The sequence below is a fragment of the Protomyctophum parallelum genome (genome assembly GCF_964188405.1).
Source record: "Protomyctophum parallelum genome assembly, chromosome: 6".
In the NCBI taxonomy this organism is placed as follows: Eukaryota; Metazoa; Chordata; class Actinopteri; order Myctophiformes; family Myctophidae; genus Protomyctophum; species Protomyctophum parallelum.
In genome coordinates, this window is record NC_139701.1 from 43071622 (window position 1) to 43132569 (window position 60948).

The following is a 60948-nucleotide window of genomic DNA, read 5'->3' on the forward strand; positions in this document are numbered from 1 at the left end:
ACACACACACACACACACACACACACACACACACACACACAACTTAACTTAAAAAAAACTTAACTTAAAAAAAAAAGAAAAAACTTAACTTCAAAAAAACTTTAAAAACACTTAACTTCAAAAAACTTAACTTCAAAATAAAATCTTAAAAACTTAAAAAAACACACAAAAACTTAACTTCAAAAAAAAACTTTAAAAACACTTAAACTTCAAAAAACTTAACTTAAAAATAAAATCTTAAAAAACACAAAAAAGTGAAGTTTAAAAAGAAAACCTTAAAAAAGTATGTAATTTATTCTAATTGTTATTGCCATTTACGAGCTGCGTTCGCTTCCCGCGTTTGCGCGTCTTACTTGTATATATATTTACAAAATATAGCACACACATGTTCAATTTGTTCAAGTTCCCAGATGCTCAGAAATGACCCCACACAATTCACGATTGTCTTTGTATCCAGCGTTCGCTGCAAGGAAACATGTCTAGCCTTCCCTTGCCTGCAGCCTTCCGCCAGATGGCGAGTTTCTCCTGAAATTTGTTCAGTTTTGCCGTGCTTTTAAGAATATTCTCATTTCGCCCTTGCATTTTCCTGTTCAGTTCATTCAGATGGATAAAAATATCTGCCATGTATGCTAGTCTTGCACACCAGTACTCATTTGCAAACAGTTCGGCATATTTGGATTGCTCAGCGGACAGAAAGCACAGTGTGGCGAACAGCCGGCTTTTCGGGTTCTGGTGGTGTCTTTCTGGAGGGAGCGAAATGTAGCGTCTTCTGGATGCATCTCTTTTTGGCTACTGGTCCCATCTTGGAATAGCTGTACAATGAGTGCCAAGCTGTCTGTGCCCCATTTATACAGTAAAGTTGCCAGGCGAGTACAGGTGATGGCGATTAGCATTAACATTCCTTTAGCATTCCTATGGCCAATGGTCGTTAGAGTCTATTGTTCTGCCGTTGTTGTCGTCGCACGTCTAATTAGACGTGTTACAACAACAACGAAGCAACAATTGGAAGCCTGCAGCTCAGTAGCTATTGCTTTCGGGCGAGGGCCGAGGGATAGTGTTTATTTCGGTCAAATCAGGCGGCACACCTGGACACATCAAACGGCACACCAAAGCTCCGCAACACAGGTTGGGAAACACTGCAGTACAGTACAGTACAGCACCACTCACTTCAGACGGGTCTGATTTATTTTATTTTATTAGCTTCAATCCATGGGATATCTATATGAGCAATTCAACATGTATTACTCTACAACGGTGGAACACAACCTTGTTTCCTTGATCATATGAGACACAATCCGGCTCCTGGCCACTTGGGTTTCTGTCCCCCTGAACAATTTAGTTCAATAGACCTGTAGTAGGGATGTGCCGATGAGACATTTTGGCCGATATCGATATCCGATATAATTAATTGCTGTTATGGCCGATAACCGATATTACCGATAGATCTCAATCTGTATTCAAAAATTATAATAATTTTGTCCATTCTGAAAAATACATGTAACGGGGTATTTGCACTGCAGGCTTAGGCAAGTCAGACTTGAATACCTTTTTATATTTAATATTGTGAGCTTGTAGATCTGTTCTAGCTGTTACTTTGGGTTTGTTTATCTGTACAGACAGACCGATTAATTGTACTGATAAAAAAAATCTTCCGATACAGATGTGTTTCCCATCACTAGCCTGTAGTAGTGGTTTCTATTTGACTACGAAATGGCTGATTGAAACGTTTTTAATACAAATAGTTCCAACATGGCATCTAAATGTGATGTTGCAAGTAGGGCCGGGGTAACACTTTATATTAAGGTCTTTATAATGCATTATAGCGCATTTATAATTAATTATGTGCTTATAAGGCCTTATAACACTCGTTATAAATGTTTATAACCATATATAACAACTTATAACTACGTTGATAACATAAGTGCTGGTCATAATGCCTTATTATGCTCAGTGGAACAGCACATTATAACTAAAAGTACAAGTGCTGTAATGCTTGTCATTATGCATTATAACCAATGTGTTTATTAAATGGAATAATGTCTTAAAAGCATCAATAATATGCTATAGCATATTATACAAAGTTTTGTCACTTTACTTAAAGGTCTCAAAGTCCTGCTATAGCATATTATTGATGTTTATAAGACAGTATTCCATTTAATACACATTGGTTATAATGCATTATGACACAGACATTACAGCACTTCTCTATGTGCCTTTATAACCACCTTAGTTATAATGTGCTGTTCCACTGAGCATAATAATGCATTATGACCAGCACTTATATTATGTTATAAACGTGGTTATAAGTTGTTATACATGATTACTAACATTTTTAACAAGTGGTATAGTGCCTTATAAGCACATTATAGTGCATTATAAATTAGCTTATAATGCATTATAAAGGCGACCTTATAGTGTGTGTGTGTGTGTGTGTGTGTGTGTGTGTGTGTGTGTGTGTGTGTGTGTGTGTGTGTGTGTGTGTGTGTGTGTGTGTGTGTGTGTGTGTGTGCGTGCGCCCAACAGTGCCATCCAGTGATATTAGTGACTTGTTTCAGCTGTTCGTGCTCGGTCAGACACAGGGATGTATAGGGATACACATGGCTGCATATATAGGAGTGGCTAGCACCACTCAAAAACAAGTCCACTCCAAAGTATTTTTCTGTGACGCTCCTACCAGCCAACAATATTGTCTGGCATTATTGTCTGGCTTTCCTAATCATAGCCTTTCCAATATTGTTAATAGCCCTAGAACGGGGTTGTCAAACTGGTGATCCGTGGGCCGCATGCGGCCCAGGGAGAGGTCCAATGTACAGCCATATGAAATCTGTGTTAACGGAATCGCGGAAATGACCAATGAAAATGGAATTGGAATAAAACGCGGAATATTGCGGAATTGGCCCTAATCTGTGCTGAAATTCAGTTTTCGGGAGAAAATGGAACATTCAGTGGTCAGGTTTGTTCAGAAATCAAGTGAAGACGGAGGAGCGAGCTTTTTAGCCACACGCGCGAACGTGCACATACGCAGTAAGCATGTCGTTGTTGTCAGTTGCTGTGCGTTGCTGTGTTGTGCCGTCACGGTGTGCGGCATGTGAGTGGGCTAGCCAATAAAGTATCTGTGTTGCGGGTGGAGAATTGTGTAGGTTAGTGTGTGTGGTGTAGCCGCAATGGGTGGTGAGAACATGAGGAGGATGTTGCACAGCAATCGGTGACCCCTATATAATATATATAATGGTGCTCCCAATTCACTGTGAGGGAGTCGTTGTGTAACCAGGACATTGAATTACTATGTCTAAGTATGCGACCCTTTTATCTACCGCGCAAATTCGGTAATATTGTGTTGTGTGCTGTTTACATTGCACCGATAGCGCGAATGCTGCTAGGGCAGCCACTGCTGTAGCTGACTGTGTTCACAGGCAATTGAAACGCACCCCCGAAGCACCGTGTTTTGTCTTGGGTGACGTTAACCATTGTAAACTTGAATCTGTGCTACCTGGATTTCAGCAGTATGTTGATTGCAAGACAAGAGGGAACAACATCTTAGACAAATGCTATGGCAATATTAAGAACGCCTATATAGCCAAGGCTAAACCTCTGGCCAATGCAGATCACAGTGTTGTTAATTTAATCCCCACATATAAGTCACTGCTTAAGAGCAGTAAAGAGTAAAACCATGTATGTGTGGGACAACGATGACATTGAAACGTTGAAGGGATGCTTTTGTTGTACTGACTGGAGCCTCTTCCATAGCCTAGACCTGGAGGAGGCTACATATACAATAACAGAGTACATTAAGTTCTGTAAAGACAATGTGTTGACCAAAAAGACCATAACAATGTACCCCAATAATAAACCCTTCATTTCAAGGGAAATCAAAGAATGCTTAGTTAAGAAACAAAGGGCGTTTAAGAGCAGGGATTTGTTAACCATGAGGAATATTCAGAAGAAGATTAACCTTAAAATAAGGGAGGCTAAACGGAAGGAGAAGGAGAAGTTTGAGGCCTACTGCTCCTCTTCTAATTCCAAAAAAATGTGGGAATCTATGAAGGCCATGACTAACTAAGCTAAGAAGGGCCTTTGTGTTGCAAATGAAAATGAAAAGGCCAATGAATTAAATAACTTTTATGCAAGGTTTGAAACAGCTGAATTTTCGCATGAACAAAATGCTGCCCTAGAGTCTGTACCCACACACAGTGATCTGGGAATTACTGTAGATGAACGAAGTCCAGAGGATGTTTTCCCACACATGTCCCCGGAAGGCTTCAGGTCCAGACGGGATATGTGGCCGGCTGCTGCATTCATGCAGTCAGGAGCTAGCTGAGGCTTGGTGTCCCATCTACCAGAAATCACACACAGATGAGCGATTGCTCTCCTCTACACGACTAAATGAGGAGGGTAGAGGCTGGGCGCTTCTGGTGGCAGAGAGAGAGAGAGAGAGAGAGAGGGGATTCGATTGAGCCAAAAGAAAGTAATACTTTTTTATCGCACTACTAACATAGCCGCCCGGCGCCCGTGCCTCAGTGTTGAGACGGAGTAAACGGATCGTTTTTTTTTTCTCCGCACATTTCCAAGTATCACCGGTGCAACCTAATTAAATTTTAAGTATCACCATAATAGAATTAGGTCGACGCATATGCAACCTAATAGGTTGCACGCTGGAGCCCTGGGTATAGAGGACGCAGTCTTGACCTTGGACCATTTTCTTTTGAAACACTTGGACAATAACAAAGCCTATGCACGCCTTCTTCTTGTAGATTTCAGCTCAGCGTTTAACACAATACAGCCACACCTATTAATAAAGCGGTTGAGGGACCTAAATGTCCATCCGCTTATTATTAGATGGTACCATTCATTCCTAACTAAACGCACACAAAGGGTCAGTGTGAATGGCACTATGTCAGAGAGCAGAACGATGAGTACTGGAGCACCCCAGGGGTGCGTTAGCTCACCTGTCCTTTTTACCCTGTACACTAATGAGTGTAGAAGTGGCAACCCGAACAATTACATCATAAGATTCTCGGATGATACTGCCATCTTAGCCCTTCTGGATAAGGATAGCTGACTACTTTTCAGAGGTACAGAACTTTGTTAAATGGTGTGATGACAACCACCTAACTCTTAATGTTAAGAAGACACAGGAGATGGTGTTTGACCCCAAGAGTATTGGTGACCACAGGCCTGTGGTCATCCATGACTCGATCCACGATCCATGGTCATCCATGACTCGACCATCTCACATATAAATACTTGGGGATCTGTATTGACAACTCAATGACTTGGAATACACATGTTGACAGTCTCTGTAGTAAACTACAGCAAAGACTGCACTTCCTCCGACGTCTCAGGGTTCATGGTGTTGACCAAAGATTTATGTTAGTGTTCTATCGAGCAGTCTTGGAAAGCCTGGTCAGGTTTGGCATCACAGTTTGGTTCGGTAATCTCTCAGTGCAACTGAGGTCCAAATTGTTCAGATTGGTGCAGACTGCAGGGAAGATCATAGGGGTAAGACAACTCCCCTCTCTTCAGTCTATTTATGATCAGGCTACATTAAAACAGGCTCAAAAAATTGTCAGTGATGTTACCCATGTTTTACATGGCGAGTTTGTACTTCTGCCCTCTGGGAGAAGATACAAAGAACCAAAGTGGAAGTACATTAGATTTAAAAAATCGTTTGTATCAGCATCAACTAAGATGCTGAACGAGGCTCTGAAACAGCGGTAACTACGTGAGGCCTGATTATCCACATCATGTGTGCAATTGTGTAATGTTGTGTCTTCCTCTGTTATGTATTTTTGTTGTCATTGATGTTTTATGTGTGGCTGTAGCTGGGGTGAAAGCCCAAGACAAATTTCCCTTGTGGACAATAAAGTTTACCTTAACCTTGACCTTGACCTTGACCTTGATATGGGAGAAATGCTGTGTGTGACGATGGCTTTAAAACAAACAAACATCAGTTTTTGGCAGTTACAATAATATATGAATAAATCTTTTGCATTTATCCATCAAAACGTTTTTTTCCCTTGCTGTTTGTTTAAATGTTATCCACAAGTTTTTCAAATTGGTTTGGAAACTTTTAAATGTCTGACACTATTTGTCAAACAAATCATTGGCAATCGGTGATCTAGGGCCCCGGTTTATTTCCATTTCCGGTACTTTTTTTTGCATAAAAAGCAAAATACAGAATTCAGAAATATTAAAATGGAAAAAACAGAATTTGGGAAAAAATAAAACTGAATTCGGAAAAAAATAAAACTGATTTCATATGGCTCTAGTCCAATGCGGCCCTCAAGATGATTTTCAAAAAGGAAACTACTCCCCCACCTGCCCCGCTAATGGCCCTGCTGTAGACAGCTTTGTCTCTGCCCAGGTGCGGAATGTTAACTGTGGTTAACAGTCTATTCAACTACTAGTTGAGTTGTTGTGGATTACTCTCCTCACACTCTGATACAGCAGGACATGGAGAGGCTAACCATAGTTGTTACAGCTCAGTAGAGTTTAATTTCCCTTACCAAGTGAGGAATATAGTCTACTTACACACGATAGTCAAAGCAAAGAGATGCAAAGTGTCAGATTTCATGATGGCTACATGTCAATTTGCCATTTTGGATATTTTTGATAAAATAATGATTGCATTTTTAACTATTTTTGAATGGTTTGTGTCTTTTTTCAACCTCTCATACCAAACGTCTTGTAGCCTACAACTGTAATACAAATAAAGTCAATTTATTTCAATAAACAGTCTAGAAAACAAAGCCAAGTATCAAGTAGTGTAAGTCAACCCACGTGAGCTGCAACTCATCAAGCTGCCCTCATCAAGTCACCTTTCGCGCAATGTGGCCCTTGCCCCAAAATGAGTTTGACACCCCTGCCCTAGAATGTCTGTAATCTTACATTTCTTGTATTACAAATACACAAATACAAACCTGTGTTTCTGCCATTGCATGGCAGGCACCCAGAATTTTGGGTGCCTGCCATGCAATGGCAGAAACACAGGTTGAAACCAGGGGGGCAGTCAGACAGATATTTTGTGAAGCCACTAAGGAAATCGTAGTTCATATAATGGCCTATAATGGTCATTGGACCCAGAAAAACCCATAGCCCCATAGAAGTCCATGTATTTGGGCCCAACTTCACCTAGATTGTATTACCTTAATAAACATGGTCATGAATACTTTCTGCTTCCAGTCACTAGTTTAAAGTCTCATTTCTAATGTCATAATATTCTTTTTGGAAAATTATGGTCCCATTAATTACAAAAATTACCATAAAGTTGCGTATGTTCTGAGGGTCATGGCTACCGTTACAGTCTATGATCGGGATTCCCCTCCCACTCGAGTCAAAATAAAAACCAACGGAGAAGAAGGGGGGAAGTCCCGCCTCGTTGTCTGGGCCAGCCAATGGCCAGCTGGGCCAAAACGGAGCCAGCCAATGGCCAGCTGGGCCAAAACGGATCTAGAAAGATGGCGACTTACAGTGCAGGAATAACAGGCTTCATTTTACATCCATGTTAGACCCGGGGAACGCTTTGTCCATATTTTTTACAGTCTATGGTTGAAACCCGAAACACATACTTAATCGTAATCAATACTCGAAACTTTGACGTCTATGGCCGGTTCGGTGGGGAATGGTGTGCTTGTGCTTTTCTTTCCGATTTGCGTTACCTTTCCGACGTAATTCGCAATAAACGACGCAAAAATGCCCCATTCAAAGTCAATGGGGAAACGCGTGGAAAAACAGAAAACGACATGTTACTTTGGAGCCACATTGCTTTGGCATACTGTTACGTAGAAACACGATTTAAATGTCAAACAGCACACGAGGCCATCAACTTTGTCGTGGTTCAGACGGAATTGGAATATGTTGCACGTTTTGCCCGCTATCGCAGTTCAAAGTGTGTGTGGTCTGAGCAATAATCTCGATTTAGAGTGTCGCACGCCCAGAGAGAGTCCGGGTCAGAGTGAGAAGCCACTGTGAAGACTATACAGAAATTATCCGTACAAATCGTCCTCACGGCCAAAATATTCACTTTACACGCATGGGTTTCAGTAATTTTGTAGCCACACTCGTCCTCTTTCACACAATGGCACAACCATAGCCCAGATACATACAGTACGTGAAGTACAGCCCTGAAAGCGACAGGTTTACCATCATAATGTGTCATAAAACTCCATGTTACCTTCCTGAATGAGTCACCATTTTTTTCATCACAAACAATTCTTAACTCGCTCTTATAACCACGTTTTTTATCGTACCAATACCACGATCGCACACGGCGTACCTCAATGTCTCGGGTCACTCACTTTGAAAACAAAAATTGCAGTCGACTTTAACTTTTTGTGATAGAGCAATTTGTTCGGACATATGTTCTCTCATTCTCTCAACTTTCAATAGTGGTTGCATTTGCATAGAGTAGCCCAGGTGAAAATTATACTTTGTTATTGATTCAAGGTCAAGTTGACCACCTCTCACACACTTGCGCACACGAACAAACATGCACACACATGCACCCCCTCTGTCTTCCTATTGGCCCGCCTTTACAGAGCCATAACTTTGGTTTGCAACATGCTACAGCCTCGCAATTTGGTCCATAGATGTAGACCACCAATAGGAACGGAGCTGTACTTGCTTAATTGCTTAAGCCCCGCCCCCTCTGTCTTCATATTGGCTGGCCTTTACACAGCTATAACGTTTGTTTGCAGCATGCTACAGTCCCGAGATTCGTGTATGGCCTTAGACCACCAATAGGAATGAGCTGTACTTTTTCCTTAAGCCCCGCCCCCTCTGTCTTCATGTTACCATGCTAGGATGCTATCATAGCATGCTAGCATGCTAACAACATGCTAGCATAAGTTAGAAAGTTAGCATGTTAGCATGTTAGCGCATGTTAGCATTAACATGTTAACATTAGCTTGTTAGCTTTAGCATGTTAGCATGCTAGCATTAGCATGTTAGCATGTTAGCCTTAGCATGTTAGCATGTTATCATTACCTTGTTAGCATGTTAGCATGCTATTATTAGCATGTTTGCATGTTAGGATGTTGGCATGCTAGCATTATCATTATCATTTTATTGTTAGCATTAGCATGTTAGCATTAGCCTGTTAGCATGCTAGCATGTTAGCATATTAGCATTAAAATGTTAGCATGCTAGCATGTTAGCATTAGCATGTTAGCATTAGAATGTTGGTGGCAACTTAATTCACAATAAACGTAGACAAAAATACCCCATTGAAAGTCAATGGGGAGACCTGGCTTACCTGTAACCAAATGGACCCTTACAGGGTCTGAGAGGCTAAATGTCATCAAATGGTGGTCCGTGGCTTAAATGCTGCACAGACTTGGCGCAGTCACCCAGGAAAATATCTTGAAATGTTGTTTCTAGTATTCAAATATGTATTCACCAAATACCAAACACAAAACCAACCTTACAGTTAGTTGATTTAAAATGTACGCTATTTAATGTGCCTCATCTATCCGGAGGGATTCAGGGGGAGACGGAGAGTGTGTCCGTGTACTAAAGTTTAGTTTACAATAAAGATCTCTGCATGAGGATTTAAGGATATTATGCTTATATTACTACAAGAAGGGTTCCTATCTCAGTAGTTTGTTGGGACTTTTCTGACTGAAATTTATTTTACACTACACTGCAGGAACAATAATAAACATTTCATTATTTTTCTCTCATGTGTTCTTTGCCGCTAGACTTCCTGCACCTCCCTAAAAGAGTTTCCCCCTGAAGAGATGATGAGCTCCAGTCTGGTCCAGGAGGAACCACAACCTCCACAGATTAAAGAGGAACAAGAGGAGCTACTACTAAGACCAGAAGAGGCTGGTGGGTCAACGTTGGCAGTGGAAAGTGAAGGTGATGAAAACACAGAGACAGAGCCTCTAGCCAGTACCTCAGCTGAACACTTGAAAACACAAGCTTACATACAGCAGTGGGTACCATCACAACCAACTAATATCGACCAGCTCCTCCCTTCACACTGTTCTGAAACTGACACAGATGACAGTGAAGAAGATAATCACAACACTGACACAGATGACAGTGAAGAAGATAATGACAACACAGTCACAGAGACAGAGCCTCTAGCCTGTACCTCAAACGAAAACATGGAAACACAAGAGGAGGAACCAGAACCTTCACAGCATAAAGAACAAGAGTTGCTACTTCAAAGACCAGGGGAGACTAATGGGTCACCGTTGACATTACTAGCAGTGAAAAGTGAAGAAGATGAGCATATAGCCACCTCAACTGAACACATGAAAACACAAGCTTACATACAACACTTGCTACGATCACAACCAACAAATATCGACCAGCTCGTCTCTTGTTCTGAAACTAACAATCCATGTTCTTGTACAGTATGTGGTAAAGGCTGTGTAAACACAATTGATCTAAAAACACACATGATGACTCATACAGGTGAAATGCCTTTTACATGTACAGTTTGTGGCAAATGCTGTGAAAAAAACTCCCTTCTAGAGATACACATGAGGAGTCATACAGGGGAGAAACCCTATGTTTGTGGAATTTGTGGCAAAGGTTGTAGCACAAAAGGCGGTCTAAAAGCACACATGATGACTCATACAGGTGAAAAGCCTTTTACATGTACACTATGTGGCAAAGGCTGTAGTCAAAAGAGTGAACTGCAAACTCACATGAGGGTTCATAAGGGGGAGAAACCCTATTCTTGTATAGGGGAGAAACCCTATGTTTGTAGAGTTTGTGGCAAAGGTTGTAGTCAACAAAGCCATCTAAAATCACACATGATGACTCACACAGGTGAAAAACCCTTTACATGCACATTTTGTGGCAAAGGGTGTGGTCAAAAGGGTGAACTAAAAAGACACATGATGGCACATACAGGTGAAAAGCCTTTTACGTGTACACTATGTCGCAAAGACTGTGGTCAAAAGAGTGAACTAAAAAGACACATGATGGCACATACAGGTCCCTTTACGTGTACAGTTTGTGGTACGGGCTGTAATCAACAGAGTGATCTAAAAAAACATATGAGGACTCACACAGGTGAAAAACCCTTTACATGTACATTCTGTGGCAAATGCTGTAGTGGAAACGCTCTTCTAGAGAGACACATGAGGAGTCATACAGGGGAGAAACCCTATGTTTGTAGAGTTTGTGGCAAAGGTTGTAGTCAAAAAAGCCATCTAAAATCACACATGATGACTCATACAGGTGAAAAGCCTTTTACGTGTACACTATGTGGCAAAGGCTGTATTCAAAAGGGTGAACTGCAAAGTCACATGAGGACTCATATGGGGGAGAAACCCTATGCTTGTACAGTTTGTGGCAAAGCTTGTAGTAAAAAAAGCCATCTAAAATCACACATGATGACTCATACAGGTGAAAAACCCTTTACATGCACATTTTGTGGCAAAGGGTGTAGTCGAAAGGATGAACTGCAAACTCACATGATGTCTCATACAGGGGAAAAACCTCCACAGATTAAAGATGAACAAGAGGAGCTACTTCAAAGACCAGATGAGGCTGGTGGGTCAACGTTGACATTACTAGCGGTGGAAAGTGAAGAAGATGAGAACACAGAGACAGAGCCTCTAGCCAGTACCTCAACTGAACACATGAAAACACAAGCTTACATACAGCACTGGGTACCATCACAACCAACAAATATCGACCCGCTCCTCTCTTCAAACTGTCTTGAAACTGACACAGATGACAGTGAAGAAGAAGACAAAGACAACACAGAGGCAGAGCCTCTAGCCAGTGCCTCGACTGAAAACATGGAAACACAAGAGGAACCAGAACCTCCACAGAATAAAGAACAAGACTTGCTACTTCAAAGACCAGAGGAGACTAATGTGTCACCGTTGACATTACTATCAGTAAAAAGTGAAGAAGATGAAAACACATGGATGGAGCCTCTAGCCAGTACCTCAGCTGAACACATTAAAACACAAGCTTACATACAGCACTGGGTACCATCACAACCAACAAATGTCGACCAGTTTGTTTCTTCAAAGTGTTCTGAAACTGAAAATCCCTTTTCTTGTACAGTATGTGGTAAAGGCTGTGAAAACACAACTAATCTAAAAGCACACATGATAACTCATACAGGTGAAACACCTTTTACATGTACATTTTGTGGCAAAGGGTGTAGTCGAAAGGAGGAACTGCAAACACACATGAGGACTCATGCAGGGGACAAACCCTATGCTTGTACAGTTTGTGGCAAATTCTGCAGTCTAAAAAGTCATCTAAAATCACACATGATGACTCATACAGGTGAAAAGCCCTTTACATGTACCGTATGTGGCAAAGGCTGTAGTCAAAAGGGTCAACTAAAAATACATATGACGACTCATACAGGGGAAAAACCCTTTACTTGTACAGTTTGTGGTAATGGCTGTAATCAACAGAGTGATCTAAAAAAACATATGAGGACTCACACAGGTGAAAAACCCTTTACATGTACATTTTGTGGCAAAGGGTGTAGTCGAAAGGATGAACTGCAAACACACATGAGGACTCATACAGGTGAAAAGCCCTTTACGTGTACAGTATGTGGCAAAGTCTGTAGTCAAAAGGGTCAACTAAAAATTCACATGATGACTCATACAGGGGAAAAACCCTTTACTTGTACAGATTGTGGTACAGGCTGTAATCAACAGAGTGATCTAAAAAAACATATGAGGACTCATACAGGTGAAAAACCCTTTACATGTACATTTTGTGGCAAAGGGTGTAGTCGAAAGGATGAACTGCAAACACATATGAGGACTCATACAGGGGAGAAACCCTATGCTTGTACAGTTTGTGGCACATGCTTCAGTCTAAAAAGTAGTCTAAAATCACACATGATGACTCATACAGGTGAAAAGCCCTTTACGTGTACAGTATGTGGCAAAGGCTGTAGTCAAAAGGGTGAACTAAAAAGGCACATGAGGACTCATACAGGGGAGAAACCCTATGCTTGTACAGTTTGTGGCAAATGCTGCAGTCTAAAAAGCAGTCTAAAATCACACATGATGACTCATACTGGTGAAAGACCCTTTAAATGTACATTCTGTGGCAAAGGGTGTAATCGAAAGGATGAACTGAAAACACACATGAGGACTCATACAGGGGAAAAACCCTTTACTTGTACAGTTTGCGGTAAGGGTTTGAATCAACTGGGGGATCTACAAATACATATGAGGACTCATACAGGTGAAAAACCCTTTATATGTACATTTTGTGGCAAAGGTTGTAGTCGAAAGGATCAACTTCAAATACACATGAGGACTCATACAGGGGAGAAACCCTATTCTTGTACAGTTTGTGGCAAAGGCTGTAGTCTAAAAAGTCAGCTAAACATTCATATGAGAACGCATACAGGTGAAAAGCCTTGCATTTGTACAATATGTGGCAAAGGATTTCGTCAGCATAGTGCACTAAAAGCACACATAATGACTCATACAGGGGAAAAACCCCATATTTGTGCTGTCTGTGGCCTACGATGTGCTCACACAACTCAATTAAAGGCACACATGAGGACTCATACGGGTGAAAAGCCCTTTATTTGTACAATATGTGGCAAAGGGCTTGGTCGAAAGCTTGAGCTAATAGCACACATAAGAACTCATACAGGGGAAAAGCCTTTTACTTGTACAATTTGTGGCAAAGGCTGTAGTCGAAAGTCTTATCTAACAAAACACATGGAGACTACTCATACAGGGCAAGAAAACCTTTAGTTGAAGTTTGTGGGAAAAATTGCTTTGGTCACAATGGTCATCATAAGGAAATGCTGTGAATAGTAGCAAATAAGTTTTTCACACAAGCGGTCAACATAATCTGACAACCAAATAAAGTGAACACAATGTGTCTGTTTATTCGTATTGCACTGGTGTTAGTCTTTTTTTATATTCTTCAAAGATTTTATTTTACACAATGTATTGGATAAGTTTATATGTCCAAAACTTACTTTTCACCTGTTAGTGGCAAATAATAGACCTGCAAGTTTTTCAACAGGATCTTAGAAAATGAGAAGTGTTCTTGTAAGAACAAGGGTGACGTGAGTTGTGGAATACAGAGGAATAAAGCTGATGAGCCATACAATTAAGTTATGGGAAAGAGTAGTGGAAGATAAACTAAGGGCAGCGGTGAGCATTTCTGAGCAGGTTGGGTGTAGTAAAGTGTCAGGTGTGATGTGTGATAGGAAAGTATGAGCAAGAATGAAAGGGAAGTTGTTGGGGAGGAGGGGGAGATGGCTAAACGGGTGGAGTTAGTAGGTTTGGCAGATAGTTTGAGTATCCAATGATGGTGTTAGGAGGTTTTCGCCAAAGCCATCCATCCATCCATCTTCAACCGCTTATCCGTAGTCTGGTAGATAGTGCAGCAGATTAAGTCAATATATCATATAAGAATCGTTCACTTGATGATACAAGCACCACATTTGGTGCCTTCAGAACCTACTCTCTCAGAAAAGTACGTTGTCCACTTGAAAAAAAAAAAAAAATGTCCACAATTTTTCAAGATGGCCACCTTTCAAAATGGTTTGAACAGTGTTTGAACTATAGTTTGATTGAATAATCCTATTGTGATGGCCTATACATCGAAATGTATGTTTCTGAGTATGATAAATGTATATAAACGAAAGTTCAACTGAGAGGTGGAACGAACAGCCACCACCCAACTCAGTTCCCCTAATCGACCCTCGGCCCTGCTCCAACCAGATCAGTGCATTTCACGTCTGGGCCCCTTTACACATTGATTGCTACAGTGTTAAATTTTCTCAGGCTTGGTGGTGCTGAGCGATTAACATTGGACTTCTGAACTTTTTCGGGGCCCACAGCGAGGGGCCTCTTATAGCGAGAATCACACAGCATAAATCAAAAGAAAGCCCAACTTGTCCACTTCAATTAAAAAAAATCTGGAGATATTGACCTTTTTCTAACACCTGCTTTTGCCTGCACGCTGCTCGCTTGAAAAAACAACAGAGATATGGAAGGTTGAAGTTGACAGACATTTCAGTTCAGTTTTTTTTTTCTTTTCAGTTCAACAGACCGATATAAAAATGAGAACAAATACTATCCTATACATACCATACACCGAATGAAAGCCCTGAATGTCTACTTTTAGGAGGAAAACAGTACACATTGTACACATATACAGTTTGACAGTAATTGGTCATTGAATTCAGCTTGTGCCCACCAGAGATAACTAAGACTAAGACATGGACCTGAACTGCTCAATATTCACAAAATAAGGCCTATAGCGACATATACATACTATATACCGTATGAAACATAAGACTCTCTGCTTTCATAAGAAAAATACTTCTACTGTAATAATAATAAAAATCACACCCCTGTGAAGTGAGCAGTGCAATGTTGCACAACATTGCACTGCTCACTTCACAGGGGTGTGATTTTTATTATTATTACAGTATTAGCCCAGGTGCCTCGCCTGCGTCCTCGGCCCCGCATGCCTCCATCAGATACAGTATCACTACTTGCTCGCCACTGCTATTTATTCATTTGAATGGTTCAACTCACGAAGCAAACATAACTGCTAACAGCCTCATTTCAATTCCGTTCCGATGCTGCCTCATCCGGACGCAATACCGTCCTATTTCTCCATCGCTAACACTTTGCTCCAATTCATTCATGCCATGGTAATCTGCTAGTGTTTCAGATTCATGCTTCAATCATTCCACTACTGGGGGCGCTTCGTTCTACCAAACATTCCGCATCATTAGCTTAGTGCTGCAACCACATGCTTTTCAAACATTTCCAGCAGCTCATACTACTTCCACTAGTCATATGCCGCAGCTACCCATGCTTCCAAACATTATCCTACTACTCCATGTTCCTGACACCAAACTGCGCACCATGGGGGACCGGGCCTTTTGCTCAGCAGCACCACGTCTATGGAATAGCCTCCCCATGGACCTGAGAGTGCCGCAGACTGTGGAATGTTTTAAAACAGGCCTGAAAACGTTCCTGTTTCGGAAGGCCTTTTTGTGCTGAAAAATGCTCCTTTACACCTGACAGGGGGGAGATTCCCTGGTTGGACGTAGCGCGTGGAAGGAACACGTTATTCCAACCAGTTCCTTTCCCCTCCATCAGGCGAAAGGCCCTTTTGCCTTCAGGTATGGGCACTGATGACGTGGAGGAGGAAACACGCCGCCAGCACCCACAGCGTCCCGAGCGGGAATCGAACCCAGGACCTTCTAGCTGTGAGGCGACAGCACTACCAGCTGTGCCACCGTGCCCCAAGTGTGTGGGCTTTTAAAGCACTTCTAAGAAATCTAATGTTTAAATGTATGAAAAGGCTGGATGTGTCAACAAACATTATCATTGTAGCGCTTTCAAGCCCCTCAGTGAGCTGTTCACGTTAGATCTAGATTAAGGGTACACTGGCTAAAATGCCATTTTAGAAAACCTGTTCCTTCTCAAGATTGGTAGTTAACACATTGGCTGCTACAGTATTCATCCAGGCCCAGCCCTGGTGTGCTATGGACTTTACATTGAAGGAAATCAACTGCTGCAGCAACGATGTCATGAAAGGCTATTAAGTCTCCACCAAAAAAGACCTAAACTTAATCGGGGTGTCAAGAGACCAAAGTTTCTCCCCCACAGTTCCATGCAGTGGCCAGTGAAGTCAAACTGTGCATCTGTACCTGAAAAGGACAAGTCAAAGGCCAGAAAGCCCACCTCCTTTTAATGTCCTGTCAGTAGCAACTCAACCTGCACCTGAAATAAGCCCTGACATTTTTATAATTCTTCTCCCCTTATAGGCTAGTTGGCTCTGTGTGTGTGTGTGTGTGTGTGTGTGTGTGTGTGTGTGTGTGTGTGTGTGTGTGTGTGTGTGTGTGTGTGTGTGTGTGTGTGTGTGTGTGTGTGTGTGTGTTGTGTGTGTACAGAATTCAAACTGTAGGATTGGTTATTGTCACAGACTTTCCTTTTCCAACTGCATCAGAGTTTAGCCTTGCAGCTGTGACTGTGAGCGTGCCTTTGATTGAAACACGGCCCGTCTCCATGTTTCAATTGTTATAGCCTACCTCCGCAAGTTAGATATTATCGGCATAGATGTTTGTCCATATGTGATTAAGGATTGGAAAAAGTTGCATTGGCAGCCATAGAAAATTCTGCCCAGGGTAAAAAACCGGATGTGACGTTTTTGGGCGTTCCTGTCTTGTTTCGTGTCAGTGTATAGCATGTGGACATGGCCAATGACCCCAACCATTGTCTTAGCATTGTGGCACTTTTTTTACCCCCTACCCCCCCCCCCCCCCCTCCCTCCCTTTAACTTATTTTTCTTTGATGTTGCAAGAAAGATGTATGTGGCGCTGCTCTGCGGCGACATGGGCATAAGGGCTACGCTTGCATGCTTCCAATTTCTTCCTCGGGAGACAAATAATAAAGAACCTTGAACCTTGAATCTTGAACCTTGCCGCACTGGACGGCCAATCACGCCAAGAGTGTGGAGTTGTAGAGGAGGTCTCCCCGGATGGGTGCATGTGTCAGAATTGCTGACACGAAGATTATTTTTTTGTCCAGCTTCCAATTTGTAAAGGCCCTGCACTCCAGTGAACAGCTCCATTTAGATAATAATAATAATGTTATTAATATTATTTATTTTACAAAGAAACAGTTAACTTGCATCGTGCATAGTTTGAATGTGCAGATGAATAGTAGTGAATTTTCATACCGAAGGTGCGAGGCTTCAGTTTACTCTAGAGGGTACTCTTGTTTTGAAGAGATTGTCCACCGGAAGTCTTATATGTGCTATCTTATATCTGCTAAAGGAACACTGCTACGAGTGACGACCCCAACCCAGTGTTGCCAAGTCGCTTATTATAAGCGACTTTGGGCTTCTTTTTCTGTAAAATTGTGTGTAAATATTGGTAGTTGCCTTGCGGGTTGCATTTATTATTTTCTTGTCCGGCTTATTCCTCAAGTGTAGTTGTTTATTTGGTCTTATGTCCTAATGTAATTTAAACCAGTGTTTCCTAATGTCGTTTAAACCAGTGATTTTCTTGTCAAGGATTTGTCACATACAAGATTAGTGCTGTTGGTAAACTGTTTCAAAGAATATTCCACATTTTTTTCCATGATAGTTTTGAAAATAGCAGATCTACAAGCTTACAATGCGACGCATTGCGAGCTTGCAAATCGGCTATTTTTAAATAGCCTAGGCTTCTTTTGGGCTTATTTTCATAGACCTGGTTTGCTTATATCCTTCACACCATTTGGCAACACTCCCCCCACCCCCCTTTGTCTCGATCAGCAGCATTCATTGCGACAGCACAGAGCTATACAACCACGTCCCAAACGAGCGAACACTTCTACTGTATTACTGATGTGTCACCGAACTCCTTCTTTGGAATATGTTTGTATGTCTTTCAGGTAAGCGTCTTTGTTGCATAGCGTAACGCTATCATTGTACGGCATTATTATCATCGGGCTATATACAGTATGAACGCTAACGTTATCTTGCAAGCTAGCCGTTCGGGCCTCGGGCTAGTAGTGATCAAAGCCCCGTTTAGAACACCTCACCCTCCGCTGTTAGCTCCGACAAGAGGTTCCGTGGATTGTTGAATTGTTATTTATTTTAATTATAGGCATACTGTTGTTGTAGCTGCTGTTGTAGTTGTTGTTGGAATCATGATAACATCTCAGGGGTCTTCAACAAGGGGGACCAGGACCCAATGTTGACTTACAGCCATGGGGTCCCCAACTAGGTGTGTGATGATGGGCCAAATAGCTGATCTACAAGCTCACAATGAGGTACTGTGAGCTTGTAGATCAGAGATCTTTTTTTGGAGAGAGAGCTTGCCCCCAATTTGCAACATTAGATTTTTGAGTGGTGCAACCACTGGCCCGCTGGGCGCATTCCTGGGGGTCTGGATGTTCCAAGGACCCCAGGGGAATTGCCACACGGTAACTCTGTCATATCTCCACCGTTTCGGATTCGGGTCGGCTCACCGGAAACGGGCCAGCCCCTTGGGCACGTCCCTGGTGGTCTGGATGTTTCGGGGACCCCCTGGGTACCCCACGGGGACCCCAACATGGTAACTGTCATTTCTCGACCGTTTTGGACGCGGGGCGGCTCGCTGGAACCGGGCCAGCCCCCTGGGCACGTTCCTGGTGGTATGGATGTTACGGGGACCCCCACATGGTAACTCTGTCATTTCTCGACTGCTTCGGACACGGGGCGGCTCGCCGGAAACGGCCCGGCCCCCTGGCCGCATCTCTGGGTGTCTGGATGCTCCAGGGACCCCCGGGGACCCCCACACGATAACTCTGTCATTTCTCGACTGTCTCGGACGCAGGGCGGCTCGCCAGAAACGCCCCGGCACCCTGGGTTCCTGTGGGTTTGGAACTTCCGCGGACCACCCGGGGACCCCCACATGGAGTTGCAACACTCACTTCACAAGGAGCATTCAGTGATTTGGATAACCCCCCGTCTACCCCGGTAACATGAGCATGTGCATGCACACCAAGGCCCGCCCCTGCTCGATCATGATTGGCGGAACGCCCCTCTCTATCCTGATTGAATGAAGGCTGGGCCACCTAGCCAAAAAGCCGAAACCTACTACTTTTTACCCCAGGGACAGGGAGGAACTCATTATATGGTCAGCACATGGTTAGTACACAGTACTTAGGGTGGATTATCAAAAAAAAAAAAAAAAAAAAGATATTTGAATAAAGTGAAATCACTGAATATACCTTTAAATAATGGGATGAATAATAATATTTACAAACAACTTATGAACAACTTCAAATAAGTCCAGAGTCACTTATAATACTAAGACATGGTAACACTGCTCGCATGGCTACTGTGAATATGCTGATGTCAAGGTTGGGTTTGACATGTTTTTGTTTCTGTCCTGCTATGCCAACAGGACGTGAGGGCACTTCACATCGACTGTCAATATGGATAGTATACAGTATGCCAAGACCCTGGCAGTCTCCTGCCAGACTGACAGTTCAGCAATGAATGACAACCAAATAAGAGGTAAAAGAAAAAAAAAGAAACGACACAGCTTTCTTGGTGGATATCTATTTTGTTTGCAGGTGGCATGTCTGTGTGCATGCATGTAGGGCTGGGTTTCGTTAAACATGTTTATCTATACAGATTCAATACTTTAATGATTTGGATACTGGTTCCTGATTATTATTGTTATTATTAGGGCCCGAGCACTGCACAGTAGTGTGAGGCCCTATTGAAATCTAAATGATTGTTGTTTTATCCACAATGAAACGCTATTGAGCCAAATGGCTCAATAGCGCCCCCTACAAAGGTTTCTGCTTTAAGCCCCACAATACGGTTTCACGTATGTATGTATGAAAATTGGTACACACCTGCATCATGTCCCGACTTACAAAAACGTCTCTTGGTGCCATGACATAAACCGAAGAGGAAGTCAGCCATTTTTATTTTTTTGTGGCGTTTTGGCGCAATTGATGCCATTTTCACAGGGAACACTTAAAAGAACTCCTAGCAGGATGGTCAGTTCTAAATCAAACTCGCTCAGCGTACACAAAATACCTTAACGATGAAAGTAAAAAATCCAGATTTTTTCCTTAGATGGCGTGACCGTGGCGAAGCGTCAATGTTTGGGGTTTAATTCTACTCTCCTGTGGTCTGTCAGATCAGTTGAAGATGCACTGCTCTGGGTTACGGTGTAATTTTCCTCTCTTGTGGTCTGTCAGATCTGTTGAAGATGCACTGCTCTGAGTTTAGGGTGTAATTCTCCTCTCTTGTGGTCTGTCAGATCCTTTGGAAATGCACCGGTCTGGGGAGCACGCCGCGCCCCTGTCCCCGCGGGCCGAGCACGAGCAGAACCTGGACGTGCCGTCCACCCCTGGAGGCCACCACAAGCACCACGTCACCGACACGTACAGCGCCGGTGGAGACGCCCCCGCCAGCGGCTACCCATGGGCCAGCGATGACATATCGGCGCCCGGCGCCTCTGACCTGCTCAAGAGCTACTACGGTGAGAAGTGCTCGGGACCAGAGCGGCCTTACGACTCGCGGTCCGCCGAGCCGGGTCCTTACCTGAAGACGGAACCGGAGCCGTGGGGGGCGGCGGTGGGCCCGCCTGCGTTTAACAACAGCACCTGCTACCTGCCCGCAGGTAAGCTCCGCCACATGGCGGCACGTTCAATTTACAATTTAGGCATTTAGCAGACACTCTTAATCCAGAGCGACTTACATTAAAGGACCACTTCACCACTTTTCAACCTATCTTCATATAATAGGTCCTCACTAATAATCTTGAAAAAATGGCGCAGTTTTTTTCTACTCGGTCTGTGTCTCATAGGAGGGCTGTGGGCAGTTCAGAAACCGTCTTCCAGTGACATCATCGATGGGGAATACAAGCTAATAATAACTGCAGGCTTTCTAGTCCTGAAAAGTTGCATCGTTCTCACGATAATGAAAATCTAAACATTTTTGTAAAAATATATTGTTTAAAAAATAATCTGCCTAATGATGATGTCACTGGAAGACGGTTTCTAAACTGCCCACAGCCCTCCTATGAGACACAGACTGAGTAGAAAAAAATTGTGCCATTTTATCATGATTATTAGTGAGGACCTATTATATGAAGATAGGTTGAAAAGTGGTGAAGTGGTCCTTTAAGCAAGAACAAAAAAGCATGGGAATACATCACATAAAAACATTTATCATGAAACATGCGTAAGCTAAGAAAGTAACAGTGGATTATCTATATAATGAAACTATACATATAAACTATACATATACTACTATGCTATACATATGTACTATGACGTGCTATGACTACATACAATGCAATTATAGTGCTGTCTACATAACATGCTATAAGTCTGTATCAAATGCTATCTAAGTCTAGAGAAATGCTATCTAAGGGGGTGGGCTAAGTGCTATGGGCCATGATGGAGTCTGAAAAGGTGGGTTTTCAGACTACGGCGGAAGATTGGGAGTGATGCTGCAGTTCTGACTGCAATGGGAAGTGCATTCCACAGTTTTGGAGCCAGAAGGGAGAAGAGTTTGGGACGTGTGGAGCGTTGTCCCAGCGTTTTTAGTGAGGGTACTTCCAGCTTCCCATTCATACACACCTGCATGATGTTGGCCTCGTAGCATAATTGTCTAAGGTCATTTCTTTTGTAAAATTTAACATTTGTGTCCAACTCTACTCTCGTAATACTGCTGCTTCGTTGTGCCTTATTGCCTATTATGTCCTCAGCCAGTTACATGATTCTATGTCCTGAGACTATGTCCAGAATGCTTGTTACATTCTGTCCTCAGCCTATCAGAATGATTTTTTACATTCTATGGCCCTCATTTATCAATCAAGTGTAAAATCTGCCACAGATTCGAGTGCAGCTTTCGAAGTACACCCACGTCGCCACGGCATTTATAAAGTGATCGCAAACAGCTGATCCTTCCTTAATTTCGTTCTGACGTTAATAAATGTCACGGCTGAAATATATCTGGCACGCCCTATTAAATCTAGCCTCGCCCTCGTTTTTGCGACATGAACAACGGCAATACGTTTACTGAAACCATGGTTACATGAAAAAATAGGTTTCTCCCGTGCCTTGCTGCCCGCCTCACCCCCTTCTCTCATACACGCACAGCACGCACACGCAACTTGCAAGCCCAACTAACTGGTGTGTTGTTAAACAAATAAAGAACGAACACCTGCATGAATTAAATAAAGTTGTAGGCCTACCCTTTCCCTCTCACCTCGCTTGCCTTGCTGTCATGTCCACGCACGCACGCACCTACATGACACATCGACATCGCATCGCCATGAATGGAATACGTTTGGGCTGGCCTATATTAATTTTACCCATTCGTGCGCAGTGCACGGCGAAGGCGTGAGACTGTGCACTGCTGTGTTATTAAAGTCCTGTGGGTGAGTGTCAGTGATGCCTGCATGAGAGATAGGCTATCATGTCGTCAAGGCAGACATAATCAACGTTTATGTAGTGATTTGATCATTGATGAACGAATCATAAACATATGGTCCATGGATGAAGGCTTGCTTGCATGTGTGCTGGTATGTATTGGCGACGCACGCCGCGGTCCCGTCCTCAGGCTCCCGACCCCCGAAAATGATCTCGCTTTTATCTGAACTAGGGATGGCCAACTGATAACCGTTAGCCGTTAACCGTTAATTAATTGGTTACCGACAACACTAACGGCTAATGTTTTACCGATAAAAAAAAATATATTTTATTTTGAAGCGCCGAGAGCGGGCACCGCGGCCAAGCCCCTCTTTCCACCTGCACTGTCAGTGCAACCACGCATGTGCCGTGAGCCGTGACTTCCACTTCCCCCAAAACAAAAACACTGCATGTAGTGGAGGAGGGAAAAAGAGGAGGGAAAAAGAAAAAGAAAAGACGAAAAATGAAACAGCGCGCCAAAAGAAGTACCGTTTGGCAGCACTTTACACAAAATAATGCTGATGAGGTAACTTGTAATCTGTGTAATTTCACGATGAAATATACCTCCAGTACTTCAGCAATGAAGTATCACCTGGAAAACCGCCACCCAACACCATCGGCCTCGGGTGCAGCAGCACAAGCAACCCTGCCTGGCATGCTAGCGTTCGCAGGGAGGAGATGTGACCCAAACAAAACAGAGGCGATCACACAGAAAGTATGCTCTATGGTTGAATGGGACACTATGCCAATCAGTGTTGTCGATGGTAGGGGGTTTCGGGCATTGATGGGCTACGTCGAGCCCAACTACCACATTCCATCAAGGCAGACCATCACCCGCCGCATTCAGGCACGATTTAAGTTGGGAAAAGAAACGCTCAAATCACAACTGGATCATACCGAATCTGTGGCTATAACGACGGACTGCTGGACTGCACTGACCACAGAGAGCTATGTGACAGTAACAGCGCACTATATTGATGAGGAATGGAACGTTAAATCAGCCATCTTGTTGACACAGAGCATGCCTAACAGACACACGGCAGACAACTTGGCAGCCAAGTTGAATGATTCGGTGGAGTTATGGGGATTGGCCGGGAAGGTGTGTGCATGCGTGCATGATAATGCTAGTAACATCGTCTCGGCAAATTCCCCCGCCCGGGTGACATGGGACTCGGTTCCCTGCTACGCACACACACTGCAACTAGCAATCAGCGATGGCTTTGCCCTGTATTTGCAACGAGTTATCGGTGCAGCAGGGCGACTTGTTGCGCACTTCAACCACAGCACCCGTGCCACAAAGGTACTGGAGGAAAAACAACACTCGATGAACAAGCCTAAACACTCGCTCATCCAGTCATGCAAAACCAGATGGAACTCGGTGTATGATATGTTCGAGAGACTTCATGAGCAGCGGTGGTGTGTCACCGCTGTTCTATCCGACCGAACAGTAACAAAGCTGACGGATGCCAGAACCCTTGAGCTAAAAGATGAACACTGGCAAATGATTGAAGATGTCCTACCTGTTTTAAAGAAGTTGAAAACTGTGACCACTGTTATGTCAACAGAATCAGAGGTGTCAATTTCAAACATTTACCCCATCACCTTCAGCCTCCTGAACAAACACCTAGCGAGCTCCACAGATGACACCCCAAAAGTGGCAGAGTTCAAGGCCAAGGTAAAAAAATCCCTGCGGGATCGCATGTCAGTTGACACGGCTGACTTGGTCTCAAAACCAGCCCTGATCGCCACCACCTTAGACCCTCGCCATAAACACCTGCCTTCCTTCACACCAAGGCAGAGAGACGCTGCAACAGCCAAGCTGAAAGAAATCTGCGCTAACGTACAATTGGAGAATGCGAATCAACAGGCCGATGATGAAGGTGAATATTATTGACATTTATTGTATAGGCTATATACATTTTTTTTGTATACTTTAATTACTTTTTGTGTTATCCCTTTAGCACCACCACCATTGTATATAATTTGTAGTTCGTACTGCAGTACACAGTGACAGGCACTATTTGCAAACTGTTCAAATTTAATAAAGTATTCAATCAATTAAAGGTGTCGCAGAAATTGGCCCTGCAACTGATGAAGAGGAGGAGGATCGCGAGGACGAGCCGATGGCTGCTGCTGCTGCTGTGGATAAGGAAAGTGCCATGCGTCAGCTCCTAGGAGAGGACTACAACCCGCTTGGAGCAGCTAATGATTCAGCGACAGAAGTGGACAACTACATGAGAGACTGTCCCCCCAAATTGGAAAGTAACCCACTTCAATGGTGGAAAGCAAACCAGGCCCGCTTTCCGAGGCTGGCCATATTAGCGAAGCGTTACCTTTGCATCCCTGGAACCTCGGTGCCATCCGAGAGGGTGTTCTCTGAAGCGGGTCTTGTAGTCAATAGACTGCGCACAAGGTTAACCCCTGAGCATGTGGATATGTTGATTTTTTTGAATAAAAACTGTTAAACAATTGGGACAGGGACACTGTGATGCTGCTGATAAGGTAGGCCTGGTCTTTATTTTATTTTGTTAATGTGCTACTGCGGCTGGCAGTGGCTATTGGCCTGTGGCCCCAGAGCGTCAAACTCAAAGCCTAAAGGCGGCTATAGGCACAGAGCAGGCCTGCCCTGTTTATTTTATTATCCACTCAAGTATTCCAATTTGCTCTCACAGTCACACTGATTAATATATTTTTTCGTTTGACAATGTTTTGCTGTTAATTACTATATACCCTTCAACCGTTGTAACTTGTTCAATTATTTTATATTAGTTTTATTTATTTTAGTGTGTCACGTTTACATGGGACTGGGTCGTTGATGTTCTGTAATTGGCCTCAATTGGCTGTGGGCCTGTGGCCTTGCGCTGCTCAGTGTGCAATGCATGCGTTTCTACTTTTGTTGAAAAGCACAGAACTTGCCGATTTCATTTATTGTTTTGTGTAGGCCAATGCTTATTTAGTAGGCCTATTGTATATTAGCCTATATAGGCTATTCCTAATCCTTCCTGACCGGTCAGCGATACATGTGTGCGTATACTGTAGCCTACGCACTAGTGCACTGATTGACAGCAGGCCGCGTGACCGGCAAGATTATTGTATAATCCTCCCGTTTCACTTCTAAAATAAACACCATATTTCTTATGGAAAACAATGTGTGTAATTCTTCTTCTTCCTCGTTGTAATATTGTTATGTTTAATGGTTAATAGTGCACGGTATATTTGTCTATTTTTAATGGGTAAAATAGCGCATTTTTTTCTTAACGGATAACGGTTAATTAGCCGGCAAGTCCTGGCGGTAACCGGTTAAGACAATCTTTCCATTTGGCCATCCCTAATCTGAACTGTCAAAACCTGTCTAAGCACTTATTTAAATGGTGAATGATTAAGCCCCTTACGCCTATTGTACGCCTGCTAGTACTTACTACAAATAGGCAAACTGTATGCTTGTCATTGTCACTTGGAAATAAAGGCGTGCAGTCCATTTATGCCTTTTTTTTTAAATAATATCATAATCATTATGCCGCATCACTGCATGCGCTCCAAAATCATCTCACAAGTGCGCTCGCATAACAAGGCCAGTAAAGCACTGTTTGATTAAGCACAAACTAATACATTGTAAACATGTTATATTGTTTTTAATTGCGCGATTTTAATTACTTGTAAAGTTGGAAATCTCTCTTTTGTTTTTTACTGCATACACATACCGTTTTATATTAACATTTTAGGAGTGAAAACATATGTTTAAATGCCTGTGACAGCCTCTCAGCTGGTCAAACAATGCTGCTCCGCCGTTCTACGACAGAAAAACAGGTGAGGACAAAACGTACGCCAGGTCCCGAGCAGACGTGGGTTTTGAACGTTGTCACGTTCAATTTCAAGCTTTGCCGGAAATGTTAAATGCCGAAAATGTCGGTAATTTCGGCGTGCGCCCATATTTTGGCGTACGCACGGTTGATAAATGCCTATCAGCCTATCAGAATGCTTGGTACTTTCTAAAATTACTTGCACAGAAAGAGCTTTAAACCCATTCAGGGCGGGAACCCCTTTTGGTGTTTTAAGGATTATGTTATACTTTATCTATTGAAAAATAGAAGCTCTACAAGCTCATAACGCGCCACTGAGTGCTGCGCTACGAGCTTGTAGATCATCTATTTTTGAAAAATGAAAATGTGGCACAAATCTTTGAATATATATTATTTCAGAGCAAATGTTTTTAACTTGAGTATTTGCTTCTGTGGGGTCACTGGCACATATGGCGCATATTTTCAGATGTGGGTCCGCACTCCACAGCCAAATACAGATAATCCTGGGGGTTCTTGACATGAAAAAGGTTGAGCACCACTGACATAGAAACGTAGGTTTTCAGAAAACCTTTATAATAATAATACTAAAGCTTTATTTATATAGCACCTTTCAAGAACAGGTCACAAAGTGCTTAACAACAAAAGAGAACACAATAAAGAACACAATGATAATAAAACATTGGATAACAGAAGGAAAACAATAACATAGGAAAAAACATAACATTCACAACTATAAAGGATTAAAAGCAGCTTTATAAAAATGGGTCTTCAGGAGTGACGTAAAACGGGGAACCAAGCCTGCAATTCTAATTTCTAGGGGCAGGGCATTCCAGAGTAAGGGTGCACGGACTGCAAAGGCCCGGTCGCCTATAGTTTTTTTTAGACAAGTTTCAATGGTAAGTAGAGCCTTGCCTGAGGATCTCAGCTCGCGGGCAGGCTCATAGGGAACGAGTAGGTCGGAGATGTAGGATTGAGCAAGGCCAGTCGAGGCCTTTAACCCATTCTGACCGGGCACCCATTTTGGTGTCAGCATCATGTTATGCTTTAGCTATTTATTTATTTTTTTTAAAATCGAAGAACGACTGACATTTTTTAGAATCTGATCTCAGGTCAGAATGGGGTTAATCAGACCAGTGTGTGTCCGGCGGAAACCTCGTATGAATCTGATCTCAGGTCAGAATGGGTTAATGTGAATAGTAGAATCTGAAAATCTATATGAGATTGGTAACCAGTGGATGGAGGCCAGGATAGGGGTAATATGGTCAAACTTTCTTGCCCCTGTTAGGAGTCGGGCTGTAGCCGGTGAATGGATTTTTTTGACAGACATAAGTAAAGGGAGTTGCAGTAGTCGAGGCGTGAGTAGATGAAAGCGTGGATAACTTTAGTTAAGTCGGGGCGTGAGAGGACGGGTTTGATTTTTGAAATGTTGCGAAGGTGGTAGAATGAGGACTGGACAACCTTTTTTACGTGGCCCTCCAAGGAGAGGTTGGAATCTAGGGTGACACCTAGGTTTCTAGCTGCGGGTGTGATGTGCTGGCGTAGGGAACCAAGGTTGCTTTCTAAGCGTGCTCTATCCGAAGGTGGGCCAAATATAAGGACTTCGGTTTGGATAAAGTTATTGCCCATCCAAACTTGAATGTCGGAAAGGCAGGAGTGCAGTTTGGCTAGGCTAGGGTTCATAAGGCATTTTTTTAAGAATCTGCCTCAGTCCTAGGGGGTTGAGGCAACTTTTTTACTTAACACTACGACGTCGGAGCAGCCGTTCTGACCGGATTTGAGATTTAAAAGTTTATTTTCTTAGCCCATGGAGTCCAGAGAAAGTTCCCCTTGCATGACTTTGTCAAAATATTCGATTGAAATCATCTCTGTTTTTTCCCCCATTTGAAACGTTTTGTAAATATGATTTTAGGCATATATCTCTTACTCAGTCTGGCTATAATCGGCACAATCGACCGCCGTCCCCCTTTCTCCCCCACTCGCCTTTTGTTTGCGCTGCTTGATAATGGTGTTAATGGTGATTCCCCGACATTTCCTTTTCACTTGATATCGTTTCGTAGAGAGGGCGTACACAACCGATCTATATACCAAATGAAAGCCCCAATTCCGTAGTTTACATGGTATTTTCCATATACAATGGAATTTTTTTAAATGAGCAAAAAATGAGCGAGTTATGATTTAAAGAAAAGAGGGGTGGAGAAAAAAAAAAGAACACACAACACAGACAGCTGGAGACGGCATTGTTCAAGCCTGCATTCCATGTCCAACGAATTAAATCATATACGTTTGGCTGGTTAATTAACTTGGAATTTGTTTATTATTTTGATAAGATAATAGGAATATGAATACAATGATTATTATCCATGATGAGGGTGGGATGTTATTGAATGCATGCTCGGTTAGACTCGACCTGACATTTACTTTCCATGAAGCGAGAATGCTTGCCGATGCGCGATACAAAATAAAAAGTGTTTGAAATAATTCCAACCAGATAGACCTCCCGAACCTCTAAATGTTTTGTCAGTCAAAAGAACAGTTCTTTCTGCAAGCGACATGGAACGTATGTAGGCCTGCTGCTGTGGATTAATTTGTTTCACAGCCTATTCTGGCATATAGGCTCAATATCGCCAGCTCTTTGTCAGTCAATAGAGTTCAGCCTGTCCGTCCTTCTTTATCTGTAAACTTTTCTGCAAGCGACCAGACCCGTGGAACTTTCCTTTTTCTCTCTCTCTCTCCCTCTCAGGGAAGCATGTAAATGTTCATGAATTCAATAACTGTGCGATGTTATAAACAGCAGCTGAGCTGCGGTTTCTTTATTGTATCACCAGGCTGCAGACTGTAGCCTATATTTTTCTATTTAGTGTGCAAGGCTTACATCCGGTCTAAAGCCCACCCACTGTATGCGCTGATTTCCATACACAATACATACACGATCCGTATCCTCCCCTCACCGGATGTTGAATTCACAGTGCTAACGGCCGTATTTGAACGACAAAGAAATGCAATGTTTTTTATTAATTAAACTGATATAACAACATAACGTGGCTAATAATTTATTTGGAATGTAATTTGGCTGGTAATTTAGGTAAATATAACGCGACTCACTTGTATAAGTAATTTACCGCGGACAGGCCGCATTTAATGCAATACATTGGCTTTAGTAATGTTGTTAGCTTATAATATTAGCAACTGTAAGCTAACGGCTGGAGGACTACGGACAATCCGGTCAATAACATCATTACACTTAAACATTCATACAATTGTCATGTTTACATGCCTAGTCAAGCAGTCTGTACATCGCGTGGGGTCACATATATTAATTACATCGATAACACACAAGAAAAGACAAGTGATCTTGGCTCTTTTGGAAGGAAAAAAGAACAACAAAAGGCAGCAACGCAACACACTTCCATGGCTATGTTGCAATATAGTACTAACGGGCAACGGCAAAATATATATTTTTCACATGTATTATTAGTTTTATACATTGTAGGAGTGAAAACATGTGTTTAGAAACCTATATGATTTAATTCGTTGGAAATGGGATGCAGGCTTGAACAATGTCTTCTCCAGCTGGAGAGGGACGAGTGGGGGAGAGAGTGGCTAATCAAATCGCACCAAAAACACGGTCCCCCTGACCGTTCAGCCGACTGAGTAGTAGTGAAATTTTTTCAGACTTTCTAGTGTTAAAGGGGAATTTCAACATTTTACTATGTCATTAATATACCTTAGAGCTGTTGTGTGGACATAATAAATGCCCAACGGGTCGAAACGTTGTCATCCTTATACTTTAATATAATTTTCATTGGGAGCTACAAAACAGTGTGCGGACTACATCTCCTTTTCCTGTGTGTGCTGCATTTGACATAACATAAAAGGTTGTCCACCAGAAATATCTATGAAACTTCAAACGATCACAACCTATCACACACCGTGACACCGGCTAATTTCTTGCTGGAAATCCAATATGGCCACCACAATATTAGCCCCCATTAGATATAATGAAGGGTGAATAGGGGCAACATTTTAAACTGAAGGATATTTCCACGAAACTTCACAGGTTGATCAATGATATGAATATGAATTGTTTTGTATTGCAAGTTTCCATGAAATCCAATATGGCCACCACAATATTAGCACCCAGAAAATGGGTTTGGCTCTGAACCAGATGAGCTAGAAATGCAAACTTGGTGTTTATTTCATTATAGTGCATATTTACAAGATGGCTATCCAAAATAGTGCTTTACCATGATTTCTACCATGATTGTCGACTGTTTTGGCAAACACAAGCCATATTAATCCATTGGCTAAGATGTATGGCACAGAAGGGACATACATTCTTGAGCTTGCATATTGTCAATATGGCTACAAATGTGAAAAAATAGACATTACATTTCCCGTCAGATCCTATGTAGAGTTGTAGGAATGATTTCAGATCAAATCAACTTTCTAACAACTTCAGCTTTACGGGTTCTACTGAAGGTGTCAAACTGGCATATTGAGCCTACAGTATGACACACAGTGTGGCTTCCCCCCAGTAGGCTACCTTCACATTCAGTAGATCCTGGGATATTTTGTGGCAAGATTGTAATTTCTTGGGGTCTAGTAGGACTATGATAAATAATTTTAAAAAATGTACATATTTAGCCCCATGCTCGCATGCCCCCGCCCCCCATGTCAAAAACAGCTAAAATCCTTAAAACGAAAGAAAGCAGCAAATGAAAAAAATAAATAACATTCATCTTTTACTCTCTAATAACCTACAACATGAACCTTGGTTGGGGTGGTCGCCAAATTATTTTGAGGGGTCCCCGGCCCCCACCAAAAAAAATAACTTTTTTTCCAACTGGAAAATGGAAATGAAGAGTTTACATAGTACACGCATACACCTTCCCTAATGATTATATCTGGTTTCAGTATTTATTTGTCTCTATTATTAAGGTTATTGTAGCAGTCAATTTATATTGGGGGTCGGGAGGGGGCGGGGCGGGGGTCCCGAGTCATTGCCAAAGCATTTCCGGTGGTCCCTGGCCAAAAACGTTGAACCCCTGATCTACGCCAATGGCAGGGAATGTGTTGGTGAATGGACAGAACCTCGATGTTGGGGGCTCATTAAAAATCGTCAGCGACCACGCTGTTAAAATATTTAAGATTCTGATGACTTTTAAAGTTACGATCGCCACATTAGTGGTTCATTTGGGGGTTTTCAAAATGTTAAGACCCCACTGCTACAGGCAGCGGTGAGGGACATTTGACTGAATCACGGGTGGCAGTCACCCATTTTGGACTGAGGCCGATTCTAAAAACACCATTAATAAAAATTAAGAAAGGAATACTGTACATAGTGTACAGAACCCCAAAAGGAGGTCCCGTCCAGAAGGGTTAAAACACCAAAAGGTGTTCCCGCCCAGAATGGGATAATAGATATTCCATTATTTTTGTCTCATGTGTTCTCTTTTCCCCCTAGACATCCTGCACCTCCCTGTGTGTAAAGAGGAGTTTTCCCTTGAAGAGGAGATTAACTCCAGTCTCGTCCAGGAGGAACCACAACCTCCACAGATTAAAGAAGAACAAGAGGAGCTACTACTAACACTAGAAGAGGCTGGTGGGTCAACGTTAGCAGTGGGGAGTCAAGGTGATGAAAACACAGAGACAGAGCCTCTAGCCAGTACCTCAGCTGAACACTTGAAAACACAAGCTTATATACAGCAGTGGGTACCATCACAACCAAATAATATCAACCAGCTCCTCTCTTCAAACTGTTCTGAAACTGACACAGATGACGAAGAAGAAGAAGAAGAAGAAGAAGATGAAGAAGAAGAAGGTGGTGATGGCAACACAGAGGCAGAGCCTCTAGCCATTAGCTCAACTGAACACATGAAAACACAAGCTTACATACAGCACTGGATACCATCACAACCAATGAATATTGACTTGCTCCTCTCTTCACACTCTTCTGAATCTGAGGATTCTTGTACAGTTTGTGGCAAAAGTTGCATTAAAGGTTATCTAAATGCTCACATGATGACTCATACAGGTGAAAATCCCTTTACATGTACAGTATGTGGTAAAGGCTGTATAAACTCAATTCAACTAAAAAGCCACATGATCACTCATAGAGTTGAAAAGCCTTTTACATGTACAGTTTGTGGCAAAAGCTGTGTTGGAAATGCTCTTCTAGAAAGGCACATGAGGAGTCATACAGGGCAGAAACCCTATGTATGTACAGTTTGTGGCAAAGGCTGTAGTCAGAAAATTCATCTAAAATCACACATGATGACTCATACAGGCGAAAAGCCCTTTACATGTACAGTATGTGGCAAAGGCTGTATTCAAAAGAGTGAACTAAAAAGACACATGATGACTCATACAGGGGGAAAACCCTTTACTTGTACAGTTTGTGGCAAAGGCTGTAGTCAAAAAAGTCATCTAAAAGCACACATGAGGACTCATACAGATGAAAAACCTCCACAGATTAAAGATGAACAAGAGGAGCTACTTCAAAGACCAGAAGAGGCTGGTGGGTCAATGTTGACATTACTAGCAGTGAAAAGTGAAGATGAAAACACAGAGATAGAGCCTCTAGCCAGTACCTCAGCTGAAAACATGGAAACACAAGAGGAGGAACCAGAAACTCCACAGAGTAAAGAACAAGAGTTGCTACTTCAAAGACCAGGGGATACGAATGGGTCAACGTTGACATTACTAGAAGTGAAAAGTGAAGAAGATAAAAGCACATGGATGGAGCCTCTAGCCAGTACGTCAGCTGAACACACGAGGGGACATACAGGGAGGAAACCCTATGTTTGTACAGTTTGTGGCAAAAGCTGTAGTCAAAAAAATCATCTAAAATCACACATGATGAGTCACACAGGGGAAAAGCCCTTTACGTGTACAATATGTGGCAAAGGTTGCAGTCAAAAGGGTAAACTAAAAAGACACATGATGACGCATACAGGTGAAAAGTCTTTTACGTGTACAGTTTGTGATAAGGGCTGTAATCAACAGAGTGACCTACAAATACATATGAGGACTCATACAGGTGAAAACCCCTTTACGTGTACATTTTGTGGCAAAGGGTGTAGTCGAAAGGATAAACTGCAAACACACATGATGATTCATACAGGTGAAAAGCCCTTTACGTGTACACTATGTGGCAAAGGTTTCAGTCAAAAGGGTAAACTAAAAAGACACATGATGACGCATACAGGTGAAAAGCCTTTTACGTGTACAGTTTGTGGTAAGGGCTGTAATCAACAGAGTGACCTACAAATACATATGAGGACGCATACAGGTGAAAACCCCTTTACATGTACATTTTGTGGCAAAGGGTGTAGTCGAAAGGATCAACTGCAAACACACATGATGACTCATACAGGTGAAAAGCCCTTTACGTGTACACAATGTGGCAAAGGTTTCAGTCAAAAGGGTAAACTAAAAAGACACATGATGACGCATACAGGTGAAAAGCCTTTTACGTGTACAGTTTGTGGTAAGGGCTGTAATCAACAGAGTGACCTACAAATACATATGAGGACTCACACAGGTGAAAAACCCTTTACATGTACAGTTTGTGGCGAAGCGTGTAGTCGAAAGGATCAACTTAAAACTCACATGAGGACACATACCAGCGAAAAGCCCTTTACCTGTACAGTATGTGGTACAGGCTGTAATCAACAGAGTGATCTAAAAAAACATATGAGGACTCATACAGGTGAAAAGGCCTTCACATGTACATTTTGTGGCAAAGGGTGTAGTCGAAAGGATCAACTGAAAACACACACATGAGGACTCATACCGGCGAAAAGCCAGATAAGCTCTCAACTTGTGAAATATGTGGCAAAAGTTATAGTCAGAAGTGTCATCTAAAAACACACATGATGACTCATACAGGAGAAAGACCCTTTAAATGTACATTTTGTGGCAAAGGGTGTACTCGAAAGGATGAACTGAAAACACACATGAGGACTCATACAGGGGAAAAACCCTTTACTTGTACAGTTTGTGGTAAGGGCTGTATTCAACTGGGGGATCTGCAAATACATATGAGGACTCATACAGGTGAAAAACCCTTTACATGTACATTATGTGGAAAAGGGTGTAGTCGAAAGGATCAATTGAAATACCACATGAGGACTCATACAGGGGAGAAACCCTATTCTTGTACAGTTTGTGACAAAGGCTATAGTCAAAAAAATCAGCTAACCGTTCATATGAGAACGCATACAGGTGAAAAGCCCTGCATTTGTACAATATGTGGCAAAGGATTTCGTCTGCATGGTGCACTAAAAACACACATAATGACTCATACAGGGGAAAAACCCCATATGTGTGCTCTCTGTGGCCTACGATGTGCTCACACAACTCAATTAAAGGCACACATGAGGACTCATACGGGTGAAAAGCCCTTTATTTGTACAATATGTGGCAAAGGGCTTGGTCGAAAGCTTGAGCTAATAGCACACATGAGCACTCATACAGGGGAAAAGCCTTTTACCTGTACAGTTTGTGGCAAAGGCTGTAGTCGAAAGTCTTATCTAACAAAACACATGGAGACTCATACAGGGGAAGAAACCCTTTAGTTGAAGTTTGTGGGGAAAAAATGCTTGGGTCACAATGGTCATCTGAAGTTATGAGGATTCATACAGAGGAAAGGCTGTGAATAGTAGCAAATACTTTTCACAGAAGCGGTCTGAGGCGAAATAATCTGACAATATCCACATGACCAAATCAAGTGAACACAATTAGTGTTGGTTGATTCTTATTACACTGGTGTTAGATTTGAAGCCTTTGTATGTCCAAAACTTACTTTTCACCTGTTGGTGGCAAAAAATAGAAGCTCTGCAAGTTTGCAATGCTATAATCTTATGAGGTCTTTCAACAGGATCTTTGATCATGAGAGCATGAGATGTGAGGAGGAGAAGTGTGCTGGAAATGGAAGTTGTACAAGACAGTGGTGAGACCAGCTATGTTTTATACAGTCGCACTGAAGAAAAGACAGGAAGCAGAGGTGGAGGTAGCAGAGACTAAAATGTTGAGGTTCTCCCAGGGAGTAACAAGGATGGATAGGATCAGGAACAATTACATCAGAGGGACAGTGCATGTCGGATGTTTAGGAGATAAAGCCAGAGAGGCCAGTCTGACATGGTTTGGACAGAGGAGGGGTTGTGAATATATTGGTAGAAGGATGTTAAGTTTGGAATTGCTAGGCAGGAGGATGCAAAGGACGGGGTGAGATGGAGGCACATGAGTTGCTGTGGTGACCACTGAAGGGAAAAGCCGAAAGGAAAATGACAATCAATAAAAAGTAAAATATTGAAATTGTAATTATACAAAAGCCATCTGCTTTAAGCTTTTTGTTTTAAGTTGGGTTTCAAAATGATCAGATCAGATTTTGTAATCCTATAGTTTGGGATCCAGGATCAGACAATCCAGTCCGATTTTGGCCCAGGAGTTCAAATAGATCAGCATTAGGACCACCTTGATCCAGATTCTAATCCAACGTATTACCATTGGATATGAATGGCAAAGTACGGAACCCAAAGCACTTTCTAATATTTTCCATTGGTTCCATTTTTTTTAACCAACACACACATAAAGGCGCCTGATGGTGGGGAAAGGAACTGGTTGGAATAACATGTTCCTTCCACGCACTATGTCCAACCAGGGAAACTCCCCCTGTCAGGTGAAAAGAAGCAGCTTGGACTCCTCATGCATTGGAGCATGAGGTCAGTGAAAAAATAAATTGAATACAAAATAGTGGGAAAAAAACAAATGGCAACGAATATAAGACCCTGCATATGGAGGTAAAAGGACATGTCTCTAAACTAGTTTTGATTTATAATTGTCCCACTGCTTTGTCCCACTACCTTGTTTTGTTCTCTTTTTTACCTAAGGGGTTCTATGTATTGTGTGTTTTATGCAGTCTTTTGTATATTGTGTACATATTTACACGTATGAAAAACTGTTAAATAAAGTTGTATAATAAAATAAATAAGTATAGCAAGTTAGTCTAACTTTTCTATTATTATTATTGTATAATTGTATTATTATTTTGTTGATGTTTTGCTCACGACACATGTCAGATGTTTAGGAGATAAAGCCAGAGAAGCCAGTCTGACATGGTTTGGACAGAGGAGGGGTTGTGAATATATTGGTAGAAGGATGTTAAGGTTGGAATTGCTAGGCAGGAGGATGCAAAGGACGGGGTGAGATGGAGGCACATGAGTTGCTGTGGTGACCACTGAAGGGAAAAGCCGAAAGGAAAATGACAATCAATAAAAAGTAAAATATTGAAATTGTAATTATACAAAAGCCATCTGCTTTAAGCTTTTTTTTTAAAGTTACGTTTCAAAATGATCCGATCAGATTTTGTAATCCTATAGTTTGGGATCCAGGATCAGACAATCCAGTCCGATTTTGGCCCAGGAGTTCAAATAGATCAGCATTAGGACATTAGCATTAGGACCACCTTGATCCAGGGAGTTCTAGGGGGTACCCAGCTAAATGATAGTTTGGAACCAAATGGCCCCTTAATGGGTCTGTAACTCTGAGAGTGTACAAATGGACCCACGTACATTAAAATTGATTTTAAAATATTGAATTGGGGGTCCCAGAGATAGAAATGACATTACATGGGGGTCTGGACTAATATGCATGTCAAACTGGGGGTCCTTGGAATTAAACGGGTTGAGAATCACTGCCGTCAAAATATTTTCTTATGGGGGGTCCCTTGCATATCTCTTTCAATTGGAGTGTCCGCGGCCTAATTAGTGTCAATTTGGGGGTCCTTGACGTGAAACAGTTTGGGAACCACTAGAATGTCAAACATGTGCTACGGTTGTCGAACATGCGCTGCTGGTTGTCGAACCTGCGCCGTGCTCCCGTGCTTGCGGTTAGGGTTAGACTTAGAGATAGGGTTAGTAATTTCAGAACAATGACGTTCACCTTAATTGTCTTCAATGTTTGGTGTTACGCAATGTTTGTGTTCACATAGCCTCGATACCCAGGCTTTCATTTCGTCTGCGCGAAAGATGAAAGCCTGGAAAAAGCCGTGGGCTGAACCAGTCTAAAAGTGGGAGTCAACCCTTCTGGGTGGGCGTCGCTCTAAATGATGTGACGTAGCGCTGCACTAGGGGGGAGAGGAGGGGCCGGGGGTGACGGACAGATCGATGAGATCCAATCAGGGTGCGCGCATTTCTGAGGCGCGACCCGCCCCTCTAGACCAGAAATGTCTCTGCTTAGGTCAGGCTAGTGTTCACACGACCACTCAAACTTTCATTGTCAATGACATTTAATGTTTGTGTAGGACGTTTGTGTTAGAACACACACTATAAAAGCTGGGCATAGGAGTGGCTATCACCCCTCAAAGATATTTAGATTTTCATATGCCCAGCTTTCCGGGTTTATGTGAACACAAACATTGGCTTGTGATTTGCTGATCACTCCATAGCGATGATTTGATTGGCTGAGCATTGAAGTACCCATTGAAGAGAAAAGTGAGGGCAGAAAAGTGAAGACGCTAAAGTGATTGGCCGGAATGACTTTTGTGATGATTTGATTGGCCTAGCATGGGATGTGACGTATGATAATGTAGGCATATGGTGATGTATGATGATAAGAGCACCTTTGCGTGAAGTGAGGGGTGAATTGAGGACACCACAAGTGATCTGTAAACTTGTGTATGTAAGTAGTGAATGTAAGTAGTAGTAAAAATAGACTAGTCTAAACAAGTTTGTGGCACGAAGCGATCCTTGTAGATCGGCTATTTCCACTAGTTTGGGTCCCGGGGCAAGACATCAAATGTCTCTTTTGGGTTGTAGGCTAAAACAATGTGGGAACCCCTGAAGTACACTAGATACTTATCTTTGCAATGGGTTTATACAAATGGTATAGTGGACATGAGTTGGACCCACCCAGAATTAAAACCTCACAAAAAACAACAAAATACAGTTTTTGCCACCTTTTATTGAATGCAATGGTTCATATTTTATGACTGTGCATGGTCCCCTGAATAAGAAAGAAGATAGTATTGATAACAAAATACAGTTTTTGCCACATTTATTGAATGCAACGGGTCATATTTTACGACTGTGCAGGTCCCTTGAATAAGAAACAACATACTGTTGTTGCCACCTTCATTGTCATATTTTATGACTTTGTACGGTGACTTGAACTGGAGAACTTATTCAGCAGCTTCTTTTCCCTGTAACAATAGGAACATAATGTTAGATATTCAACATGAATCATTAGTTAAATCTTAGTTTAAAGGATAATGAACCTTATTAGTTATTGAACATTACCTTGGAGTCGCGACTTTTAGATCTCATCTTGTTGACCTGCGATTCAGCGATGTCGGCGCGCTCCTCAGCCTCTTCCAGCTCATTTTGAACCTTTCTACACTTGGTCAGGTGAGAGTTGGCTGCTTCCTCCTGCAATATTATAGACATGGGTCAAAGCTTTCCCATACAGCAGAAGCATGGCAAGCTAGAGATTCCATGTTCCACTTGTGGAAAGCAGCAAGATGGACACTGAAGAATGCTTTGCTGTTGGTCATATGACATTGCATCATAACTGATTCCTATTATTCCTTTTAGTTAAACTATGACGACACACACCACTAACTAACAATGTCTATTTGACTTACCGCTTCCTCTGCCTGTCTCTTGTAGCCCTTCACCTTCAGCTGCAGCTTGTCTACCAGATCCTGAAGCCTGGCCATATTCTTCTTGTCCTCTTCAGTCTGAAGTGAGAGTGAATTTATAACATTAGCTGCATGTCCATCTATTAATTTAGTCAGTGGCATGATGATGGTTATTTTTTTCTAAATATATTTTTCAACCCATTTTTCACCCCTGTGTCAATCATCTAATGTGATCCTGGGCTCTACACACCCTCTGCCAATCTGGGGAGAGCAACGGACTTAACTCATGCTTCCTTCATGCTTGAGTGTCCAAGTTGCTCCTTTACACCTGACAGGCGGGAGTTTCCCTGGTTGGACGTAGCGCGTGGAAGGAACACGTTATTCCAACCAGTTCCTTTCCCCTCCATCAGGCGCCCTGGCTGGCCAGGGGGAGGCAGTTTAGAGACCAGGATTACTGCATGTTTTTGTGAGGGTACCTACCCTAGGGGACACGGGGAGAACATGCAAACTCCACACAGAAAGGCCCTTTCGCCAACCCCGCCTTCGGGTATGGGCACTGATGACGCGGAGGAGGAAACACGCCGCCAGCACCCACAGCGCCCTGAGCGGGAATCGAACCCAGGACCTTCTAGCTGTGAGGCGACAGCACTACCAACTGTGCCACCGTGCCCCCCGATGATGGTTATTTAAGTGATATAGCCTACCTGGTATGACAGCTCCTTCACTCTCCTCTCGTACTTGCGCACACCTTTAACAGCGTCTCCACTGCCTTTCTGTGCACCTTCAACCTCTGCCTCCAGTTCACGCACCTTCACAATGGAAACATACATTATGAAGAGATTGTGTTTTATTTCATTGACATATAAGCTGTGTTGACTGACCCATTGAGATCTGAGAGCAGATTCTACACGTCTTCTAAATCATTTTCTGAAAAAACGATATCATGTGAAGGACCCCCAGAAATGTTCTTGTATTTGGCCGCCGACCCCCATCTGAAAATATTATTGTTCCAGGGACCCCCCCCCCCCCCAGAAGCAAAGATAAGAGTTAAAAACGTTTGCTGTGAAATACATAATTAAAAGATTTTCACACGTTTTTACAATACAAAAATAAATCACAAATAGCAGATCTACAAGCTTAAGGACATGCTTGTATATTTTCTATTTTTCAATAGCTAAAGTTAAGGTAAGTGTTTAAAAGCCAAGGTGACACAGATGCGTTCCAGGTCTTAATGGGTAGAAGTAAACTACACCTTACCCTGCCCTCCAGTTTCTGGAGCTGCTTCTTGCCTCCCTTCATGGCCAGGTTCTCGGCCTCGTCGAGGCGGTGCTGCAGGTCCTTGACGGAGACCTCCAGGTTCTTCTTCATCCTCTCCAGGTGAGAGCTGGTGTCCTGCTCCTTCTTCAGCTCCTCGGCCATCATGGCCGCCTGGAAAGTCATCGTTGTTGTGAGATCAAATATACTTTATTGTCCCGCATGTGAAACAATGTCTTGGTCTCCTGCGTCATTCAACGCACGACAATGGCTCTTTAAAATCATGAAAGGTAATAAACAGATACATGTGTCATGAGACCAGAAGGAATCAAACCAGGTAATACAATCACAATATCTTAGCACTCAGAATATTTAGTAGTAATTGTTGTTGCTATTAAATAGCTATATTGACTGAATATATTGTTGTACCAGTTCAGTCTGCACTGTAACATTCTGAACCATCTGCCTGAAGCCAGCACCTCATGTTCAGAATGTTCTTTTCCTGAGCACATTATGTTTGATACAAGTGCTGAAAATAGTGATATAGTTCACCCCCCCCTATGATTGTCATGGCTGTTTTAACAAGACATGCATGCAATGCCATAAGGATGTCTAATTGTCCTGGTATAATGGACCTCTGGAATGGAACTTACATCAGTGATTGCCTTCTTTGCTTTCTCCTCAGCATTCCTTGCTTCTTGAACACTGTCGTCCACTTCACCTTGAACCTGGACCAGGTCAGTTTCAAGCTTCTTCTTGGTGTTCAAAAGGCTTGTGTTCTAAAAGATAAACATTCGGATTAGCAATACAAGTATGTTAAATAATGTTGACTGTTTTTTTTTTCTTATCCAATTGACTTACCTGGGAGTGCAACAGTCCAGCGCGCTCACTGGCGTCCACCAGTTCCTGTTCAGCCACTTTGCGGCCTCTCTCCGTCTGTTCCAGAGCCACTCTCAGCTCCTCGATCTCAGCGACCATGAGGCCGTTCCTACGCTCCACCATGGCGCCTTGTTCCTTCACATCTTCCTGGCCTCTGAGAGCATCGTCAAGGTGCAGTTGGGCATCCTAAAGTAAATAAGAGGTGGACATCACATTTAGTGCCGGAAGTGCATCAAAATAGAAGCTCCGGGGTGCCAGAGTTGTCTGATCGCTTTTACTCTGAAAGCCATGAACCGGAAACACTTTCCTAAAAAAGTTGACTTTACAAAGTGACCTCACATCCCCGATCATCTTAATTTTTTTTTTTACGCTCCAAAAAGCGTTCATATTTTGCGGGAGAGACGGATGAGGAGCAGAAATGAAGCGCTATCGATCCATTCATCACCACGGAGAGAGCCCTGGATTAGGAGATACGAGTCATTCTTTCCGCCGCGCTAACATGGGAGTCAATGACAAGCTAATAGTTGGACAGAGCGTTAGCGTAGGGAAAGCGAAAAGTGAAATGCCAAAAATAAAAAATAGGAAAAATTCTGAATATTCTTATCACGCCCCGTCTCACTAGGCCGTCGCTAGGACGTCCACAGACGTCGTAAGCACTATTTTTTCGGAATCCTTATGACGGCCTCATGCGTCGTATGAACTGAAACGGTTAAGAGAAACGTCAGAATGTTGTTCGGATCATAGACCATAAAAAATAAGGGACACTGTCACTGTCACGCCCATAGACTCTACAGGCAGTAAATGAAGCCCATTTTGCGGTGATTTTATATTTCTATATCCGGTCCAGAAATGCAACCGGAAATTAATACTATTGGCTGGAACTGCAGCGAAGGCGGGTCTTCACTCGGTAGAACCAGTAGAAAAATTGCCTTTCTTTATCATTAATTTTAAAATGTGATCAGAATTAACTAAACGCATATCATGATTTAAAAAAAAGACTTCAATCTAGCGATTGAAAACAAAGTGTTTCTGAAATGGGTTACTAAGGTTACTAAAGTTCGCCCAAGGTTCGTCTTGCAAACAGTAGAAGACTACTGGGCCATAAATAAGAACAGCAGCTTCAACAAGAAACCAGAAGTGGCTTCATTTCCAGGCAGCGAACAGAGCTAGCCCCTTGGTTCAGATGTTCAGAGCAGTTCCGTTGATTGAATATGTGTCTAGTAACTAATATGTTTTGCACCTTAAGCTGTCCCTGGATGTTCCTCAGCTGCTTCTGGGCCTCAGCCGCCTGGCGGTTGGCGTGGCTCAGCTGAACCTCCATCTCGTTCAGGTCTCCCTCCATCTTCTTCTTGACCCTCAGGGCATCGTTTCTGCTCCTGACCTCAGCGTCCAGGGTGCCCTGCATGGAGTCGGTCACCCTCTGGCTGTTCCTCTTGATCTGCTCCGTCTCTTCGTCCTTCTCTGCCAGCTTCCTGTCAACCTCACCCTTGATCTGGTTGAGTTCCAGCTGGACACGAAGAATCTTAGACTCCTCGTGCTCCAGAGTACCCTGAAATGAAATACAGGATCAAAAGGTTGTAGGACCTTTTAAAGTAACGTCGATCATATACTGCTATGCTGTTTGAATATTAATCTTATTGAAAGAAATCTAACATATGGACAATTGTGTTGTTGATCTAGGACCAAAAGTGTTACCTCGGCTTCCTCCAGGGCTGTCTGGATCTCTGACTTCTCTGTCTCCACCTGCTTCTTGGACTTCTCCAGCTCATGGATGTTCTTTCCAGTCTCACCGATCTGTTCGGTGAGGTCTGAGATCTCCTCTGCAAAATTATGAATGAACTTTCAGCGACTATTTTGTATTTGATTTAAAGTTGTAGCCTGATCCATATTGATCTTTATTTTAGTTATTATTTAACTGTTAAAAGAATGATGTAGAGGAAACTTACGTTGCAGGTTCTTGTTCTCACGCTTCATGGTCTCCAGTTGGTCCAGGGACTCCTCGTAGGAGTTCTTCATCTTAAACAACTCGGTGCCGAGAGAACGAGCCTCTTTTTGAGCTCCTTCCAACTCCGCATTGCCCTCTTCATGTTTCTGCTTCCATTCTGCCAAGACCTGCACAGCAGCCGTGATGAAATGTGTCATTTACCTCCACTTTCAGGAGGAAACAATTAAAATAATTAATGTAAAAGCAATTCACGTTGCTTAGACAACAGTCCGAGTGGCATTAGTCCGACAACACCGCTGCTCCCGAGATGTGCTGCCAGTTACAACTAACCTGTGGCTTACTGTGAAGTTAGGTTTGGGTTTGGGTTTTGGTTAGAGTGTCTGACTCATGACTGTAGGACTGTTAGTACGTCGGATCAAACACATGCACCCATGTCAAAGCACCTTATCGAAGTTCCTCTGTTTCTTGTCGAGGTTGGCGGCTAAACCGTTGGCCCTCTCCACGTCAATCATGAGGTCTTCCACTTCACCCTGGAGTCTCTGCTTGGTCTTCTCCAGAGAGGCACACTTGGAATTCACAGCCTCGATTTGCTCCTCAGCCTCCTGAAGACGCTGGGCGAGCTTCTTCCTGTTGATCAGTGTTGAAACAAATCAAAGCATTGTGAGCAATATTTTGTATAGTAAGCAGTGTACTGTACAATGTTGTATAATTGTCTAATGTGGTTTTGTATAATGCTCTTTAGGATTTAATCACAATGACGTATGAGTTTTCTGGGGCCCGTGTTGTGTCTTTAAATTATACTCTATCATCATCATCACAAGCTGTCACCTCTTCACAGACTCTTAATTTTTTGTTGTTTTTTAACCAAATGTTTGCATATAAGTAACTGTCAAAATGCTGTGCTGAGCCTGAAGAAGGCCAGTAGTGACCGAAATGTTGCCTATTTAATAACTGTATCCTCTTGTACTGAGCAGATAAACAGTGTGCGGGCGTATTGTTTTCTATTTTATTATTGATGTGCACTTGCCTACACATTTATTCCTAAGCCTCTAACCTAGGTGTGCGAAGGTCTTTCTCTACACAAAATAGTGAGCAGTACGTCTAAAAAACCCACTGATGACTTACTTAGCTTCCTCCAGCTCCTCAGTGCGTTGGACAGCATCAGTCTCATACTTGCTCCTCCACTGACACACCTCAGCGTTGGCCTTGGACATTCCACGCTGCAGCTCAGCCTTGGCCTCTTGCTCCTCTTCAAACTGCTCCCTCAGGAGGTCACAGTCATGGCGAGCTGACTGCACAGCGTGGGCGAGGGCGTTCTTTGCCTGGCAAAAGAAATACGGCAAAACTAATGTCAGCTGGATGAAATTACAAAAAGATGGAATTAGGTCTGTTCGTAAAAAAAAAGGCTGTTCCTTATACCTTAACCTCCTCTTCAACGAGTCTCTTCAACTCCTCGATCTGCTGGGTGAAGGCCTGCTTGCCTCTGGTGAGCTGAGAGACCAGAGCTTCTTTCTCCTCAAGTTGACGAGCAAACTCACCTAGTTAGACATTTGAATATTAGTTTCAAATATGTAAATCATCTTTGATCATTACATACAACTCCTGGGATAGCCGCTGATAGTAGCCTATCTCTAATTATGGAATTTGCTCAAGTGCCATCGACAAACCATGTAGGCTAGTAGACATTACAATGATGAACATTTACCATTTTCAGTCAACAGTCTTGCTCTCTGAGCTCCAATATCATTGATCTGGCGAACATTCTCATCACTCTTGGACTTGATTTCACTGAGTTGGTCCTCAAGGGTGCGGCACATCTTCTCAAGATTTCCCTGTTGATTATCATTGGACATATTCAATCACTGAAGTAACCTAAAATGTATTCCTTCGTGTGTGTGTCCCCCTGATTGGTTCATTGAACGTATTTTGTCATGAATTACACACAAGCACTCTATTCTACCTTTGCCTTAGCAACAGCTTCCATGTTGCTGGACAGGTCATCGATCTCCATCTTGTATTCGCTCTTCTCCTTCTCCAGTTTCTGCTTGACACGCTGGAGGTTGTCGATCTGCTCGCCCAACTCTGCGACGCTGTCCGCCTGCTTCTTACGGAGAGCAGATGCGGTGGCCTCGTGCTGCAGGGTGGACTCTTCCAGGTCACGACGCAGCTTCTGGAACTCAGCCTCGCGCTTCTTGTTCATCTCGATCTGAGCAGCAGTGGCTCCTCCAGCCTCCTCCAGCCTCTCACTGATCTCTTCAAGTTCCCTGGAGAGATCAGCTCTCTGCTTCTCAACCTTGGCCCGAGCGGCACGCTCTGCCTCAATCTCCTCCTCCAGTTCTTCAATACGAGCCTTTCAAATGAAGGGACATATTCAAATCCAAATTTTTCACTTACTTATCATCAATGATTTTAAATAAGATGGAAAAAAAGAAATACCTGGAGTTCTTTGATCTTCTTCTGCAGCTGGGCTCCCATAGATTGCTCATCCTCAATCTTACTCAGAAGCTGGGCTACTTCAAAGTCCTTCCTGTGGTATACATACAGTACATCATATGTTAGTGGTAGTTTTTATCCATGGCATTATTATTATTATTATTGTTGTTGTTATTATTATTGTGGTCCACATTACTTCTTTATCTTCTCATCAGACTGCTGCTTGTCATTCTCCAGATCCATGATGGCTTCCTGGGCCAGTTTCAGATCACCCTCCAGCTTTCTCTTGGTTCTCTCGAGGTCCATGCGGAGCTTCTTCTCTTGCTCCAGAGAACCTTCCAACTGCACAACAATATAGTTTTCGTATTTTTCAGTAAGAAAATAAACGTACCGTATTCAAGTTTCAAAACATCCAATTGACTTGATGAACTCACGTCGTCAACTTGCTGTTCCAGCTTAGTCTTGGCCTTGGTCAGAGTGTTGACTTTGTCTTCCTCTGCCTGCAGGTCATCCAGGGTCTGCTGATGGGCCTCTTGGAGCGCCTTCTTCTCCTTGGTCAGCTTAGCAAGACCTTCATCTTGAGAGGCCATCTCCTCAGTCAGGTTCTTCACCTAAATAAGCAGAATGAATGGATCATTATCGTTTTAGAACTTGATACGACCGCTACGCTAGAAGAGTGTATAATCGTCAATGGATCATTATTGTTCAATAACTTGATAAGACGGCTACAGTGTATGATCATGAACCTTGTTTTCAGTGGCGTGTTTCTCCTTCTCCACTTTAGCCAAGGTGAGCTCCAGGTCGTCGATGTCCTTCTTGAGCTCAGAGCATTCGTCCTCCAGCTTCCTCTTCTTGGCAGTAAGCTCTGCGTTCATCTCCTCCTCGTCCTCCAGTCTCTCGGTTGTCTCTTTGAGCTTCGCCTCCAGCTGGATCTTACTTTTAATGAGACCCTCACATCTCTCCTCAGCATCATTCAGAGCCTCGTCTCCCTGGTTGTCAATGAAAGAGATAAGTGAGGGAACGTCTCAGCATTTGTTCCGGTGAGATTTCGCTCCTATGCCACTTGAATGTGGAAGGCCCTACTAACAGCCATGAAGAAATGTGGATGTTTTTTTTAAAGGCAGGCTCTATCATTGTTAGAGCCTGGATGGTACAGAGGTGAGGACAAGGAAGAAGCTGGAGGCTATCAACCTCCAGCAGTGGCATATGCAGTAGATTCAACCTCCCCACAGAAGAACCACACATTGGGTCAGGCCTTTGTGCTGCTAGCCATGTAGCTATACATACAATGATGCCAACAGCCGTTGGACCCAACAGGCATTCTCTGCCATGGTCTACATCTACATTAGATAAAATATACATTGTCAGATGATAAACAATATGAAATATTATTAGCAACATTTCCTGTACAAGTGTAGCTACTTACTGATGACGCTGCCACTGCAAGGGCATTCTTCTCCTGCGTTATAGCAACCAACTTCTCTTCCAGGTTCTTCTTCTTCTCCAGAGCAGCAGCCAGGTCTGTCGTCATCTTTTCGTAGTTCTCCTTCATCGCTGCGAGCTCCTTCTCAGTCTCAGCGCTCTGCAGAAGAGGCTTTATCTTGTAGTAGACCTTCATCCATGGCCAGTGTTTCACAGCGACGAACGAGCGGAGGTTGAACTGGATGGTGAAAACGGCATCTCTGTGGAAAACAGTTTCAGTGGATCATGTTTCCACGTATTATGACTGCAGGCGTAATACTAGTAGTAATAATAGTTACTATTATTGTGTCATAGTTACTTGCACAAGCAGAGCGCGCAAGTACTGCAATCAGTTGGGTATGTACAGTATGTATAGTATAGTAAGGTCAATAACAGGTCTAAACTAGAACTGCACTCTGTCGAGTGCATACTTGCTTGTTGCACACTAGTAGGCCATAAATGGCCAACTAGTGCGCAAGCAGAGCGCGCAAGTCCTTTCGACCGCTGTAAACTGTCAAATCTCAGTATCTCTGTGAAGGAACGTTTGAAATGTATAATTTTTAGATGTAACTATTTGCTACCTACCTACTTTATGCATATAAACACCTAATATTATTAAGTATGATTCAAGTTTCTATCTATATAAGTTTGGGTGAAGAGCTAGTCATACATATACACACCACGTACTCTGGTCCCAGCAGATCAGGCACAACTTGCTATTTAATTTTTTACTGATTATGTATATAGTATACGTATGACTAGCTCTAAATGATGACGTAAGAGATATGGTCATTTGTGGTCGTTTGGTCCCAGCAAAGCAGGCATATACTATATAGGCATATACTATATATAGTATATATATAGTATATAGGCATATACTATATACGTATACATATATACTATATAGAGTGTGTAGTTGTAAGTTGATTAGCGGTATACTGTGGTTACTTTGCGCCAAAAACTGTGACAGCTGTCCCACCATTTGATGTTTATGCAAGAAAACAGCAAATCTGTGCCTGGTTTGCTGGGATCAAACGACCACAAATGACCATATTTCTTACGTCATCATTAAGAGCTAGTCATACATATACACACCACGTACTCTGGTCCCAGCAGATCAGGCACAATTTGCTATTTTATTTTTTACTGATTATGTATATAGTAGCCTATACGTATGACTAGCTGTAAATGATGACGTAAGAAATATATATAGTATATATATAGTATATAGGCATATACTATATATGCATACATATATACTATATAGAGTGTGTAGTTGTAAGTTGATTAGCGGTATACTGTGGTTACTTTGCGCCAAAAACTGTGACAGCTGTCCCGCCATTTGATGTTTATGCAAGAAAACAGCAAATCTGTGCCTGGTTTGCTGGGACCAAACGACCACAAATTACCATATTTCTTACGTCATCATTAAGAGCTAGTCATACATATACACACCACGTACTCTGGTCCCAGCAGATCAGGCACAATTTGCTATTTTATTTTTACTGATTATGTATATAGTATACGTATGACTAGCTCTAAATGATGACGTAAGAAATATGGTCATTTGTGGTCATTTGGTCCCAGCAAAACAGGCACAGATTTGATGTTTTTCTGCATAAACATCGAATGGCGGGACAGCTGTCACGGCGGAAGAGACCGGGCGAAAACATTACTTGCGCGCTCTGCTTGCGCAAGTAATGATTTAGAATAGCATGCTCTGTTGCACTGGCCTAAAAGTGGGTCCTTAAAAACTGCTAAAACTTCTGAAATGTATGTATGTATGTATGTGTGTATGTATTTGAAAGGGGGGCTTTGTATGTATGTATGTATGTATTTGGTTAAAATGGGTAGGGTTTAAAAAAAGGCAAAAGCATGCTCTGGCCACTAAAAGTGGGTCCTTAAAAACGGCTTCAACTTCTGAGATGTATGTATGTCGGTATATATGTGTGTATGTATTTAAAAGGGGGGCTTTTTTGAAAAAATCCCAGCCCACAATACCTTCATGTATGTATGTATGGCGGGGTATGTATGTTGGTGTCCTCCAACAGCAATTCTTGGTGACGTAACTAAGGTATGTTTCAAGGTTGGTCAATAACGGGTCTAAAGGATTTAGAATAGCAGAGAGCTCTAGGACAGTGTTTCCCAACCTTTTTTGCTCCAGGGCACACTTTTCATAGCCTAAAAATCTCGGGGCACACCATACGGTGTATAGGCCTATCTATATACAGTATATACATACATTATATATATATATATATATATATATATATATATATATATATATATATACATACAGTGTTGGGATTAATAAAGTGACAACTTTTACAATATCTCCATTACCATTATCCAAATTAATTCCTTATTATATATATATATATTTTAAATACATTTTGGAGAAAAAAATAGCTCATATGCAATTCTTAATCCTTTTCCTTGTCTTTATTATGGGCCATCTTGTGAAAGCTGCATGCTTTTATTGTGAAGGGTCTCAGTTCTCACAGCCTGCATATTTCCACATGCTAAAAATAGCTGATCGACAAGCTCACAACGCGTTGCGTCGGCAACGCGTTGTGAGCTTGTCGATCAGCCATTTTCAGCATGCAAGCATAACACGTGTACGACGAAGAATAAATCGGGCATCACTGCGCTTCTGTCGAGGGAGGGAGATATATTTTGTTGGCCGAACGAGGCGATCATGTTTGGACATCTATGGACAGCTATTTTTCGTGGCACATTATGTTTAATCACAACAACGTCACGTTTACTTTACCTCCTCAGTGTTTGGGTCGGGGGACATGTAGGACTGTATGTGTCTGCTGTCTACGTGCATAATATGCGCTCTGTGCTCGAGGGAGCGAAATGTAGCGTCTTCTGCATGCATCTAGCATTAACATTTCAATGGCCGAGCGTCGTTAGTCTATTGTTCCATGTTGTTGTTATCGCAAGTCTAATGGTTAGGCGTACAACGCAACAATAGGAAGCCTGCAGCCCAGTAGCTATAATATTGCTTTCGGGGGAGGGTTAAGGCTCATACATAGTCTGGTTTTACGGTGGTGGGGTGACCACCGAACTACAACATGACGTCACGAGCCGCGGTGAAGAGCAAACCACCGCCACCGCTCCAGCCCTTCTCTCTGTTTTTACTCACCACCGCTCAACGTTATTTCAGCTCCGGTGGTCAGCTCACCACCGGAGCGGTGGTCACCTTACCACCGAAAATCCAGACTATGAATAGGCCTTTAGTGTGCCGCCTGATTTTGACAGAAAGTAACTCTAATTTAGTGTTACTTTCTGACAAATCAGGCGGCACACCTGGACATATCAAAGGCACAGTAAAGTGCCGCGGTACATAGGTTGAGAAACACTGCTCTAGGACTCAGAGCAGCAGTCGTACCCAGACAGACAGCAGAGAGCTCTAGGACTCGGACATGGCCTACTTGTGTGCAAGGCGCAAGTTGGCATCTCAAGAGTGTGCATTTCTAGTTGTTACTATTGTTGTCGTTATTATTGCTGTGGGTATTATCTTTGTTGCCCTGTGTCGTGGCAAGGTAAATGCAGATGGCCACCCAAAGAGCCTGGTTCTGCTCAAGGTTTCTTCTGCTGTTTTTTTCCTTGCAACCGTCACCAAAAACTGGCTGGCAATTTCTACCGGGGTAGAGTGGCCGGTAGAGCAGACGGATGGAAACCGCGAGGTTCCCAGTTTGAAACCAGGCTCCCCCAGAGTTAGTATCGAAGTGTCCTTGAGCAAGACTCTGAACCCCTAATTGTCCCCGATGTGCAGGTTGGTGCCTTGCATGGTTACCTCCGCCATCAGTCTATGTGAAGTGCAATGACAAAGTTTACTTATACAAATTGTACTCAATATTGAATCGATGCTTACCTTGTCGCCGTCATCTTGACAAACTCCTTCCTCATGAGGTAAGCTCGTCCGAGAGCCTGAGTCATTGTGACCAGAGTGAACAGCTTCTCATCTCGCAACTCCTCCAGTGTACCCAGCAGACCAGCTTTGAAGAACACCTGAACACAATGTTACAAAACACTGTCACTAAACAGTACTTTTAGTCCACTTTGGATAATGTTAAACCAGGTTCACAGTGTGTTCACCTTGGTGTGTCCAAACTTGTACTCATCATGAGGTACGTCAATGGACCCAAGCAGCTTCTCTGAAGCTTTCTTGTTGTCCATGAAGGCGCCATCGGGACACGCGCTGGCGTTCAGTACTTTGTACCTGTTTTTATAAAAGTTCTTGGTCATTTTGCGCTGGCATTCTGTACTTTTGTAAAAGTGGGTCATTTTGGAAATAAAAGCTGGGGGAAAAGGAATGAATACCTCTGCTTGAAGTCAGCGTATGGGATTCTGCTGGGGAAGCCCTTTCTACAGATCCTGATGCCCTCCAGCACACCGTTACACCTCAGCTGGTGGATGACCAGGAAGTTCTCCATCAGGCCTGTACAGATTCATTATTAGATGAACATTATTAGAAGAACAAACTCTGGCCAAAGTTGCATTAAATTACTGCCTCACAATGATAGTTTAACATTTTTATTTTCAGTGTTTACCTGGACACTTCTTCTCGTTGGGAATCAGGCAACGCACAAAGTGAGGATGAGTGCTCCTCAGGTTGGTCATCAGCATCCCCAAGTTTGCCTATTGAGACATAAAATAGCCAATTAGGTACTAGTAAAAAGTCATACAATATTGTACTTTTTTCTCCTCAATTATTTGAGCTATACTTTGCAGATTCAAAACATACATTAATCACTTAAGCCCTATTTTAAACTTCAGTCACAATAGAAATGGTTTCATTCCAAAATGAAAATATGTGCCTATTTCTTACATGAATTGAATGTTGATAATAATAATGCTTCACTCTTACAGGAATATAATGTTAATACTAATGAATACAAAATCTTACCCTGAATGCACTGGACACAGTCTGCATGGAACCACCCTTCTTCTTCCCTCCCTTCTTTGTATTATCTGTTTATATTTGTTAGAATCATGAATTATTATCATTAGTCATACAGAATGCAAATGCCTCCCTTCATGCCAGATTCTGAGTATTCAGAATTCATAGTATTAACTCAAAATTCTATTTGGCTGTAGAAGAAGACGGCCTCCTCCACTACCGACACAGCAATGGTGAAGGTGGCCGCGCTGATCGGATTATTCACTCGCTAAGTCTTTAGACGCATATATTTTAGATGCGCGGTCACGGGGAAGAGCTATTGAGCCACTAAACACAGTCACGTCATTTATCCAGTTGGATTTGAAATGGACCACCTTGGTCTTTTGTCAATGCATTGTGCCTGAAGGGGAAGCAATCAAGCATGGAGCGGCCGCTCGAGGGGAGCTTTGATTAGCGGTAAGCCAACTTTATAGTTTTATCATTAAATGGAGCGCTAATGAACACGTTGAAGGCGCCGTTGGCGGTGCGGGATCTCATTAAAAAGGCATTAAGTCCTTACTCCTTAGCCAAGGATGAGTTAATAAATTATAACAATACACCCAGGCTCAGGTTGGGTCCCAATACTTGAATGTGATTGGCTGGTTTCCGTTGTAAATCTCACGATAATCCACACCTTTAAACACTTTATATCATTCCCAGTTGATCCCACAGCTCTGTAGCTGAACTGGGGAAGGGGAGCACTTGATTGCCTTATAATGGCTCATAACAAACATTATTTCTGAACAATTGTGATGTAATCGGTTCAGGAATATAAACTAAGACATATCACAGGTTGTTTTATAATCGCTTGCTTTTCGATGTGCACATAGTGCACATTATTTTATCTAGGATCTAAACAGCAGCAGGTTTCATTTCTGGCTCGGAGGTATTGCGAGATTTGGCTGCCAAACAGGAAACGGTGGGAAGTCTCGCGATACTTTGTACGTTCAGAAAGGTACTTTGTGCTCTTTAGATACCATACCTCTATTTGCACAGTGTACACATCGAAAAGCAACACAGCAGACAATGTGTGCATGTCTTCTGTTGCCAGAAGCGATTACTTTACAAAAGGTCTCAGTCATTCAGAAACAGTGTTTGTTCATGAGCGGGTCACTGAGGCCTCTTTTAGACGGCGACCATCTCCATATAACACGTCAAAGTCCCGTTGCGTTCTCATTTTTTCTTACCCTTTACACGAGAACGCACACATTATGATATGATGTGCTATTATGCTATACTATCGCTAGGTGGCGATAACGGGCTGCCAAATAGACAGGTCACCCACGTACAAGAAGAAGACGCAAGCGGCGCAACACTGGGCGCGCCACGGGATGATATATATTTATTAAATAAACGCTGCTGCCGCGGCTGCCGTCTATCACAACTATCACAAGGCTTTTTATTTACATCATGGTTTTACATTCAACATCGCTGATGAGCATCACTTTGTAGGCGAGGAGGGAGGCTTGTTCAGGAACTCCATTATATCATAATGATATTGCTCTGCATCAATGTAATAAACATATGCGCTGTGAGCCAACGTGAGCCATGATGTCATAGTTGCGGATTCACCGTTTTGCCTGTTTATATGGAGACCATAGGAAACGGCGTTCTGAATGATTTCCACTCTGGAAGGCGGTTTCACTTAGTTGCGTTTTCACCTCCTGAGAACACGGTTCTCGTCTAAATGACAGCAGCAAACGATACTTTATTTTGACGTTTTATATGAACACCATCCTCGTCTAAATAGCACCTGAGCTTTCATTGACACCAGTGCATTCTAGTTTTGCTCCCTTGAAAGTGTCCATTAAAGTTTCATGCCCAGTCACGTGACCATTTCCTTTCCTTCTCAAAGCTTCCTTGCTAAAAACAAGGAAGTGTGGCGTGCTCTGGTGGGCGCAAAGCGTAGCTACTTTTGTGAATTTAAAGGACCACTTCACCACTTCTCAACGTATCTTCATATAATAGGTCCTCACTAATAATCATGATAAAATGGCACGATTATTTTCTACTCGGTCTGTGTCTCATAGGAGGGCTGTGGGCAGTTTAGAAACCGTCTTCCAGTGACATCATCATTAGGCCGATTTTGTTTTAAACAAGATTTTTTTACAAAAATGCCTGCAGTTTCTATTAGCTTGTATTCCCCATCGATGATGTCACTGTAAGACGGTTTCTGAACTGCCCACAGTCCCCCTATGAGACACAGACTGAGTAGAAAATAATTGCGCCATTCTTTCATGATTATTAGTGGGGACCTATTATAAGATATTGTTGAAAAGTGGTGAAGTGGTCCTTTAACAGGTTTATGAGGTTAATATTATGATATGTTTGTAACCCTTTTAATTAAAGCAATAAGCCATGCAAGCCCAGTTTACCCTGTATTTTATAATGGCTGACAGGGTCGGAGACCCTCTGCTATGCGTTGGGTGTCACTATACACATCTCAGCCATTACAAAATACCCGGTAACCTGAGACCTCTTGTGGCTTATTGCTTTCATTAAAATTGCCTAGAGGGTGGGCTGGGTGTGTTGGACGTCACAAACGTAACAGGTGCACCGCTGCTCTGAACCGCACCAAACTTGACTTGTCACCAACACTGACACAGAGGTCGGCCATCAGAATAGCTGGCCGCTTGTTGCCACAGGCGCACCATTAATCAGTTCCCAGCATCCCAGAAGACATTGCATTATCTTAATAAACATACCTTCAGGCTCAGGTGGGGGATAGAACACAGACAGGATTTTAATTGAAGACTTCTGGAACAGCTGAATGACAGAGTCGTTAAGAGGATCTTTGTTCTTGTCCAGCCAGCCTGTGATGCTGTAGTCCACCGTTCCAGCGTAGTGGACCAGGGAGAAGTGAGCCTCGCCCTTGCCTTTGCCAGGCTTGGGCTTCTCAAAGGCCTTGTTCTTTCCCAGATGCGCTAAAATCAGTGCCTCGGCGAAGGATTTGTCTGTAGCCTTCGGGAACATGCACTGCTCTTCAAGGATGGAGAAGATGCCCAAGGGCTGTGTAAAGGAGACAAAAAAGACACATCACCAAATACAATAATAACATCATGTCCATTAAACTAAGTAAGTATATAAGGCCTTGCCGAGCAATGAGGTACATATTGGTACAATGAGCCTATCTCTTGTAGCATGAGGCAGCTTTGATGTACACGCACACCCCCTGGACATGACGCTAGTATGTTACAGGGACTTACCACGATCCAAACCCTTGATGCTGAGTGCCAAGCAGGAAGGCACTGGGTCCACTGAGTCTTTGGTACGACCCGGCCGGGGATCGAACCCCCTCAGGGCAGACACTCAAACCAAAAGGCTACTGAGCTGGTGCATTTAAACTAAAGCACAGAATAATTGTATACCTTCTCAATCAGCTCAATGCAGACAGCCAAGTCCATGATAATAGATACAAATGTAATAATAATTGTATACCTTCTCAATCAGCTCAATGCAGATAGCCAAGTCCATGCCGAAGTCAACGAGATCCCAGGGAATTCCCTCTTTCATGTACTCTTCTTGTTCCAGAACAAACATGGTGTGGTTGAAAAACTGTTGCAGTTTCTCATTGGTGAAGTTGATGCACAGCTGCTCCAGGGTGTTGAACTGTGAGTGGAAATATCATTATTAGTCCAATCTCTTGTAATTGTGTTGTGTAATTGTGAAAATTACACAAACATAATTAGGCCTAAATTCTCCCACTTAAAACAATTCCATGCTTACATCAAAGATCTCAAAACCAGCAATGTCCAGCACACCAATGTAGAAGTTTCTCTGCTGCTTGGTGTCCAGCATCTCGTTGATCCTGATGACCATCCAGAAGAACTCCTTCTCATAGAGGGACTTGGCCAAGGCACCGACTGAGTTCATCACCTAAGGAAATAGGAACGTTATTAGAGTATGAGTGTGAATTATGCAATTTACAATTTAGACATTTATCAGATTATCTTAATCCTGAGTGATTTACAGTAAATAATAAGGAAAACATGAGGTAGTACAAAATGCATAGAAATAGTAATCGAGGAACATAGGTAAACCAAGAATGATCAGTCAGTACAGTAAGTAGTATAATCTAAAAATAAATCTATAATCTGTACTTTGAAACTATACACACTATAGGGTGCCAGGTCAAATGAACCTTATATCATTCTAGCACGCTATCTAAATTGCATTTTAGCATTTTTATAAAACAGCAAGGTTGTCAAGGCTAGGGCACTAATAGTGGAGTCTGAAGATGATTTAAGACAGTGTGGACACAACTAAAATATATTCTAATGGAATGGTGTGTTATATAAATGTGTGCATGAAATCAGAACATGGAAATCATGCAACGTTATACTCACCTGTGGCACAGTTTGTCCTTTCGTGACATACTCGTTTCCCACTTTCACCCTGGGGTAACAGTATGACTTAAGCATCTCTGCTGAGTTTATGCCCAACAGGTAGGCAATCTTGTCAGCCTCTGAAATGTTCATACAATTTGAAATTTACATTTTAGGCATTTAGGCATTAATCCAGAGAGTGATACAGTAGGCACGAGGTACTTCATCCAATGCATTAACCAAATAATCATCAGTCTAAAGTAAACAGTATAATATAAAATCATAATGATAATAGAAATATATTTAAAATAGAGTCGCAATTTAAAATAGAGACACGAGGAATCCACTGGGAACTGAATTCCGTCTTGTATTCATATATTTATATACTATATTTATATTTTATATTGTATAACAATGACCAAAAGCTACTATTTCTACTAGTACTACTAATAATAATAATAGCCTACTAATATAAATAAAGACCAGCTCACCCTCTGTGCCGTCTGGTTCGGCTTGTTCCTCACGCTGCTTCTGTTTGAACTTCATGACTCCGTGGTGCATCACTGCACCGGTGAATTTGTAGATCAGCTGTTTCTCTTCACCGTTGAAGCCCAGGATGTCGATAGCTTCCTGATGTCAATAAGCAGAGAAGATGCGTTCAAAAGATTGAGATAGTTTAAGCATTAGATTAACAAACATCCTTTAAAACAGTGTACAACTCAAATGTAAACAAAGCAATATACAGTGCAGGGTATCTATCTGCACATTTATAAAGTGGCAATTTAAGGACTTTTAATACCTATAAAATAAATACAAAATAAAATAAATGAGACCATTACTGCATCAAAAGTAATCAACAAATACTATACTATAATACTTGTCAAGCATTGGCCAAATTGACGAATATTACCTAATAGGAAAAGCATGTGAATACATGCAGATCGGCTATTTTCACAATATTGTATCTGAGTCTTACAATTCCATGTGCTTTAACTCAGTTAAAGTAGATGTTTTTGTGGTGGGGTCACAGCCTAAAAGCTTTGAGAAGCACTGATTTAGTGAATACATTTTGCAGAGCAACTGACTGCAGTCCACAGTAAGTATTAGAAAGTGTTTTTAAAATAATGTCCACTCACGTCAGTAGCGTCGAGCTCCACCTTGTCGTCAATGCTGGCCACAACGATCACACCCATGCTGATCAGTGGGAAGTCGTAGGGGTTGGAGCTGATCAGGCACATTTCTGAAAAGGGATTAAAAAAACGGTGAACATGTGCTTTTTCGGGCGGCATGGAGTGGCTCAGGGGTAGAGTGGCTGGTAGAGCAGCCGGATCATCCGGATGGGAACTGCAAGGTTCCCAGTTCGATCCTTGTGGGTTCCCGAGAGTTATGTCGTCCTTGAGCAAGACTCTGAACCCCTGTTTGCTCATGATGTGCAGGTTGGTGCCTTGGATGGCAGCTTGTGCAGTGCCTTGTAGGCGGTGAGGAGTATTTTGAGGTGAGTTCTTTGTTTGAGAGGCAGCCAGTGGAGGTCGTGAAAGACTGTTGTGATGTGATCTCTGGAGTGGGTGGTGGTGAGCAGGCAGGTGGCTGAGCTTTGAACAGTTTTGAACTGCATAATCAGTAAAAACCACTTACCAATAATCTCAGGTTTGTGGTTGGTCATCATCTGGAAAAAGATGTGGTAACCCCTCTCTGCAGCAAGCTGGTAGGTCACTCTGGACTTCTCCAGCAGATCTGTATGGGTTGTACATAACTCATAATAATACTAATAACAATGACTACTACTGACTAATTACTACTACTACTACTACTAATAATAATAATAATCCTCAAATTAAGGCATATCATTTTTAATCTGTGAACTTCATACTTACATGTCTCAATATCAGCACTGGCCAGTTTGCCCGATGTGCCGAAATGGATTCTGATGAATTTACCCTGTTTGATATAGAGAAGCACAATTAGTTGCATCGCTCTACATTGTGGAATGATTGCAGGTTTTCTCATGAGATGTCATTATTTTTACACTTACAAAGCGAGAGGAGTTGTCATTCCTCACAGTCTTGGCATTACCATAGGACTCCAGCAAGGGATTGGCTGCAATAATCTGATCCTCCAGTGACCCCTAGAATGTTTTAGACATCGCCCAGTTTGGTCAGAATTGTTTTAAACTGAATTGCTATATTGCATTTAAAAGCTTTTATGTTCAAAACATTTATTTGTTAAAGTTAAGAATATATCATATAGGCTCTACCTTGATTTTACCGCTATCGGCTGCCGATTTTTCTCCACCGGAACTAGCTGTTGCAAAGTACTGGATGACACGCTTGGTGTTCACAGTCTTTCCAGCACCGGATTCTCCACTGGTTAGAAGACAAATGCAATTAGTGAATGTGTGAACAAGCCTACAAGGGCCTTGTTTTAATGCCTAGAGATGATGCAAACTTACGTGATAAGGACAGACTGGTTCTCTTTATCTGTAAATTGGAAAGCACACTTTTAGTCATGGATATACAGCTCAAAACCACTATAGTTTAATATATTTTTTACATAGTCCTGTCTAGTACTGTACGTACCCATCAGCATGAACTGATAGGCGTTGTCAGAGACAGAGTAGATGTGGGGTGGAGCCTCAATACGCTTCTTGCCCCTGTAGGCATTTACAACCTCCTGGTCATACACTGGGAGCCACTTGTAGGGGTTCACAGTTGCACAGAACAAGCCGGAGTAGGTCTGAAGGCGAGAAGAGAGAGAACATTAACATCATGCCACATAGCACTAAGCACGTTATTAATTTCCAATAATTACATTTTGGGCAGGCGAGATGTGTCGTCGTTGTAGATATGCCACTGTGCCACATACTTGTGTAACCCAGGTCATGGAAACTGGTTACTAATGAAGAAATGGAGGAAGTCTACTTAACTTGATTTCCCTGTGTCATGCTGCCAACAAATAGCCGGGACAACGGATCACTAGAGCTGGGATTATTCAGTAACGAGTTGCAAACTTGTGGCAATGAGCAATAAGCGATTTTCTTTGGTTAAAATAAGTGTTAAAAAGCTCTAAATTGTGATAGTACTCCATTTCTATGGAGTGCTTGTTCAGTAACCGGAGTCTCCAGGTCACTCCACAACCTTACATAGATCATCCATGCTGCATAACGCTCTTTGAGGTTATACAGGACGGCGGCTTCACTGAGGTGGGTCATCATGGCCATGTCCTCAATCTTGTCATACTTGGGAGGGTTCATAGGGGTGACATCTGCCTCAGGCACAGTTCTTTCCTAATACAATTAAAATAAAATAAAAAACACTTCAGAATGTATTATGATTACAGTAGTACTGTGCCACTGTTTGAATGTAGAATACCAGCTCACCTCCTTCGTTTCAATCGTTTCCACGGTGACTTTGCCACCTTCCTTCTTGAGAATCTTACACTTGACGTACAGCTCTGCCTTGTCAGCCACGTATGCTGCCGTTTTGGCATCAAAGGGCGCCGACTGAGACTCCATTCTCTCCTTCTCTGACTTACGGAGATATATGGAGGCCTTGCCGTACTGCTCCATCTCTGCGTCCGTACTCATGGTGGCGGCTTTCTGTCTATAGACAAATAGATGGTGTTGATGCCTTTTATTGACTTGAGATCGGAGCAGATAATAATTTCTATAGGACTACAGCCTGTTAGACTATTATTGTTGTTATAGCTTATTGTACGTTTAATAGAAACATTATGAACACTCACTTTTCCCTTCTACCAGTAGAAATGGAACCTCGTGTGCAACCCCTAAGTGTGAGGGGGGGAAGGGGGGGGGGACACACATATTCTTTAGGACATGAATGAATTTAATGACTTTTTTTTAACCATGAATTCAATTGGATTATATTATTCCTGATGTTCATTCTTGTCAAACACCGCTTACTAGTTCCACATCTGAAAAGAGGACAATTTCAATTATTTCAATTATGTACATGCAAGGGAATAATGAAATTATACTTTCCCATTTTGTTTCCCATTTGTGTTTTAGTTTGTTCTTAATTTCACCAAGTTATATTTCGACATTACAGCCATGTTTCTTTTCTTCCTTTTTTATTTTCTTTTGTACTGAAGCAATGCTAGATTTTATTTTCGTACACTACAATTCCATTGTATGAATTAAAGGAGAATTCCATACTAAAAGGCTTTCCTACCTTTCTTTGTAGTTGTTACGTCCCCATCAAAGAGGTCCAGGTGTTATTTTGTGCAAAAGCTCCTTATTGGCTATTTCCCCTACCATAAGCCCTAAATGAATTGCATTGAATTGAATGGGAATTGAATGGGGCTATGGGGTGTTGTGCTAATTAGCTTATTTCCATTGCT

The 60948-nt window shown here is 42.5% G+C and overlaps 1 protein-coding gene and 1 long non-coding RNA gene across 2 annotated transcripts; one reads left to right on the forward strand and one right to left on the reverse strand.

The window, feature by feature from the left end:
• Positions 1-19867: 19867 nt before the first annotated feature.
• LOC310860712 lies at positions 19868-34878 on the forward strand. Its single transcript, XR_014569415.1, has 3 exons — positions 19868-19983; positions 20744-21106; positions 32169-34878. It is a non-coding gene; the product is annotated as an uncharacterized lncRNA (long non-coding RNA).
• A 4007-nt stretch (positions 34879-38885) lies between these two features.
• Positions 38886-60175, reverse strand: LOC310860573 (myosin heavy chain, fast skeletal muscle-like; the record flags this gene model as incomplete). Its single annotated transcript, XM_083767565.1, has 39 exons — positions 38886-38906; positions 39004-39132; positions 39348-39443; positions 40049-40153; positions 40602-40772; positions 41252-41377; positions 41460-41663; positions 42718-43026; positions 43173-43297; positions 43424-43589; positions 43866-44049; positions 44548-44744; positions 44842-44960; positions 45128-45254; positions 45383-45772; positions 45859-45949; positions 46052-46197; positions 46290-46466; positions 46602-46844; positions 47282-47537; positions 51200-51336; positions 51424-51547; positions 51649-51766; positions 51879-51966; positions 52235-52299; positions 54973-55276; positions 55706-55876; positions 55994-56143; positions 56614-56732; positions 57084-57222; positions 57729-57832; positions 58228-58326; positions 58467-58530; positions 58625-58717; positions 58847-58955; positions 59042-59069; positions 59169-59325; positions 59732-59875; positions 59969-60175. 39 exons carry the CDS (start codon positions 60173-60175, stop codon positions 38886-38888), a joined length of 5802 nt encoding a protein of 1933 aa, XP_083623691.1.
• Between the last annotated feature and the right edge of the window lie 773 nt (positions 60176-60948).